At 38.0% G+C, this 72,089-nt stretch overlaps 1 protein-coding gene and 1 long non-coding RNA gene across 3 annotated transcripts; one reads left to right on the top strand and one right to left on the bottom strand.

Annotated features, from left to right (window-relative positions):
* Positions 1-18,103: 18,103 nt before the first annotated feature.
* Positions 18,104-19,738, bottom strand: LOC104248801 (uncharacterized). The gene is made up of 3 exons (XR_011405130.1): positions 19,322-19,738; positions 18,526-18,734; positions 18,104-18,285 (listed from the first exon to the last, which is right to left on the bottom strand). It is a non-coding gene; the product is annotated as an uncharacterized lncRNA (long non-coding RNA).
* Positions 19,739-47,666: 27,928 nt separating this feature from the next.
* Positions 47,667-54,125, top strand: LOC104233188 (glycine-rich domain-containing protein 1-like). Of its 2 annotated transcripts, none has more exons than XM_009786535.2 (9): positions 47,667-47,800; positions 48,389-48,568; positions 49,119-49,236; positions 49,331-49,585; positions 50,067-50,522; positions 51,107-51,645; positions 52,086-52,284; positions 52,992-53,147; positions 53,233-54,125. In XM_009786535.2, exons 2-9 carry the CDS (start codon positions 48,390-48,392, stop codon positions 53,881-53,883), a joined length of 2,553 nt encoding a protein of 850 aa, XP_009784837.1. In that variant the 5' UTR covers positions 47,667-47,800; position 48,389; the 3' UTR covers positions 53,884-54,125. The 2 variants fall into 2 exon arrangements, with proteins under 2 accessions (XP_009784837.1, XP_009784838.1); XM_009786536.2 differs by having other exon boundaries at positions 47,667-47,804.
* The last annotated feature ends 17,964 nt before the right edge of the window (positions 54,126-72,089 follow it).

The raw sequence follows: 72,089 nt of genomic DNA, 5'->3' as shown, positions 1-72,089 counted from the left end.
ATTTTAATAGGGTTCCTATTATTCCTAACTTTGCTAACGTATTGTTATTGTTATTAAACCCAACTTCCATTACTAACAAATGAGAAATAAGGTTTAAACGCTAGTAGTCATGATTTTTCATTCAGACGTTCACATACCTATTACAACGAGAGTACATAATATATGCGAGCACATATGTTCGCAACAAATCACTGGATGTCAAATTGTTCCCTTAATAAACACAAATATATGCATAGAAGTAGACATTCTCGTACAAAAACTTAAGTTCACAATATGTTCTCACATTTACTTTAAGCATATGCAGTAACTAATCATAAGATGAACATTTTTAACAAAAACGACAAAAATTGCATTGTTGACATTCATCTTAAACCATAATATGCGAATCGAACGAAATGAAACAAAGGACGAAGAACACTAACCTTCGAACCTCGACAAACCTAGAACGACAAATAGCGCCCCCGACGGAACTCAAGCCGGATCTCACTGAACAACGACGGAACCTCGGACAAACGCCTCGACGTACCGGACCTCGATGAACTAAAGACGACCTCGATGGAAATAGAAAGCTCGGACCCACAACTGTCAACAACCAAGGATTGTCTGGATATGAGGAGGAAACAGCTATAGAGGGTCGTTTGGGGCTGTGGTCGACGCGGCTACTGGTTGCAAGCTTGCGAGGGGTCGTTTGGGCAGTGGTTCATGGCGGGAGGCGTCGCTGGACTGGGGGTCATTTGGCAACGTCGGAGTTCAGTGATGGTGCTTGGACGTGAGGTTGGTGGGTTGCTGATGGAGAAGAATGTGAAGTAGCAGTTGGTGGACTGCCGGTGGTGGTGCTCGGTGGTGGTGCTTGGACGTGGTGTTTGGACGTGAGGTGGTGGCGATGGTTGGAGTTTGGACGTGAGAGGGTGGCTGGATAACGCAGCGGCAGTTACTGCTGCTTGACCAGAAATGAGGGGTCGTTTGGTGAAGATGGTGAGGCTACTGGTCGACGGAGGGAGCTCGTTGCGACGGGGGTGCGCCTGGTTTGTGATGGAGGTGGTTTTTGTCGATGGTTATGGCGTTTGGACAGTGGGTCGGGGACAGTAACGACGGAGAAGCTGGACGGGATGGGTGGAGTTGGTTACGACGAGGAAGATGAAGCAGGAAGGGGTCGTTCGGATGTGAGGAGGAAACAACTATTGGAGTAGGGTTTTGAAGTGGAACGATGGTGGTGGTGTTTGGACCGTCGGGTGGAGGGTGGTTTTGGGTGGTTTCCGTTCGTTCTTCTTCTTTTCTTGAGGAAGAAGATGAACAGTGATCGCCGGGTTTAATGGAGGATCGCCGGACTGGTTGGATGGAGCTAGGAGGAGGAGGAGTGGTCGCGCGGGTGGTGACGACGATGGAGGTGGGAGCTGTTCGTTGCTAGGTTTTTCTTTGCTTTCGTTTTCTTCTTCTTTCTGAAGAAGAAAGTTGAACAGTGCAGCCTTTTTTTCTCAAAAAAAAATTTCCAAAGTCCCTCCCTCTTGGCTTGTTTGTCCGTGCATTTGTATAGTTTTTGCCAAGACAAATGAGCCCCACGCGTGGTGGGGTTCGAGACTTGTGTCCCCCACGCGTGGTGGTGTTCCCCGTGTATCGTGTTTCGTCCGTGTTCCCCACGCGTGTCCCCTCATGTGTGGTGGACTCGGATTATTATGGGCTAGGTCCGAAATTAGGCCTAAAAGCGGGTGATTTGAACCCGAATATTATTCTTTTGCCCGGACCCGAGAAATAGGAACACGTTGCTTAACTAGTCCTATGTAAGCAAAATAACTACCAAAAAATAAGACTAGTATTTAAACAAAACTATATCTTTTTAAATATTTTTTCAAGATTTAAAATAGCTACAAAATATTAATAAAACTATTTTTTTGTAATTTTCGTTTTAAATATTAAGATAAAATATGAAGTAATATTTTTTTGTATTTTTCAAAGTTAAAATGACAATAAAACATTAATAGAACTATATTTTTTGTAATTTTCGAAATTATATAAAGTACAAAAATAAAGTGCAATTTTTGTATTTTTTCAAGTTTATGAGAGATACATAAACTAAAATTTATATATATATTTTTTGTAATTTTTCTTTTTGCAACGAAATAAAGTAAAAATAGTTAAAATAACTATATTAGACCTAAATTACATATTTATGCTAAAAATGTGAAAATTCTCGGGGAGGGTCAAAAATCCGGTGTCTACAGTCCCGACAAATCAAAATACCAGAAATAAACTCGAGGAAAGTAGTTAATAGGGGATCAGGGCATAAATTCTTAAGACCACCGGCCGGGTCGTCACATCCTCCTACACTTAAACATTCGTTCGTCGTTGAACGAGCATAAATACATACCTGAAGTAGTGAAAAGATGAGGGTAACGGCTGCGCATATCCAGCTCGGTCTCCCAGGTCGCCTCCTCGACCGGCTGGCCCTGCCACTGAACCTTTACGGAAGCAATGTTCTTTGACCTCAGCTTTCTAACCTGCCTGTCCACTATTGCCACTGGCTCCTCAACATAAGATAGATCCTTGTCCAACTGGAGTGAACTGAAATCCAACACGTGCAACGGATCACCGTGATACCTCCGGAGCATCGAAACATGAAATACCGGATGAACTCTTGCCAAGCTAGAAGGTAAGGCAAGCTCATAAGCAACCTCCCCAACACGCCTCAATATCTCAAAAGGACCAATAAACCTCGGACTCAACTTCCCTTTCTTCTCAAATATCATAACGCCCTTCATAGGCGAAACCCAAAGCAGAACCCGCTCTCCGACCATATAGGAAACATCAAGAACCTTCCGGTCCGCGTAACTCTTCTGTCTAGACTGGGTTGTACGGAGTCTATCCTGAATTACCTTAACCTTCTCCAAAACATCCTGAACTAAGTCTGTGCCCAATAATCTAGCATCACCCGGCTCAAATCAGCCCACCGGGGATCTACACTGCCTACCATATAAAGCCTCATATGGTGCCATCTGAATGCTGGACCGATAGCTGTTATTGTAAGCAAACTCCGCCAATGGCAAGAACTTATCCCAAGACCCTCCAAACTCAATCACACACGCACGGAGCATATCCTCAAGAATCTGAATAGTGCGCTCGGACTGTCCGTCCGTCTGAGGGTGAAATGCTATACTCAACTCCACCCGAGTACCCAACTCATGCTGAACGGCTCTCCAGAAACGTGATATGAATTGCGTACCTCTATCTGAAATGATGGAAACTGGAATACCATACAGACAAACAATCTCCCGAATATAAATTTGCGCCAACCGCTCTGAGGAATAAGTAGTACACATAGGAATAAAGTGAGCGGACTTGGTTAGCCAATCCACAATTACCCAAATAGCATCGAACTTTCTCAAAGTCTGTGGGAGCCCAACAACAAAGTCCATGGTGATACGCTCCCACTTCCACTCCGGAATCTCTATCTGCTGAAGCAACCCACCCGGTCTCTGGTGCTCATACTTCACCTACTGACAATTGAGGCATCGAGCTACAAATCCAACTATATCCTTCTTCATCCGCCTCTACCAGTAGTGCTGTCTCAAATCCTGGTACATTTTTGCGGTACCCAGATGGATGGAATACCGCGAACTATCGGCCTCTTCTAGAATCAACTCTCGAAGCCCATCAACATTGGGTACACAAATCCTACCCTGCATCCTCAATACCCCATCATCACCAATAGTCACGTCTCTGGCATCACCGTGCTAAACCTTGTCCCTGAGGACAAGCAAATGAGGGTCATCATACTATCGCTCCCTGATACGATCAAATAAGGAAGATAGAGAAACCACGCAAGCTAAAACCCGACTAGCTGCGAAAGATCCAATCTCACAAACTGGCTAGCTAAGGCCTGAACATCCATCGCTATAGGCCTTTCCGATGCTGGTAAATAAGCCAAACTCCCCAAACTCTCTGCTCGGCGACTCAAAGTATCGGCCACCATATTGGCCTTGCCTGGGTGATACAAAATAGTGATGTCATAGTCCTTCAACAACTCTAACCACCTCCGCTGGCACAAATTTAGATCCTTTTGCTTGAACAAGTGTTGCAAGCTCCGATGATCAGTATAAATCTCACAAGGAACCCCGTATAAATAATGGCGCAAAATCTTCAAGGCATGAATAATGGCAACTAACTCAAGGTTGTGAACAGGGTAGTTCTTCTCATGTATCTTCAACCGTATGGACGCGTAGGCAATCACCCTACCGCCCTGCATCAACACCGCTTCGAGGCCAACCCGCGAGTCATCACAATAGACCGTATAAGACCCCGAGCTTGTAGGCAATGTCAAAATTGGGGCTTTAGTCAAAGCTGTTTTGAGCTTTCGAAAGCTCACCTCACACTCTTCCATTCGTTGGAACGGAGCACCCTTCTAGGTCAACCTGGTCATAGGGGTTGCAATCGATGAAAACCCCTCCACAAAATGATGGTAGTAACCCGCCAAGCCAAGGAAACTACGGATCTCGGTAGCTGAGGATGGTCTGGGCCAACTCTACACGGCCTCTATCTTCTTCGGATCCACCTGAATACCCTCACTCGATACCACGTGGCCTAGGAATACCACTGAATCCAACCAAAACTCACATTTCGAGAACTTAGTATATAACTTCTTCTCTCTCAGAGTCTGAAGCACAGTCCTCAGGTGCTACTTATGATCTTCCCGATTCTGGGAGTACACTAGAATATCATCAATAAATACAATGACGAACGAGTCAAGATACGGCAAAACACATTGTGCATCAAATGCATAAAGGCTGCTGGGGCATTGGTCAGCCCAAATGACATAACAAGGAATTCGTAATGACCATACCGAGTCCTGAAAGCAGTCTTTGGGATATCTGACTCCCGAATCTTCAACTGATGGTAACCTGAGCACAAATCAATCTTAGAAAACACCCATGCACCCTGAAGCTGGTCAAACAAATCATTAATACGAGGCAAAGGATAACGGTTCTTCTCTGTAGCCTTGTTCAACTGGCGATAATCAATACACATACGCATAGAACCATTCGTTTTCTTCACAAACAAGACAGGAGCACCCCAAGGTGATACATTGGGCTGAATAAAACCCTTATCAAGCAATTCTTGTAACTGATCCTTCAACTCTTTCAACTCAGGAAGAGCCATGCGATACGGAAGAATATAAATGGGCTAAGTTCCTGGCAAAAAATCAATGCCAAAATCAATATCTCTATCAGGCGGCATGCCCGGAAGATCAGCTGGAAACACATCGGGAAAATCTCGTACTACCGGAACTGAATCAACTGAAGGGGTATCAATACTGACATCTCTCACATAATCTAAATACGCGTCACACCCCTTCTCAACCATACGCTAAGCTTTAAGAATAAAATAACTCTGTTGGGAGTGTGATCTAAAGTACCCCTCCACTCAACACGCGGTATACCTGACATAGCCAGCGTCACGGTTTTGGCATGACAATCAAGAATAGCATAATGGGGCGACAACTAGTCCATGCCCAAGATAATATCAAAATCAACCAGTTGAGTAACAATAAATCAGCTCTGGTCTCAAAACCACTAAGAGCAACCAAACACGACCGATAAATGTGATCCACAACAAGAGAATCTCCCACAGGATTAGAAACATAAATAGGGGAACTCAAAGAATCCCGAGATATACCCAAACGTGGAGCAAAATAAGAAGACACATAAGAGTAAGTGGAGCCTGGATCGAATAGAACCGATGCAACTTTGTGACAAACCAATATAATACATGTGATGACAGAATCGGAGGCAACAACCTCGGTACGGGCAGGAAGGGCATAGTATCGGGCCTGGCCTCCCCCTCTAGGGCGACCTATACCTCCCTGACCTCCACCTCTAGCTGGCTGAGCAGGTGGGGTAGCAACTGGATCTATAACCATAGCCTGAGAACTCTGCAAGGCACGCTGTAGCTGAGAAGTCTGGGGAGGTGCACCCCTCCCAAGTCTGGGGCAATCACTCACCATATGACAGGTGTCACCACACTCAAAACAAGCTCTAGGAGGACGTGGTGGCTATGACTGGCTCGGGCCAGGTCTGCTGGACTAACGTCTGAAAGCACCCCGCGTAGGAGTGGCGCTAGATACCGGAGGTGCATAATAAGGCTCCTGAGGTCTAGGAGGAGTTGGGATACTACTGGCTGCTAGAAGAGCTGAATGAACAGGGCGACTCATATAACCCCTACCATAACGACCTGTTGCTGGGGCACGAGCACCAAGGAAATGGCCCGACTCTCGAGACCTCTTGGCCTCCCTCTCCTCTCTCTACCTAGAATGCATACCCTCAATCCTCCTATCAATGCTCACCACCTGCTGATAAGAAATATCCATATTCACGAGCCATGCCAGACCTGATGCTGGGAATAAGGCCCTCAATAAACCGGCGAACCCTCTCGCGAATAGTGGAAACCAAGGCAGGTGTATGCCTAGCCAAACTGGTGTAACAGACAGCATACTCTGAGACAGTCATAGCACCTTGGTGCAAATGCTCAAACTCAGCGCGCCATGTGTCCCTAAGGCTCTGAGGAACATACTCTCTCAGGAATAGATCTGAAAAATGAGTCCAAGTTAATGAAGCAGCCTCATCCGGACTGTCTAACTCATAGGTACGCCACCACTCATAGGCGGCTCCTCGAAGCTGGAAGGTAGTGAAGGAAACCCCGCTCGATCCTGATATACCCATGGTACAGAGGATGCAATAACTCTCATCTAGAAATCCCAGAGCATCCTCCGATGCTAGACCGCTGAATACAGGAGCCTTGTACCTCTTGAACCTCTCAAGCGTTAGCTGATCCTCCTCGGGCTGAATTGGCACTGCAGGCGGTACAAGAATAATTGCAAGGACCTGCTCAACATGCACTCTCTGCTTAGGAGTACGGGCGGCGAGAGTCTGTGCTCTTCCCCCAGTCTGAGATGTAGCTGCAATAAGGGGAAGCAACCCTGCTTGAGCCAGAGTGGTGTACATGCTCATGAACTATGCTAGAGTCTCCTGGAGAGCTGGAGTAGTAGTATCAATAGGCATGTCAGGTGTTTGGACCCCGACTGGAATTGCGGTGGTACCTCGGTGGAAGATCGTGCAGGTGCTCTGGCTGTACTAGGTGCGCGTCCTCGGCCTCTACCCCAGCCTCGAACGGCTGCAGTAGGGGGCGCATGTGCCTGATCATCTCAAGTAGCGCGTGTCCTCACCATCAGTGAGAGAATAGAAGATAGAAGTTTAGAATTGTGATGTCAAAAATATCGCACGACAAGGAAATCAAATGAAGTGAAATTTTCCTAACAGTTACATAACCTCTCGTAGATAAGTACAGATGTCTCCGTACCGATCAGTGAGACTCTAATAAACCATCTTGTGATCCATGACTTCTATGAACCTAGAGCTCTGATACCAACTTGTCACAACCCCGGTTCACCCTCCATGAACCATTGACGGCACCTAGTCCTACGACTAGGTAAGCCTAAATTGCAGAAAATAAACCAGTTGCGGAAGTAAAACAGTTTAAATAGAATTTAAAATAGTAAAACAATGTTTAAAAGTGTCGCTCGGCATACACAACATTTAACTCTCAAAAACCAATATATATCTTCAAGACCCGGAAACCCATGAATCACAAGCTAAGGATCACTACACAGTCTAACTCTGGAATATCTAACAAAGGAAAGAAATACTGAAGGGCAAACGTTTAAAAGCTAGAATAGAAAGGGACTCCTCAGTCTGCGGACGCGGCAGATATACCTCAAAGTGTTGGAGCAGTCGCCTCGCCTCAAGGGTGATAGGACCGAGGCGCAGTACCTGGATCAGCACATGAAAAACATGCGCAAAAGGGGCATGAGTACACCACAGCGGTACTCAGTAAGTGCCAAGCCTAACTTCGGTCAGGTAGTGACGAGGAAGTTCAGGGCCCTACTGAGATTAAATAAAATATAAAGATCAACAGTATAGAACAGAACAATATAAATAAGTACAGCAGTAAAATAACACAGGATGTACAGGACAGCAAGAACTATATAGAAACAAGGTAAACACAAAAAAGAATTACAGCTCAGCACCAATAATAATAATCGGGGATCTCCCAGGATACCGTCTTGTAGTCCCATTTGTACATATCCAATGGATCTTCCGGGAATCCGTCCCGTAGTCCAACTCATAGTGCGCGGGGATCTACCGGAATCTCGTTCCGTAGTCCCAAATGTAAATACCAGTACTGGAGAAATCTACCAGGTGCATTCCCGTAGTTCCACATAACTGTTCAAGGGATCTACCGAAATCCCGCATCCGTAGTCCCAAAATAAATAGACAAGGGGGAGCTACCGGAATCCCACATTCGTAGCCCCAAAAATAAATACACAGCAGAAATAGGAAAATATACAGAAATGACAAAATTTCATATTAAGGCAACAAGTGATTCTAGCCTAGCATGTTGCACAGAATTCAGGTAAGGCAGGTTGAGAAAATAAGGCAATTAAGTCACTTAGACATGCTTTCCTAAGCTAACAACATGCTTAATAGTGCAAGTAATAGAAACAAGAAAGGAAACATACTAGTAATTACTTAAAGAAAACCGGATTTCCAACAATTAGCACAAGTACACACTCGTCACCTCACGTACAAGACATTTCGATTACCAAATATACCAATCCTAAGGGGAAGGTCCACCACACAAGGTTAGACAAGCCAGTTACCTCGAACCGGCTAAATAATCAATCGAAACCACGCTCTTGCCACGAGTACTCTACTCCAAATGGCCCAAATCTATTCAATTCAATTTCATAACGTATATAACACTTCAAGTAACTGATTCTACAAAGAAATTCTAAGCTAATACGCAAAATTAGGTAAAATGACCAAAAAGCCCCTCGGGCTCACGTCTCGGAATTGGGTAAAATTTATATTTCCAGAATTCTCACACTCTCACGAGTCTAACCATATCAAAATTATCCCAATCCAATGTCAAATCCCAATTCAAAACTCAAATGCTTGGTCTAAGAATTTTCCCCCAATTTTCATGCAAAACTCCAAAATTAAAGGATGAATTCATGTTTAGATTAATGGGTTACAAGCAAAAAGGAGTTAAGAATCGTTACCCAATCGATATCTCTAAAAATCCCCCAAAATCTCGCTCAAATCCAAGCTCTCAAGCTTAAGTTTTGATAAAAATGGCTAAACTCTCGATTTTGAAATCTTATATCTGCCCAGGCGTGTTCTTCTTCGCGAACGTGACGCTACTATAGCGAACGCGATGCACAAAAGTCCTGCTGGCCAATTTCCTCTTTCTCGAATGCGAGGTCCACTCGCGAACGCATAGCTTACAGTGGCAGACCCTAGCGAACGCGAGGACCATGTCGTGAACGCGAAGACCAACGGGTCCTTACCTTCGCGAACGCGGGACATCATCGCAAATGCGAAGCACATTTTAGTTATTTCTTCCAGATCCCCTTCGCGAACGCGAGACCCCTTCGCAAACGCGATGAATATTTTCTCTGCAACACAACAGCAGAAAATTTGCAATCTTTCCAAGTCCAAAATTGGTCCGTTGATCATTCGAAACACACCCGAGGCCTCAGGGACCTCAACCTTAAATGCCAACCAATCCTAAAACATCATTCAAACTTGTTCTAACCTTCAGAACAGTCAAAACAACATCAAAACACCTATTTTTCATTGGATTCAAGCCTAAGAATTCCAAAAACTCTAAAAAATATGCTTTCGATCAAAAAGTCTATCAAACCTTGTTCGAGTGACCTAAAATTTTGCATACACATCACATTCAACACTACAGAGCTACTCTAACTTTCGGAATTCCATTCCGACCCTCAGATTAAAATCTCACTATCGAACCGGAAACTTCAAAATTCGACCTTTCAGTATTTCAAGCCTAAATTAGCTATGGACCTCCAAGACACAATCCGAACACGCCCCTAAGCCCAAAATCACCCAACGGAGCTAACGGAACCATCGAATTTCCATTATGAGGCCGTCTTCACACTGTTCCAACTACGATCAACTTTTCAATACTTAAGCTCTCATTTAGGGACTAAGTGTCCCAAAACTCTCCGAAACTCAAAATCGAATGTCCCGGCAAATCAAAATAGCAGAAATAAACTCGAGGAAAGCAGTTAATAGGGGATCGGGGCATAAATTCTTAAGACGACCGGCTGGGTCGTCACACAGACGTTGCCTAGTTCCAAGCCTTATCTGATTTTGTCTTTTCGTGCTCTTTTTGTGTATTTTTGACATCCTTGTGTTCATCCTTCACTCGTTTTTATTCTGCAACAATCCTACACATAAAAATGACATAAATAAGCACAAATATCGCACATATTATCATTAAAATACCAAAATGTAAGGTAAGTAATGCACTACAAATATATATATATATATATATATATATATATATATATATATATTTAGCCAATTATCATATATAAACATCATAGAATTTTTTTTTGTTTTCTATGAGCTTCATTATCCTTTTTCACTTTTATTGAACTTTTAATGTATTTTTCATATCTAAAAATTTGTGGGGCTATATCTCGCAGCTGACTTCTCACCATGTACTAAGTAAAGGGTCATGTCTTACGCTCTTGTCTTTTAATTAAGATACAGTTTATGGTAGTTGCGATTGATGGAGGAGACTAGCAATGGTTGTTGTATGGCGTAGGCCAAAAATGATGGATGTGCCGTGGGTGATTGATGATTATGGTCATCAGTGGTGGTAGTATGCTGTGGAGATTGATGATAGAGGTGGTTGGTGGAGGTGATTGACTAAGGTAGTTGTGCGGTGGAGGTTGGTTGTAACGATCCAACTGGTTGTTTTGAGTAATTGCGACCGGTTTGGCAGTTTGAGGTCACGAATAGCTTCATATTATGTGTATCGACTTGTGTGCGCAGTCCGGGCATGAAACCAGAAAGCTTTTATATGAAAATATGAAAAATATAGTAATTTCTAGAGTTAAAATTTAGTTTTTAGTTGACTTTGGTCAGCATTTTTGGTAAACAGACCCAGATCTGTGTTTTGATAATCTGGGGAGATCCGCTGTAAAATATGGGACTTGGGAGTATGCCCAGAATTGAATTCCGAGGTCCTTAGCCTTAGAAAATAATTTTTGAAGAAAATTGTTGTGTTGGTTTTTTAAAGGAAATAAATAAATGAATTAATATTTGAAATCCTTGGTATCGGGCCCGTATTTTGGTTCTGAAGCCTGGTACATATTTGTTATGATATTTAAGTCCTATATGTGAAATTTGGTGAGAATCGGAATTGATTTGACGTGATTTGGATGTCCGGTTGAAAAGTTAGAAAATCGTGAGTTTTGAGATTAAATTCATAGTTTTTTATGTTATTTTGATGATTTTATCACACGATCAAGTCCGTATGATGTTTTTAGACTTGCTTTCATGTTTGGTTTGAAGCCCTGAGGGCTTGGGTGAGTTTCAGATAGGTTTAGGCTATATTGTGCTTGTTTTTGGATGCTTCATCGTTGTTTCTTCAAGCAAAAATGATACCATATTAAGCAAATGAGGTCCAAATTCTATTTTTATTAAACCATTAGATCCATATCAAAATTAAGGAGCCACAAGAAAAAGAATCATTGAGTTTGGACATCGTATGAGGAAGTTATTCTCATTTTCGTGTCGGGAAAAATTGTTGGTTTCTGGTGTGTTCGCAAATGAGAACTTTTTCATCGCATTTGCGATGTCCAGTTCGCAAATGCGACTTCTGACAGCCTGACTTTGTTCGCAATTTGTGTGGGTTCGCAATTGTGAACCCTAGGTCGCAAATGCGACATCTGAGGCCTGTTAAGTGAGATTTTAGATGGGATTTTCACCTATTTTTCAACTTTCTCAAACCCTACACCTCCATAGGCGTTTTCCAAGGTCCTAAACTTCTCCAAATCATTGGATAAGTATCTCTAATCAATTTTCAACTATATATTATGATTATATCTTAGATTTAACATCAAATTCATGAGAATCTAAAGGAAAATTGTGAAACCTTTAAAAAATATAAAATGATGATTTGAATGACCAAATGGTATCAGAATTAGATAATTTTTGTATGGGTGAACTCGTAGCGGAATGGGTGTTCGATTTTTGTAAATTTTCTCGGTTCCGAGGTGCGGGCCCGGAGAGTTGACTTTTGTTGACCTTTTGCAAATTGTATAATAATCATAGTTTTGTCAATTGAAATTGTTTTGTCTTGCGTTGTTTGATGTATTCAAGTCATTTTTGGCTAGATTGAGCCGAGCGTTGATGAATCGGTAAAGAAAAAGCTAAATTGAGTATTGAATTGGCCGGATTGAGGTAAGTATTTTGCCTAACCTTGTGTGGGGGACTTCCCCTTAGAATTTGAGTCATCTATGCTAATTGTAGATCGTGCATACGAGGTGACGAGTGTGTGCTCGGACTTTTTTGTGGGAAATTTGTTCTACGGTTCTTAGGTCCTTATGTCCATTATGTGAAAAGTATCCCGTTATGATTGAGTTTCCTAATTTCTTAAATTGTCTCTATATTCTCCATATGACGTTGTTAGCTTTCCTCTAATTCTTACGTGTTACATTGACCCTTAATTGCCTTAATTGAAGTGATTGCCTTCCTTATTGTTTTGATACTTCTTGATTGTGAGTTCCTCTATGACTTCGTGCAAGTATGTTACATGTCCAATTGTTGTGGCTACCGGTGTAGTTATCACGTGTTTATTATGTCTTATTGTTTTGTTAAGGTTATTGTGCTTCTTGGCTTCTCCGTGATTCTCTTGTTGCTATGTAATCATACTCTTGGTGGTGGAATTTCCTTGTGATTGTATTGTTGGATTGTTTTTGATTCCCTTGCTGGGATGTTATTGTTCATATTGTTGATTCCCTTACCGGAATGTTATTGTTCATATTGTTGATTCCCTTGCCGAGATATATTGTTTCGATTGTTTGGGTGGGGATACCAAGATATCTCCAACACATATATTAAGGATACAAAGAGATCCCCAACACATATATTAAGGATACCAAGAGATCCTCGGGATACCAACAGATCCCCAGCACATATATTGAGGATACCAAGAGATCCCCTGCACATATATTGAGGATACCAAGGGATCCTCAGGATACCAAGACATCCCTAGCTCATATACCGAAGATACTAAGAGATCCCCAAGTATTTACGTTTGGGACTACGGAATGGGATCCCGGGAGATCCCCTGTTGATATTCGGTGAGTGTAAACGCACGAGGGTGATGTTGTGCACTTTATGTTTCCTGTGTTTATTTGTTGCTATCAATTCAAGAGTTCTAACGGTTTAGATCCCCTTACTCCTGTGATCATGTTAAAGGTAATAATTCATTCGATGTTGTATTTTAATTGAAAATGATACTTTCTTTATTCAAATGATTTCTAAAAATAACTTCATCTTTTCTTGCTGAGTTCATAATTGGCTTAGAAGCTGTACTCTACTTTATGTTATGTAAATAAGACTCTTTGAACATCTTAATTGCAATTGTTATGAACCCTATGTACTGAGTAACATGAGAACGTTGCTGTGCAAAGAGAGATAGAAATATATGGGCACAAGGTGCCGGGTGTGCTAAAGGTTTGGTAATTGAGGTTATGATATGAGACATCGAGTTTGAGATGGATGGAATTGTGCGTCAGAAATGATATGATTTATTGAGCTGACATCGACTTTCTTGTTTGAGTACATTTTTTTACATGTTTGTGTTCCAACTATGTTGGTATTAATTTATTTGGTTATCTTTCGTTTCCATCCGTGATTCCCTTTATCGTTTTTACTGATTGTAGTCTGTTCTCTCCATGCTGTTGATATTACTTCGTTATCTCTATGTTAATAGTTTATTATCATGTCCTGTTCTATTTATTTAACCAGTAGGTGTTCGGATTATTCCTCGTCACTACTCTACCGAGGTTTGTTTTGATACTTATTGGGCACCACTGTGGTGTGCTCATACTATATTTCTGTAGATTTTTGTGTACAGATACAGGTATTTGATCGATAGTAGATGTGCGGGTCGTTGCGGTGGAGACTCAAGGTAAACCTGTTGTAGCGTTCGCAGGTCTCGGAGTCACCTTCAATTGTACTTATTTCCATATGTTCCTTTTGTTTCGGAACAGTGATGTATTTATTTTGTATAACTACTCTTAGAAAGGCTTATGACTTATACCATCGGTTTTGGGAATTGTAATTTCTTAAGAAATTGAAGATAGCAAATATAACTGTTACCTTAGTAAATGTTAGGCTTACCTAGTTTAGAGAATAAGTGTCATCACGACTCTTTTGGAGGGATTTTGGGTCGTGACAAGTTGGTATCAGAGCTCTAGATTCATAGGTGCTACGAGTCATAAGCAGATTTAGTAGACTCTTGCGGATCGGTACAGAGACGTCAGTACTTATCTTCGAGAGGCTATAGAACTATTAGGATAATCTCACGTTCTTCATTCCTTATCGTGCGATATTGATTCAGCTCGAAACATATAACTTATGTCCCTTTACATCCACTCTTGTGTAATATTACGCTCTCAGTGTCCGCTATGTGCCAGTGGTTCATGATGCTATAGACAAGCTACGAGGGAGTTAGGGATAGTCAGACATTTTTACAACGTGTTGTCCAGACTAGAGATACAGAGGTTTTGAGAGACTATTCAGTTGTTTATATGAAGGCGCAACGAGAATATGGTGGGTGTTGATTGAGGATAGTTGCGGTATTAGAGTACCTTGTGATTTGTGCTTTACAAGCTGTGAAGGTTAGCTCTACGGATCATCAGACGTTGTTTTCTATGGCTTCACACCAAGTGGAGGAGTCCATCAATGGCATTCAGATTGCATAGTCAGACTTGCGTTAGTTTCGGCCTGAGGTATATGTATGTGTGGTGTTGGTAGGTTCCCGGAATTTGTATATGACTAAGGTTTGAGATCTTGCACGAGACGATGTTGGGACTTTCATTGGGATTATTGCATATCGAATATCCGAAGAAATGGGTCAGCTCTGTGGTGTTGGATCAGCATAGCGATGAAGTGATTGGTCCTTTGAATAGGAATTCTCTACTGGTATTTGTGGAAGCACTCTTGGATTGGACAGTTTGTGTGACTCGGTTGAGTTGGGGAGGTGCAGTCCTGATAGCTTATTTGCATGCGGGTGGATCTCGGAGGGTTCTCGATGGTTACACTACGGCTTGAGTTGGGTGTCTACTATGGGCGTAAGGAATATGTGGTACATTGTGGCTTTCTCCTAAATAGCCATAAGAAATTAATGGGGTGTTGATATTGTTGGCTATCATATGTAAAGAGTGTGCATTTTGGAAAGGACCTTGAGGTTTAGTTTGCGGGTGCGTGGCTGGTAGCATGGTGATTACTGGGTTTTGAGGCTTTCGAGGTTCATATTTTGTTACACGGCCAAAAACTTTGTATGAGTGCTTCAGCAAAATGATAGGGTGTAAGTGTTATATCAGCCATTTGATTTGCGTAGTGGAGTCTGAGTATGGAAGTTTTGGTATTCCTGAGGTTTTGGGCTGGATGCCCTCATATGTGGACCATTTCCTACTGGCAGATTATGAAGAAACGTTGAGGATGAGGTAATTAATAGCATGCATGATTGATAGGTCGCTGTGGATTTTTGGAAAGGATATTTACCTATTTGGAAATAATCAGGATTTGGGTTGGGGGCTATTTTAAAGCTCAATGAGAATATGTATCTTGTATCAGATCAAGTTTGAGCGCTCCTGTGAGATTGTCATTATGGTTATATTACCGGACGGACTAGCCTATGTTATGTGCTACTCTTTTATGTTGTGTTAGGCGGTAAGGTTGTATGATTATTCCCCATGCATGCAGTAATTCTATTCAGGCCTTATGGCGATGCGGACAAGATAGCCCTCGTGGTGTTGATTTGTTCATTGCACCTTAGTTGTGCTTGCTTCTTTCATGTTCTATCACTTTTATTTATTTTCCCACAGTTTTATTTGTGCATCTGTTGTACTTGATATCAGTATTCATATGTTCAGTGAGCCCGAGCATTTTGGTTTGATGAGTATTTGGGAGCGGGCTGCACGCTGCAGCGGATGTTATGTGGGATACCATTTTCTTGTGTTTATTTGGTGTTGTGTCTTCCCTCTGTGGGATGATTTGATGAAAAACCTATACTTTTGTTGTCACATATGTTGTACTTGTTAGATAATTCTTATACTTTGTTTTCCTTTATTTGTGCTGCATAATTGAGTTATTGCTGATTTGGTGTACGAATTGTGTAGTGTAAGAATTTGTGTGGTTCCGTGATGAGTTGTTAGTTGGATTGCTTGTATTGGCTGAGATGAGGTTCTTAGACCTGAATTTAGTGTTATGGTATCAGGGATGAGGAGTGTTTGGAAGTGAGCGGGTATTTCTGCTAAGATTTGGGTAATGGCCCTTGGAGGGTGGGAGAGCTTCGTGACTTGTTGACTTCATGGGCAGCTATGAGTTTCCGCATGTCTCTTTATCACGAGTAGTGTTGTGGAAGTCCGGAACAAGGTTGTATTCAATGTGAAGTATATTGCTGGCATCCAAGATGTTATTTGAGCAGCTATGGTGGTCAGAGGTTATTGCTTCGAGTATGTGAGTTGTGTGGAACAACATGTGATTGTATTCTGGATTGGAATTTTTGTCTCGATTTAGCTTGTTTGGGTGTGTTCAGTGTGATGATGTGGAATTCGGATCCTATTGTCACACCCCTTTTCTACCCCTCAAAATAATAATGTGGGTTATGGATTGTGGGTTAAAGAGTTTTTCCAATTAAAGTGACAATTTTGAAATAGAGATTATTTTATTTACAGAGTCGCCACTTGGAATTGATTTTTACTGGTGTTCCAAGTCACCTTTTATTTGAATCCCTATTCAAAGGAAGGTTTGACTCTATTATTATTGGTCTACGAAAATAAAGTCCGGGTAAGGAATTCTGTTGACCGGGGAGAAGGTGTAAGGCATTCCCTGAGTCCCGTGGTTCTAGCACGGTCGCTTTATTGACTACATTTGGCTTGAATTAAACTTGGATAAACGGTAATTTATTTGATTTTTATGCTTTTCTTATGTCCGCTTTTACTTATTTGATAAAAAATAATAATAATAAAATGTCATAATCACACTACGCTAATGAATGTGTAATCTAGACAAATTTATTGGCTTAGTCATAACAGCACTACACAAGCGAATCCACAGTTATGACAAAGAATTATTAACACGTTATTACTTTCAGAAAAATTACTATATTTGTGCATTGAAAAAATTATTTATTAAGAGTTACTATCGCGCTACGCAAGCGAATCCGCGAGTTTAGCAAAGAGTTTATTAAATTAGAAAATAATTAAAGCTAGTAGAAATAGTATGAGATTACTGAATTAAAATATTAAGAGTTAATATCACGCTACGCAAGTGAGTCCGTGAAATAATAATAATAATAATAAGTTAAAACGGACTTACTGGTTGCCTAGCGAATTAAAGGTACCTAAGTTATTGGATTATTATTACACATCATGAAAATTAACTAATTCTTAATAAGTCTATTCAACTAATCTAGTAAGTATTATTTTGAAGATAGATCATATTATTTATTGAGAAAGTGGGCCAATTTGCTTACTTAGTTATGACATTGGGCCAACATCTATGAAATAAATGGACAAAATATTTATAGACTTCTTAAAAGCATTGGGCCTATTGGACAGAATCTGCCTTGGCCAATTATTGGGCTCCGAAATGGGTACAAGCTGAAAGCCCAATAGATTTCAAATGCTGGTTTACTACGACAACCCACCTGGGCTAAATTACGAGTCTGGCCTCTTTTGCTCTAAGCCATTAACCCTTATTTTTAACTAGCAATTTCAAAACCTATTTAGGATCTAGCCACTTTCTACCAAAAAAAAAATCTAAAATCCTAGCAGAGATGGTCACATATAAAATCTGTAAAAATAAATAAAGGTTTCAAGCATGTCTCTTTGTTATTTTTCATAAACTAGCCAGAACTGCAAAGGTGCAAAAGGAGTCTTTAAGCACATTGCAACCTACTTGGAATATCTCAATTTTATATGCATCAATACTATAATAGATAGTAAAGACAATTAACACATGAATAAAAAAGTGTTTGATCAACCAAGGATTTATTTTACATATGAACTACAACAAGATATATTTAAACAATAAAGAAATTTAGCTAAGCACTCATTTATTTAAATGGACATGCTCTCAACAATCAAAATGAGTTCAAATCTTCTTGTTAGTGTGAAAACATCTGCAACATAAGATTAAAGAGTTACCTGAGTCGCAGAATAATAAATACAACAACAAAGAATGGAAGCTCAGCAACTAAAGCAGCATAAAAATAGCAGTACAACAACAGCAAAACCAATAGCAAATCTGTGTTAAAACAGCTCGAAAACTCAGAGAAGAAACCCAGAAGCAAACTCTAAAGAGGACTTATACTTTTCTAAAAAAAAAGGTTTGCACTTTAAGATTCACTTTTAAGACTTACAATTTCAGCTTACTAAAGGATGCTTCAGCTGCTAACTTTTTTTTTGTTGTTGAATGTTCAAAAGCAGAAAATGATCCCCTGGAAGTGTGATGGAGTCCCCCCAAAGTGAGGAAATGGCAGCTCTTAAATAGGCAAATTTGGACAGATTTTGGTTCACCAAATGTCTGTCCGACAAAAACTGACATTGTGTGCTAAACACTGTTCAAAATCTGTCCAAAGGTCAAAGGAAATCTACTATGTCAGAAACAAAGAGAAAAAAAATCATTTTAGCCACCCTAACTAGTAAAAGTAGGCCACTAGCACCCTATTTTGTGATAAAATAACATAAACTTCAGATTTTAACAACATCAACATCACCCTGTTGATTCAAACTAAACCAAGTATTAAAACATGTAATTAAACTTCACACATGTGTTATGAACCAATCGTAAGCAAACAAAAATTAACTATTAAAGCCAAACGAAACGCACGCTATCGCTGGAGCGATTTAATAAAACCAACTAGACAAACATAATCAAAAATGGATTAAATGAAGAAACAAGATAGAAACTAACTTTAACTAAAAAAATCAAAAATTTAATAACGGGGCAGGATTACGATTTTACCATATACTCTCAAGCATTTCCTCACTACCTCACTTTAATCAATACAAAGCTATTTTACTACTTCAACAAGTGCAAAAACAGAAAATTTAATTCCAAAACTTCAAAAACTAATGCTAAAATAATTAATAATAAAAAATAAAATCTGAAAAATAAAAATAAAAAATCAGCGATAAAAAAGAATAGGATCTTACCATTTTACAATTCAAGTGGCCGAAAAAATGGTGGTATGCCAAAAGAGGGTGTTCGGGGAGGTCGCCGGAATTTGGCCGGATTTTGGTCGCCGGATTTTCATGGTGAAATTGGCATCAATAGCTAGGTCTTGAGGAGATCTATCCATTGATGTAGGTACTGTGGGGTGGTAGTGGTTGGAGCTTCAATAATTTGGGCAAAAAAGTGACGAGAAAGTTTCCTAGATCTAAGATTCAAGGAGTTTGAGGGATTTTTGAAGGATTTGGTTTGGAGATATGGAAAGAGGAAGTTGTGGAGATTACATGGTGTGAATTTGGAGGTGTTTGGAGGTGGTCCGCCGGCGGTGGGGTGGCGGCAGCGGCTTGGGGGGAGAGAGAAGAGAGAGTGATGAGAGGGAAAGAAGAGAGAGGAAATAATGGGGAAATGAGGCAAATTTTTGGGGATTTTAGGCTTTAAATACCTAGGATGAAGATCAAACTAGGACCGTTGGATTAAATCAAGATGGGTGGATGAGATTGAATCTTGTCACTTAACCAAAACGACGTAGTTTCAAGACAAAACTACGTCGTTTTAAGCTCTTCTTGGCAGCCCCTTTTGGACCGGGTTTGGGCTCTTTGGGCTCAAATTTTGGGCCAATTTTGGCACAATTTTAATTAAATTACACTAGCACAAACCCTACCCTATTTATCAAACCATTACTCAACTCTTAAAACATATACATACACAAATAAGAACAAACACACACACATACATATTATATATATATATATATATATATATATATATATATAAGGCAAAAATTAGGCATTTACACCTATGATGAATTTCTCATGTTGAGGTTTGGGTCATGTTCTAAGGTTATGGACTAAGGAGGAGATGAGACCTTTAGTTAAATTGCATTGTCAGTTCTGTATAGGTTGGATGATGGGGAATCACCCCCCGGGTGTATGTATGAGGAGCTCATGCAGTGGTTCGATGGCTTTGGAACGACTTCGGACACATTCGAGGACGAACTTATGTTTAAGTGGAGGAGGATGTAACAACCCAACCAGTTATTTTGAGCAATTGCGTCCGGTTTGGCAGTTTGAGGTCACGAGTAGCTTCATATTATGTGTATCGACTTGCGTGCACAGTACGGGCGTGAAACCAGAAAGCTTTTATGTGAAAATATGAAAAATATAATAATTTCTAGAGTTAAAATTTGGTTTTTAGTTTACTTTGGTCAGCATTTTTGGTAAACAGAACCATATCTATGTTCCGACGATCCTGGGAGGTCGGCTGTAAATATGAGACTTGGGCGTATGCCCGGAATTGAATTCCGAGGTCCCTATCCTTACAATTTTTGAAGAAAATTATTGTGCTGGTTTTTTAAAGGAAATAAATAAATGAATTAATATTTGAACTCGTTGGTATCAAGCCCATATTTTGGTCTCGGAGCCTGGTACATGTTTGTTATGATATTTAAGTCCTATCTGTGAAATTTGGTGAGAATCAGAATTTTTTGACATGATTTGGACGTCCGGTTGAAAAGTTAGAAAATCATGAGTTTTGAGGTTAAATTCATAGTTTTTGATAATTTAATCATATGAGCAAGTCCGTATGATATTTTTAGACTTGCGTGCATGTTTGGTTTGGAGCCCCAAGGGCTTGGGTGAGTTTCGAATAGGTTTAGACTATGTTGCGCTTGTTTTTGGATGCTTCATCGTCCTTTCTTCAAGCAAAAATAATACCACATTGAGTAAATGTGGCCCAAATTCTGTTTTTATTGAACTATTAGATCCGTATGGAAATTATGGAGCCATAGGAAAAAGAATCATCGAATTTGGACTTCGTATGAGGAAGATATGCTCATTTTTGTGTCGGAAAGAATTGCTGGTTTATGGTGTGTTCGTAAATGCGAACTTTTTCATCGCATTTGCGATGCCCAGTTCGCAAATGCGACTTCTTCCAGCCCTTCTTTGTTCGCAATTTGCGAACCCTGGGTCGCAAATACGACATCTGAGGCATGTTAAGTGATTTTAGACAGGATTTTCACCTATTTTCAACTTTCTCAAACCCTACACCTCCATAGGCGATTTTCTAAGGTCCCAAACTTCTCCAAATCATTGGATAAGTGTTTCTAATCAATTTACAACTATATTTTGTGATTATATCTTAGATTTAACATCAAATTCATGAGAATCTAAAGGAAAATTTGGGGGAAATTATGAAATCTTTAAAAAATATAAAATGATGATTTGAATGACCAAATGGTATCAGAATTAGATAATTTTTGTATGGGTGAACTCGTAACGGAATGGGTGTTCGATTTTTGTAAAATTTGTCGGGTTTCGAGGTGCGGGCCCAGAGAGTTGACTTTTGTTGACTTTTTGTAAATTATATAAGAATCATAGTTTTGTCAACTGAAATTGTTTTGTCTTGCATTGTTTGATGTATTCAAGTCACTTTTGGCTAGATTGAGCCCAGCGTTGATGAATCAGTAAAGGAAAAGCTAAATTGAGTATTGAATTGGCCGGATTGAGGTAAGTATCTTGCCTAGCCTTGTGTGGGGGACTTCCCCTTAGGATTTGAGTCATCTATGCTAATTGTAGTCCGTGTATGCGAGGTGACGAGTGTGTGCTCGGACTTATTTGTGGAAAATTTGCTCTACGGTTCTTAGGTCCTTATGTCCATTATGTGAAAAATATCTCATTATGATTGGGTTTCCTAATTGCTTAAATTGTCTCTATATGCTCCATATGACGTTGTTAGCTTTCCTCTAATTCTTACGTGTTACATTTACCCTTAATTTCCTTAATTGAATTTATTACCTTCCTTATTGTTTTGATACTTCTTGATTGTGAGTTCCTCTATGACTTCATGCAAGTATGTTACATGTCCAATTGTTTTGGTTACCGGTGTAGTTATCATGTGCTTATTATGTCTTGTTGTTTTGTTAAGGTTATCGTGATTCTTGGTTTCTCCGTGATTCTCTTGTTGCTATATAATCATACTCTTGATGGTGGAATTTCCTTGTGATTGGATTGTTGGATTGTTGTTGATTACCTTGCCTGGATGTTATTGTTCATATTGTTGATTCCCTTGATGTTATTGTTCATATTGTTGATTCCCTTGCCGGGATGTATTGTTTTTATTGTTTGGGTGGGGATACCAAGTGATCCCCAACACATATATTAATGATACCAAGAGATCCCCAGCACATATATTTAGGATACCAAGAGATCCTCGGGATACCAAGAGATCCCCAGCACATATATTGAGGATACCAAGAGATCCTCGGGATACTAAGAGATCCCCAACACATATATTGAGGATACCAAGATATCCCTAGCTCATATACTGAGGATACTGAGAGATCCCCAAGTATTTACGTTTGGGACTACGGGACGGGATCCGGGGAGATCTCCTGTCGATATTCTGTGAGTGTGAACGCACGAAGGATGATGTCGTGCACTTTTCTGTTTGCTGTGTTTATTTGTTGCTATCAATTCAAGTGTTCTAACGGTTTAGATCCCCTTACTATTGTGATTCTTTGTGTTGGAACCCATAGTGTTGTCAATACCTCGCCGTATATATATATTTCAATACCTCAAATTTCAATAATTTCTACATTTTTTATTCAATTAGTTTTTCAATTAAATTTCCTTAAATCGTCTGAGGTTGCATTCTACTTAAAAAGGAATTTCTACTAAGTTGTAATTTATTAAATCCCATGTTAAAGGTAATAATTCATTCGATGTTGTATTTTAATTGAAAATGATACTTTCTTTATTCAAATGATTTCTAAAAATAACTTCAGCTTTTCTTGTTGAGTTCATAATTGGCTTAGAAGTTGTACTCTACTTTATGTTATGTAAATGAGACTCTTTGAACATCTTAATTGCATTGGTTATGAACCCTATGTACTGAGTAACATGAGAACGTTGTTGTGCAAAGAGAGATAGAAATATGTGCGCACAAGGTGCCGGGTGTGCTAAAGATTTGATAATTGAGGTTATGATATGGGGAATCGAGTTTGAGATGGATGGAATTGTGCATCAGAAATGATATGATTTATTGAGCTGACATCGACTTTCTTGTTTGAGTACATTTTTTTACTTGTTTGTGTTCCAGCTATGTTGATATTAATTGTAAGCACGTGATTTTTGCCCTATATGAGAATTACTCCCCAAAAATTCAAAATCAAATGATTTTCCTTGGTGTACAATTTTGTGAGATTTTGTGATATTTTTGGATAATTATTTGTATTTGTCTGTGTTTGCTTATTTGTTAAAGTAATAAAAAATACAAAAATATGTCGCATTTTGCATGTAGGATTTAATTCTATAATTGTTAGTAATTAAATTAGTTTTACAAAAATTAAAAATTACAAAAATAGGCATCTTTTGCATTTTTAGCATTTAATGTCCAAATGAACAATTTTATGCTTAATTATTACTTAATTGTGCGTTAATTGTTATTGGTAGTTAATTTGCGCTTTTATAACTTGATTTAGTTCTTAATAATAATTTAAGTATTTTTATAATTTATTTTTAGAAAATAAAAGAAGAAAAGAGAACAAAAATACAAAGAAAAATCGGATTGGGCCACTTCTTCAAATTTCAACCTCAGGCCCAAATAATTGCCCAATCTTCCCCATGACCCAGTCCACTTCAGACCGGGTCAACCCGGTCCACCCCATTAACACATTAACCCAACACCCCTCTTCATTCAAAACACAAAAGAAAAACAAAAAGAAAAAAAACCCTAAAAAACCTAAAAATGTTCCGCCACCCCCTTCCCTTTGCTTCTTCTTCTCCAAGCTTCCTCACACCCCATCCATGGATGCCTCCCATGGCTTCGTCTGCGTCCTCGTCGTCACCCCCCCTCGTCGAAACTCGAGCAGCCGCTGCTGCGTTGTCCAAACTCAGTCACGTCCAAACAACCCCGTCGCGACCAGCTCTCATCGAACGCTGCCATCGCGTCCAGCCAGTTCTGCCATCTTTCGTCGACGATGCTGTCGAGTATTAGCTTCGCGTCCAGCTCCCTCGTCCATGGATTTTGCTGCTACTGTTTCAGTTTTCTTCCTCGTCGTCCGTCCATGGATGTTGTTGCTACTGTTTCAGCTTTTCTTCCTCGTCGACATCCATGGCTGCCGTTCCAGCAGCTCCGTCTTCCTCCTCGACGAACTGATGTTGCTCACGTTTCTGGGAGTTTAATCCGCTGGCCATGGCAGCATCGTCGTTAGCTGCTTCTGCTTCCTTCGTCGTCCGCTTCAAGCTCGATCGTCCAGATGTTTGCTACTGTCCCGTTTTGCTACTGCTTCGTCGTTCAAATGTTTGCTACTGTCTCGTTCAGCTTCTTCACGTAAATCGCACCCCAGCTTCTTCAGTCAACTTCTTAAATTCGAGTTCGTCATCGTTGGTTCGAGCTTTGGTCGAGGCTCGTCAAGTTCGTTGTTTGTTTAGTCGTCCGTCGTTTCGATCCGGTTAGTAGATTTTTTGAGTTTTATTTTGTCCATATTTTGTTTGATATTTCTCGAATCTAAAATCAACAAATGTTTGTTTTGTTTATCGTTTGAATTAATTTTTAGTTTGTTCATGTGCTTTGTTAAATTAATTTTTCAGATTTCAAATGAAAGATTAATTAATTGTTTTTCATGTTATTTCATGTTTGTATTGTTGTTTAGATGAATATTTGTTAGTTTAATGTTTGTTAGATTCAAATTGAAATTTAATTCAATTTGTTTCATGTTGTTATGTATTTTCCAGAAATTATTAATGTTGTTTGAATCATGCGAATCCGTCATGTTTTGTTGTTTAAAAAAAATAGATTTAGTTCATGTTCATCTTTGTTTGAAGTTCATGTTTAATCCAGTGATTTAATGTGAGTTTATGTTTGTTTTTGATTTGTTGATTTAATTTGAATCATGCATATTGTTGTTTGTATTGTTGTCTCTTTGTTCATCCATTGATGGTCTAAATTAACCAGGATTGGTTCCCGATATGGTTAATTTATTTCCATTAATTTTGAGTTGTGTTGTTCATCGTGTTCATATAATTGTTGTTGAAGATTGTTGAAAAATTGGTCATCTTGACCATATTTTGGTCAAGTTATGATTAATTGATTGTTTAGAGCAGAGGGGTAATTTGGTAAATTGTATTGCATTCGGGGGTAGATTTGTAATTGCAATAAGGTCGGAGGGGTAGTTTGGTAATTGAACATTATTTTGATTCTTTATGTTAAGCATGGGGGACAAAATATAATGGGGTGAGGTTTTTGATGTACTTGTTTAATATAATGGGGGACAAGACAAATTATAATGGGTTGAGAATGTGGTATTTATTTAATGTAGACATGGGGGACAAATTGTAATGGGTTGTGGTGGATGCATTTATTTAATGTAGGCATGGGGGACAAGGTTTAAAATAAAGAAAACATTAAGTAGTGGGACAAATCATGCAATTGGGGGAATAATTTGGGGTTGGGAATTGAAGAATTGTCTTGCTATATATATAGGGTCACTTGAACATTATTGGGGGGACTTGAATATTAGTGAGAGGATTTTTGGGGAGAGAGTTTTAATACTTGAGGTTGAACATAAAACAGATTTCTACACTTGAGAGCGGACAGACTTGAAACATTTTGAGAGTAAAAGAGAAAATGCAATTTGAACTTTCACTCGAATAATTTCCGTTTGCTTTTCTCAAGTGTTATTCAAAAATCCGAAACTACTGCCTCTTGTATTTGTTCTCTCTTCTGCTTTGACTGTGATTGCACTTTGGTATTGCTGAGTTTTCAATCTGTTACTGGGTTATTCTACTGGTTGTTACTGGTTTGCGGTGTTGCTGAATCTGCTGTTGCTGTGGTATTATTGCTGCTGACTTCTCCTTCTTTTGTTCTTGTACTGCTGTTTCCAGGTACACATTTGTACAATCTCGGCTTGAAGCAAAAAAATGAAATATTAATCAGGCTTTGTTCCTGTTGAATTCCTCCTGTTTAGATTTGTGGTTGAATATAATTTGTCTTTCTTCTTATAAAGATGTAGTCGAATGATTAATGAATAATGAGGTTGCATATGTATACTTTCTTCATCTAATAATGTTAGTTTAAATTAATCGGAAAATAATTAATCTGTTTTGATATTATGGTCAATCTCATGTTCTAGTATTATCAAATAACAGAATATAAAAGTGAAAGCAGTTTTTCTCTGTACAAACTCGATCGCAATTTTCCATTCGCATTAGCCGTAAACTAATAACTAATAAGTTACGTTTTTCAGCATGTAATTAATTAAGAAATTTTCTTTTATTTTTAGAGACAAACTTAATAGAAAAATATAGTCACTATAGGTTTATCCTTTAAAATAAAAATGAGACGAGCCTCGCCAAATAAATCACAAATCGCCGGGGCCCTCAATAAAATACATAACCATTGACTAGACTTTGGATTTGGTCGTTTAATGAACCTTCACGGCATCTTCCTAAAATAACAATACGTTAGACTCTTTAGGACGCGCCTTAATAAATCTTACCTTCTTAAACTCGGGTGCGCATTTATGTGACTCAAATCCAAATCTCAACGGAGTCGAAATGTGTTTCTAATCACGGGTACATTGATTGTGACGTGGTTCGAGATGTGTGTCCATGACGTTGCAAATTCCTTTTAAAAAATAAGAATGAGATGAGCCTCGCCAAATAAAAATACAAAATTGCGGGGCCCTCAGTAAATATTTGTTTTCAAATTGCTTAGATTTCGGGATGGACCGTTTAGCAAAATTCCACGGTCCTACCCAAAATAAATACGCTAGTCGCTTTAGGCGCGCCTTTAATAATTTAATTTCCTTAAACTCGGGTGCACATTGATGTGACCCAAATCCAAATCTCAACGGAGTCAAAGTGTGTCGACGACCACGGGTACATTGATTGTAACGTGGTTCGAGATACATTTTCACAACGTTGCAATTCTTGACAAAAATAACAGTAAATGATAAAAGCGGTTAAAAGTTAAAATTTGCACATAAGTTCATATTCGTATAAAATCAGATAATCAAGCCAAATATAACAGTTGAGCGACCGTGCTAGAACCACGGAACTCGGGAATGCCTAACACCTTCTCCCGGGTTAACAGAATTCCTTATCCGGATTTCTGGTACGCAGACTGTAATATGGAGTCATTCTTTTCCTCGATTCGGGATTAAAATTGGTGACTTGGGACACCCTAAATCTCCCAAGTGGCGACTCTGAAATAAATAAACAAATCCCGTTTCGATTGTCCTTTAATTGGAAAAAACTCCCTTGCACCCCCGCGGGTGCGGAAAAAGGAGGTGTGACAGCTCTGGCGACTCTGTTGGGGACTAAACGGCCCAAAACCACTGGTTCAGGGTTAAGAATTCGAGCTTAGAATAATTGTTATTATTTGGCTTTATTTATTATGTGATTTTATTATATGTTTTAACCTAAATGTGCAAAATGATGCTTTTACTACTTTGATATTATTTGAACTGTATATATAAACTGTGCCGAAACCCCTCTCTTCTCTCTCTTGAGGAGTGCACGCTGGTCGTGGCTTCTTTCTGTTAGTGTCATGTACCAAAATAGAACGAGGATTCGGAGGAGTTGCAAAACCGGATGGCCTTTTGGTTACCGGTACACAACTCCCATCCTCGGCTCGAGTTGTCCCCTCGGGTAAGCCAGGTCTAGAACAAATACCCAGGTTTTAAACTTAGCATAACAAAGCCTCATGCCGGATCCCTAGTAGGAACGCTTATTTGCATCATGTGCATTTGACTTATGGGACTCAACACAGGGGTTGGGTCCGTCTAGGACTAGCAACCTGATATGAAAAGACCATTCTGATGCATCCTATTTGTTTTCCGTGCATTTATTTTGTCTCACTGACCGGTGTTTGAATATTATGAATATTGTGAAATTGAAAAAAAAAATAGCGGTTAGGGAATTGATTGTTTATTTTTGAAAAAATCCAATACCCAAATACTGTCAAAACTCTGCCGAAATTTTGAGAAAATGAAAAAAAAGCGTCTTTTTAGTTTGTTTTATTAAAAGCAAAGGAAAAATAGAAGAAAAAAAATCGTTGTTCTGTCTTGGTTGTTCAAAAAAAAAAATAGAAAAAAATAAATAAAATAGTTTGTTTTTTTAAAAATAGTTTGTTTTGAAAGCGGTTTTATTATTTGTTGCAAATATATATATATAAAAATCCAAAAGTTTTTCTTTATTTCCAAAAATGTATATATATCTTTATTTGTTGCAAAAATATTTGTTTTGCAAAGTCTAGAAAAGTTTTTTTTAGACTCCCAATTTTCAAAACAAAAATCCAAAAATATTTTCTATTATTGACTTCTTTAGAAAGTCTTTTTAATTATTAAAAAAAACATATATATATATATAATAAAAAAAATCCGAAATATTTTCCCTCTTCTTTAAATATTGAAAAGAAAATTCAAAATTCAAAAAAAATATTTTTTTAGAAAGCATTTATTTTATTAAAGGTAAAATTCCAAAAAAAATATTTTCTTTCTTCTTTAGAATAAGAGAAAACAAATGAAAATTCAAAAAAAAAATATCTTCCTTTTACTTTTGAAATTCTCAAAGTTCTAATCAAAAGAAAAGGAATTCTTAGAAGTCTTTCTTTCCAAAAGAAAATCAATCAAAAATCCAAAAAAAAATACTTCCTTTCTTCTTTTAAAGCAGTTCTTTTACAAATTCAAAAATAATAATAATTTAAAATTAGTTTATTTACTTTATTCGTGATCTGCCCGAACTACGCGGGTTTGATTCTCACCGGATGTGAGATACGTAGGCAACCCTCATCGGGTCCAATCCCACCTTTTGCCAAAATAGCCAAAAACAAATAAATAAATAATAATAATAATAATAAATAAATAAATAAAAAAGAAACATGTCAAAATTTGAATTCTGTCATAAAGAGTTCGGGTGATGCTGTTTTGTCATAAATAGCCGAATGTTCCCGAAATGGACGCCGGAAGGCTGACTTTGCATAAATAGTCACTTGTGGGTCCTATTTAAGATTTGGTCCAGTTGACCCACACAGCCTTAAAAATTTTCGTCCCCGAGACGTTGAAAGGCCGTGTTTGCAATATTGAGTTTTCTAATTTGAAAAACGATAAAAAGAGTCATAAATAAGCCGGGTGATTCTGTTTTTTTTTCATAAATAGCCGAATGTTCCCGAAAGGGACGCCGGAAGGCTGACTTTGCATAAACAGCCACTTGTGGGTCCTATTTAAGATTTGGTCCAGTTGACCCACACAGCCTTAAAAATTTTCGTCCCCGAGACGTTGAAAGGCCGTGTTTGCAATATTGAGTTTTCTAATTTGAAAAACGATAGAAAGAGTCATAAATAAGCCGGGTGATTCTGTTTTGTCATAAATAGCCGAATGTTCCCGAAAGGGACGCCGGAAGGCTGACTTTGCATAAACAGCCACTTTTTGGGTCATGTTTAGGAATTTTGGTCTAGTTGACCCACACAGCCCTATAAATCTTCGTTCCCGAGGCGCTGAAGGACCGTGTTTGCAACACCAGATTTTATTGTAATTTGAAAAGAAGAAAAAACAAAGAGTCAGCGGTCAAGTGAATACCGTTTGGATTTTAGTCAAAAATAAGCCGAGCCAGCTTCGGCCGCGTCTTAAACCGTTCTTGCCGAAACAGCCTTAGAGTATCTCTCAGTTGTCGAAAGGCTATTTTCGTAAAAGAACGGACAAGTTTTCAAAGTGTCATAAAATAATCCTCCCCGGCCTCAAAATTCATGTGAAATTTGGAAGGGGCCACATTTGCAAGAATATGTGGGTTGTTTGATTTTCCAGTTTGCAGGTCATCTTCAAACCTTTGAAACCAAGTTTGTTATAATATGAAAATTGAAAAAAAATGTTTAGTATTGTTTATCTTTTAGTGGTCCGAACTACGCAAGGTCTGATTCATGCGGGGTCATGATACGTAGGCAATCTCCATAAGATTCGACCACAACAAAAAGAAAAACAAAAAAAAATGAAAAAAAAAGAATGAAAAAAAAAAGAAAAAAAAAAGAGAAATGAAAAAAGGAAAAATGAATGAAAAAAAATCGAAAAAAAAGAAAAAAAAGATGTTGTCAATAATGAGGACCGACTGAGTCCATTCTAACCTGTTTTGTTTTGAATCACAAAGAAAGAAGGTGGTTGGTTTGTGTTAAGCCGGAAATACAAGATCCAAAAGCACGCTTTGCGGGAATCAGGCGTGATGACAGAAGCATTCGAGTCCTATTGGGAACTTGTTGACTAAGGGTGATGATATTGAAGTTGGCAATGGTCTGGAAATACTGATGCAAAGCTCAGTGGCTAAGATGCCAGTTTCGCTAAAGTGGGAGGACGCTCCGTTCCTTGGTTAGCAAGAGAGAAGCTGTTGGTGGCTTATTTTGTTGTCATTTCTGTTGTCCGGATTATTCTTAGGGTTGTAATCCGAATATTTTCTTGTGTCAAACCTTCCTATCTTTCCATTTTGTCATATCATTTTGTTTAAGTTTTGTCGAGGCTGTGTTAGGATTTTATTCTGGTTGTTTTGTTTGTTTTATTATTCAAACCATTTCGTCGGTAGTCTAATACAAAGCCGGTCTTTTGTTATTTCCAGTCATCTTTTTTTTAGTCCTTTTATCATTTTTGTTCAATGCCGATTCTAGGGACATGACGTGCGCACCCAGTTTGGGCCTAATCTTAAAAGTTAATCATAAAACCCTGGGAAGGTGATCAAAGCATTTAAAGGAAATAAGAACGGTTTGAGATTATTTACATTTGCAAGTAAAACTCAAATAAAACCGTTAAAAGCAAGATTCGCCAAATTGGCATGAGGGTCATTCAGGATAATGAGAGTGTCGCCCAACGGTGCTTTAGAAATGACAAAGGAAAAAGCAAATGTTTAACATAATTGTCAAGTCCAGCACCATCGGAAGAGACTATAAATCTATTGCTTAATTGTGTTGTTTGCACTTGGCATGTTTTGAAGACTGGAATGACGAAGGCATTTTGTTCTTCTACCTAAACACTTTATCCTTCGTTACCCCTTTTGAGCCATATTGTTTTTCTTTCGTACCCCTCGTTTGGAATCAGTAGCAACGAAAAAAAAAAGGAATAAAAGAAAACAACAAAACGAAAAAAAAAAAAAGAAAAAAAAAAGAGAAAAGAAAAGAGAAATGATAACAAAAAAATAAAAGAAAGTCAAATGAAAAAAAAGGAATTGGGAACTACGTTTGACCTGATTCCTCAAAGAGGATACGTAGGCGCTTCACTGCTCGGTCATAATTTTGAAAAATGAAAAAAAAATCAATTAAGATATCCCCAAGCAAGAAACTGGGGCAAAGGTTGCGTTTGTTGTAAATAAATCTAATTCCGAAGGTTGTAACTAATAACCCAAAATTAATGCATTTTTTGAGCCTTTAATACCTTTTCTTTCTAGCCCTATCCAAAACCCACATTATGGTCCAAAGAAAGACCTTCTGATCAGTCTTCAAAAGATGCCAAGTCAGACAAATGAGAGTCTTACCGGTGAACATAACATTCTGTTCCACAGCAGAAAGGACTCTAATCCCCAGCAAAAAGAGTCATGCCGGCAACACTCCAAATCCCCAGCTGGAAAGTGATACAAATGAGAGAGTCTTATCGGTGAAAACCTTCACAGGCACCATAAGGCGATGAAAGCTGAGAGACAAACCAAAATGAGAGAGACTTGATAGTGAAAACCCTTCGGGCACTACAAGTCGAATAAGATTGAGAATCAGATGGGAATCGCCAATTGAAGGTCTTGAAAGACGATTGACGACGGAGGATAGGCCACATGTGCATGTCATGACCATTAGAGTCAGTATCTGCGTTTGATAGATTTTTATTTATAGTTTCTTTTGTTAAAGAGTCCTCTTTTTCCTTCGTCTTTTTATTCTGTTCCCTTTTATCTTTTTCCTTTCATAGAAAAATTCCCCAATCGAGTCTGTTTGGTCAGAACAAGTGTGAATTGACTTCAAAATATGCCATCAACTCTCCAATTATGCAAGATGAGATCTTACTAGTACATCCAAGCGGTATAGTCAGCAAGGAACAAGCGCGAGGCCAATGTCAAGAAAAATATCCCCAGCAAAAGGGAATTGACAAAAGGATTGACGAGTGTCAAGAGGGATATCCTTGCCAAAACCAAGGCCCGTGAACAAAGCAAGGAGAGCAGTGAGCATGATTTGGGAAATTCATGAGAGACTAAAAGGTCGGAAAAATGCAAGTTTCCGAGCTATGTCACAAAAGAAGAGGGATATCCCCAGCAGGAAGGGATTATCCCCAGCAAATAATATCATCCCCAACAAGTTGTGGAACGCAGAGCAAGGAAGAGAAAAGGAAAATCATCCCAGTAGGAGTATCACAACCAACCACCATGTTTTAAACTAACAAATTCTGTTTGATTTGAAGCAGGTAAAGGAAATGGCATTGAGGCCAGAAATGCATGCCACAAGGGATATTATCAAACTGGGGCAGAAAATTTTCCTTCCATTTAGAAAATTTTCTGGAAGTCAGGTACCCATTCGGGGAAGAATAAAGATAACGCCAGTCTCAAGGGAAGTGGTCTTTGAACCAGTGTTGCCCCCAACCTAATAAGTTTCAATGGAGGAAGTCGTTCCCCAGCAAATGGATGAAACTTGAGCTCAGAAAAAGCAAGAAGCCAGCATCATTCCCAACAGCCTTCCGAAGAGTGAAGCACTAGTTCTGAAGGAATCAGAATCCCTCAGCAGTGTTATCCTCGACAGCTTTATCCCCAGCTGATAACATTTTACCCCCAACAGGTAAGTAAATAATTCCCCGACAGTGTTATCCCTAGCAGTTTCGAGGAGTCCAACACAAGTTTGGTGAAAATCGGTATCCTCAGCGGTTCCTTTCGGGGAAAGATAAAACGAGTCTCAAGGGAGTTAGTCTTCAAAGGAAGAAGCTAATAATAAAAATATAAAAAAATAAAAAAATAAAATAAAAAATAAAATAAAATAAAAAATAAAATAAAAAATAAAAAGGGGAAGTAGTTTGCAGGGGAATGAAACATCCTACTCAAAAGGAAGTAGTTCTGGAAGGAGTAAGATAACATATTTACTCAGCAGAGTTATCTTCAGCAGAGTTATCCCCAGTAGAAGCATCTTCGACGAATTTTCGACCACCCATAATGGGGAAGGTAGAAAGGGAAAATTCATCCCAAGCAAAATAATCCCCAACAAGTATTTGAGGTAAGAAATTTTCAAGTTTTAAGGATATGTCGGGTTCATCCGCCCTCGAATAGGATATGTCGGGTTCATCCGCCCTCGAACAGGATATGTCGGGTTCATCCGCCCTCGAATAGGATATGTCGGGTTCATCCGCCCTCAAACAGGATATGTCGGGTTCATCCGCCCTCAAACAGGATATGTCGGGTTCATCCGCCCTCAAATAGGATATGTCGGGTTCATCCGCCCTCGAACAGGATATGTCGGGTTCATCCGCCCTCGAATAGGATATGTCGGGTTCATCCGCCCTCGAATAGGATATGTCGGGTTCATCCGCCCTCAAATAGGATATGTTGGTAGGATATGTTGGGTTCATCCGCCCTCAAATAGGATAGTTCGGGTTCATCCGCCCTCAAATAGGATAAGTCGGGTTCATCCGCCCTCCAATAGGATAGTTTGGGTTCATCCGCCCTCAAACAGGATATGTCGGGTTTGTCCGCCCTCAAATAGGATATGTCGGATTCATCCGTCCTCAAACAGGATACGTTGGGTTCATCCGCCCTCGAATAGGATTGGTCGGGTTCATCCGCCCTCGAATAGGATATGTCGGGTTCATCCGCCCTCGAATAGGATATGTCGGGTTCATCCGCCCTCAAACAGGATATGCTGGGTTCATCCGCCCTCAAATAGCAGAGTCGGGTTCATCCGCCCTCGAATAGGATATGTCGGGTTCATCCGCCCTCGAATAGGATATGTCAGGTTCATCCGTCCTCAAATAGGATAGTTCGGGTTCATCCGCCCTCAAATAGGATATGTCGGGTTCATCCGCCCTCAAACAGGATATGTCGGGTTCATCCGCCCTCAAACAGGATATGTCGGGTTCATCCGCCCTCGAACAGGATATGTCGGGTTCATCCGCCCTCGAATAGGATATGTCGGGTTCATCCGCCCTCGAATAGGATATGTCGGGTTCATCCGCCCTCGAATAGGATATGTCGGGTTCATCCGCCCTCGAATAGGATATGCCGGGTTCATCCGCCCTCGAATAGGATATGTCGGGTTCATCCGCCCTCGAATAGGATATGTCGGGTTCATCCGCCCTCGAATAGGATATGTCGGGTTCATCCACCCTCGAATAGGATATGTCGGGTTCATCCGCCCTCGAATAGGATATGTCGGGTTCATCCGCCCTCGAATAGGATATGTCGGGTTCATCCGCCCTCGAATAGGATATGTCGGGTTCATCCGCCCTCGAATAGGATATGTCAGGTTCATCCGCCCTCGAATAGGATATGTCGGGTTCATCCGCCCTCAAATAGGATATGTCGGGTTCATCCGCCCTCAAATAGGATATGTCGGGTTCATCCGCCCTCGAATAGGATATTTTGGGTTCATCCGCCCACGAATAGGATATGTCGGGTTCATCCGCCCTCGAATAGGATATGTCGGGTTTATCCGCCCTTGAATAGGATATGACGGGTTCATCCGCCCTCAAATAGGATATGTCGGGTTCATCCGCCCTCCAATAGGATATGTTGGGTTCATCCGCCCTCAAACAGGATATGTTGGGTTCATCCGCCCTCAAATAGGATACGTTGGGTTCATCCGCCCTCAAATAGGATTTTATTTTTTCAAAGTTGTTGTTGAAGCCAGGCGCCCACCTGAATAACGAGATGAATACTTTTTTGTCTGTCCATTTCATATTTTAGGCACCCACCTGTATAACAAGGGAATACATTCCACGCCTTTACCAATAGGAGACGCACTTCCTAGGTCTAGTTTTGCCAATAGGAGACGCACTTCCTAAGTTTTACCCATAGGAGACACATTTCCTAAGTTTATTTTAGCCAGAGGAGACGCACTTCCTAAGTTAAAGATTTCATTAATAGAAGACGCACTTCCTAAGTTTAGTTTTACCGATAGAAGAAGCACTTCCTAAGTTCATTTTACCCATAGGAGATGCATTTCCTCCTAAGTTTAGTTTTACCCATAGGAGACGCATTTCCTCATAAGTTTACTTTTACCCATAGGAGACGCATTTCCTCCTAAGTTTACTTTTACCCATAGGCATACTTTTCAGTCTTTACATTTCTGTTCTAGGTCGCCCACCAGTAAAATGCGGGAATACTTTCAGTTCTAGGTCGCCCACCAGTAAAATGCGGGAATACTTTCTGTTCTAGGTCGCCCACCAGTAAAATGCGGGAATACTTTCATGTTCTAGGTTGCCCACCAGTAAAATGCGGGAATACTTTCTGTTCTAGGTCGCCCACCAGTAAAATGCGGGAATACATTCATGTTCTAGGTCGCCCACCAGTAAAATGCGGGAATACTTTCTGTTCTAGGTCGCCCACCAGTAAAATGCGGGAATACATTCATGTTCTAGGTCGCCCACCAGTAAAATGCGGGAATACTTTCTGTTCTAGGTCGCCCACCAGTAAAATGCGGGAATACATTCCTGTTCTAGGTCGCCCACCAGTAAAATGCGGGAATACTTTCTGTTCTAGGTCGCCCACCAGTAAAATGCGGGAATACTTTCTGTTCTAGGTCGCCCACCAGTAAAATGCGGGAATACTTTCTGTTCTAGGTCGCCCACCAGTAAAATGCGGGAATACTTTCTGTTCTAGGTCGCCCACCAGTAAAATGCGGGAATACTTTCTGTTCTAGGTCGCCCACCAGTAAAATGCGGGAATACATTCATGTTCTAGGTCGCCCACCAGTAAAATGCGGGAATACTTTCTGTTCTAGGTCGCCCACCAGTAAAATGCGGGAATACATTCATGTTCTAGGTCGCCCACCAGTAAAATGCGGGAATACTTTCTGTTCTAGGTCGCCCACCAGTAAAATGCGGGAATACATTCATGTTCTAGGTCGCCCACCAGTAAAATGCGGGAATACTTTCTGTTCTAGGTCGCCCACCAGTAAAATGCGGGAATACATTCATGTTCTAGGTCGCCCACCAGTAAAATGCGGGAATACTTTCTGTTCTAGGTCGCCCACCAGTAAAATGCGGGAATACATTCATGTTCTAGGTCGCCCACCAGTAAAATGCGGGAATACTTTCTGTTCTAGGTCGCCCACCAGTAAAATGCGGGAATACATTCATGTTCTAGGTCGCCCACCAGTAAAATGCGGGAATCCCCAGCACCGGGAAGCAAAAGGTTGCAGCAAGAGGTCCCAGCACAAATTCAAGCGCCTGAGTCAAAAGGAGGAAAGGGCGCATTTTGAAAGAAGTGGCATGAGAACATTAAATCATGCCCAGCATAACAGATCTGATGAAGAGAGCTGTACCCACCAGAGGAACCGCCGAAAAGCTTGATGAAGAAAGCCATGTCCCTAGCGGACCGGGCAAAATGATGAAAACTGGTATTCAGAAAAGCAAAGGGCCAGTATCATTCCCAAATTCACAGAAGAAAAGCACCGGATGAAACACAAGCCGACAAGAAAGCAAGGCAACAAGAACAAATTTCAGTCTAGCCTAGCTTCTTGTTTTCTTTTAAGCACGGTGTAACAAAGATATCGGTAAGCAGTGATAACAGCATGCAACAGCAGCAACATTGCAGTCCCACGGTAGTCCCAGCTACCAAAGCTTCCCGAACTACATTAACCTGATTCCCCTTTAGCCAGGGATATGTAGGAAACCTTTGAAGCAAAGGTTCGGTTAAATCTTTTTCAAAAAATGCTTCACACGGAGTACTCGGATGGGCAAAAATCGCTCGCTTTATCTTTGCACGAAAACCCTTCGTGTCTCCGGGCAAAGAGGGGCAGCTGTAAGCACGTGATTTTTGCCCTATATGAGAATTACTCCCAAAAAATTCAAAATCAAATGATTTTCCTTGGTGTGCAATTTTGTGAGATTTTGTGATATTTTTGGATAATTATTTGTATTTGTCTGTGTTTGCTTATTTGTTAAAGTAATAAAAAATACAAAAATATGTCGCATTTTGCATGTAGGATTTAATTCTACAATTGTTAGTAATTAAATTAGTTTTACAAAAATTAAAAATTACAAAAATAGGCATCTTTTGCATTTTTAGCATTTAATGTCCAAATGAACAATTTTATGCTTAATTATTACTTAATTGTGCGTTAATTGTTATTGGTAGTTAATTTGCGCTTTTATAACTTGATTTAGTTCTTAATAATAATTTAAGTATTTTTATAATTTATTTTTAGAAAATAAAAGAAGAAAAGAGAACAAAAATACAAAGAAAAATCGGATTGGGCCACTTCTTCAAATTTCAACCTCAGGCCCAAATAATTGCCCAATCTTCCCCATGACCCAGTCCACTTCAGAACGGGTCGACCCGGTCCGCCCCATTAACCCATTAACCCAAAACCCCTCTTCATTCAAAACACAAAAGAAAAAGAAAAAGAAGAAAAACCCTAAAAAACCTAAAAATGGTCCCCCCCTTCCCTTTGCTTCTTCTTCTCCAAGCTTCCTCACACCCCATCCATGGCTGCCTCCCATGGCTTCGTCTTCATCCTCGTCGTCACCCCCCCCCTCGTCGAAACTCGAGCAGCCGCTGCTGCGTTGTCCAAACTCAGTCACGTCCAAACAACCCCGTCGCGACCAGCTCTCATCGAACGCTGCCATCGCGTCCAGCCAGTTCTGCCATCTTTCGTCGACGATGCTGTCGAGTATTAGCTTCACGTCCAGCTCCCTCGTCCATGGATTTTGCTGCTACTGTTTTAGTTTTCTTCCTCGTCGTCCGTCCATGGATGTTGCTGCTACTGTTTCGGTTTTTCTTCCTCGTCGACATCCATGGCTGTCGTTCCAGCAGCTCCGTCTTCCTCCTCGACGAACTGATGTTGCTCACGTTTCTGGGAGTTTAATCCGCTGGCCATGGCAGCATCGTCGTTAGCTGCTTCTGCTTCCTTCGTCGTCCGCTTCAAGCTCGATCGTCCAGATGTTTGCTACTGTCCCGTTTTGCTACTGCTTCGTCGTTCAAATGTTTGCTACTGTCCCGTTCAGCTTCTTCACGTAAATCGCACCCCAGCTTCTTCAGTCAACTTCTTAAATTCGAGTTCGTCATCGTTGGTTCGAGCTTTGGTCGAGGCTCGTCAAGTTCGTTGTTTGTTTAGTCGTCCGTCGTTTCGATCCGGTTAGTAGATTTTTTGAGTTTTATTTTGTCCATATTTTGTTTGATATTTCTCGAATCTAAAATCAACAAATGTTTGTTTTGTTTATCGTTTGAATTAATTTTTAGTTTGTTCATGTGCTTTGTTAAATTAATTTTTCAGATTTCAAATGAAAGATTAATTAATTGTTTTTCATGTTATTTCATGTTTGTATTGTTGTTTACATGAATATTTGTTAGTTTAATGTTTGTTAGATTCAAATTGAAATTTAATTCAATTTTTTTTCATGTTGTTATGTATTTTCCAGAAATTATTAATGTTGTTTGAATCATGCGAATCCGTCATGTTTTGTTGTTTAAAAAAAATAGATTTAGTTCATGTTCATCTTTGTTTGAAGTTCATGTTTAATCCAGTGATTTAATGTGAGTTTATGTTTGTTTTTGATTTGTTGATTTAATTTGAATCATGCATATTGTTGTTTGTATTGTTGTCTCTTTGTTCATCCATTGATGGTCTAAATTAACCAGGATTGGTTCCCGATATGGTTAATTTATTTCCATTAATTTTGAGTTGTGTTGTTCATCGTGTTCATATAATTGTTGTTGAAGATTGTTGAAAAATTGGTCATCTTGACTATATTTTGGTCAAGTTATGATTAATTGAGTGTTTAGAGCTGATGGGGGTAATTTGGTAAATTGCATTGCATTCGGGGGTAGATTTGTAATTGCAATAAGGTCGGAGGGGTAGTTTGGTAATTGAACATTATTTTGATTCTTTATGTTAAGCATGGGGGACAAAATATAATGGGGTGAGGTTTTTGATGTACTTGTTTAATATAATGGGGGACAAGACAAATTATAATGGGTTGGGAATGTGGTAGGCATGGGGGACAAATTGTAATGAGTTGTGGTGGATGCATTTATTTAATGTAGGCATGTGGGACAAGGTTTAAAATAAAGAAAACATTAAGTAGTGGGACAAAGCATGTCATTGGGGGAATAATTTGGGGTTGGGAATTGAAGACTTGTCTTGCTATATATATAGGGTCACTTGAACATTATTGGGGAGACTTGAATATTATTGAGAGGATTTTTGGGGAGAGAGTTTTAATACTTGAGGTTGAACATAAAACAAATTTCTACACTTGAGAGTGGACATACTTGAAACATTTTGAGAGTAAAAGAGAAAATGCAATTTGAACTTTCACTCGAATAATTTCCGTTTGCTTTTCTCAAGTGTTATTCAAAAATCCGAAACTACTGCCTCTTGTATCTGTTCTCTCTTCTGCTTTGACTGTGATTGCACTTTGGTATTGCTGAGTTTTCAATCTGTTACTGGGTTATTCTACTGGTTGTTACTGGTTTGCGGTGTTGCTGAATCTGTTGTTGCTGTGGTATTATTGCTGCTGACTTCTCCTTCTTTTGTTCTTGTACTGCTGTTTCCAGGTACACATTTGTACAATCTCGACTTGAAGCAAAAAAAAATGAAATATTAATCAGGCTTTGTTCCTGTTGAATTCCTCCTGTTTAGATTTGTGGTTAAATATAATTTGTCTTACTTCTTATAAAGATGTAGTCGAATGATTAATGAATAATTAGGTTGCATATGTATACTTTCTTCATCTAATAATGTTAGTTTAAATTAATCGGAAAATAATTAATCTGTTTTGATATTATGGTCAATCTCATGTTCTAGTATTATCGAATAACAGAATATAAAAATGAAAGCAGTTTTTCTTTGTACAAACTCGATCGCAATTTTCCATTCGCATTAGCCGTAAACTAATAACTAATAAGTTACGTTTTTCAGCATGTAATTAATTAAGAAATTTTCTTTTATTTTTAGAGACAAACTTAATAGAAAAATGTAGTCACTATAGGTTTATCCTTTAAAATAAAAATGAGACGAGCCTCGCCAAATAAATCACAAATCGCCGGGGCCCTCAATAAAATACATAACCATTGATTAGACTTTGGATTTGGTCGTTTAATGAACCTTCACGGCATCTTCCAAAAATAACAATACGTTAGACTCTTTAGGACGCGCCTTAATAAATCTTACCTTCTTAAACTCGGGTGCGCATTTATGTGACTCAAATCCAAATCTCAACGGAATCGAAATGTGTTTCTAATCACGGGTACATTGATTGTGACGTGGTTCGAGATGCGTGTCCATGACGTTGCAAATTCCTTTTAAAAAATAAGAATGAGATGAGCCTCGCCAAATAAAAATACAAAATTGCGGGGCCCTCAGTAAATATTTGTTTTCAAATTGCTTAGATTTCGGGATGGACCGCTTAGCAAAATTCCACGGTCCTACCCAAAATAAATACGCTAGTCGCTTTAGTCGCGCCTTTAATAATTTAATTTCCTTAAACTCGGGTGCACATTGATGTGACCCAAATCCAAATCTCAACGGAGTCAAAGTGTGTCGACGGTCACGGGTACATTGATTGTAACGTGATTCGAGATACATTTTCACAACGTTGCAATTCTTGACAAAAATAACAGTAAATGATAAAAGCGGTTAAAAGTTAAAATTTGCACATAAGTTCATATTCGTATAAAATCAGATAATCAAGCCAAATATAACAGTTGAGCGACCGTGCTAGAACCACGGAACTCGGGAATGCCTAACACCTTCTCCCGGGTTAACAGAATTCCTTATCCGGATTTCTGGTACGCAGACTGTAATATGGAGTCATTCTTTTCCTCGATTCGGGATTAAAATTGGTGACTTGGGACACCCTAAATCTCCCAAGTGGCGACTCTGAAATAAATAAACAAATCCCGTTTCGATTGTCCTTTAATTGGAAAAAACTCCCTTGCACCCCCGCGGGTGCGGAAAAAGGAGGTGTGACATTAATTTATTTGGTTATCTTTCGTTTCCATCCGTGATTCCCTTTATCGTTTTTACTTATTGTAGTTTGTTCTATCCATGCTGTTGATATTACTTCGTTATCTCTATGTCCTGTTCTATTTATTTAACCAGTAGGTGTCCGGACTGTTCCTCGTCACTACTCCACTGAGGTTAGTCTTGATACTTATTGGGCACTGTTGTGGTGTGCTCATACTATATTTCTGTACATTTTTTGTGTACAAATACAGGTATTTGATCGATAGTAGTTGTGCGGGTTCGTTCGGTGGAGACTCAAGGTAAACCTGTTGTAGCATTCGCAGGTCTCGGAGTCACCTTCAATTGTACTTATTTCCATATGTTCCTTTTGTTTCGGAACAGTGATGTATTTATTTTGTATAACTACTCTTAGAAAGGCTTATGACTTATACCACCGGTTTTGGGAATTGTAATTTGTTAAGAGTTATTTAAATTAAAAATAGCAAATATAAATGTTATCTCAGTAAATGTTAGGCTTACCTAGTTTAGAGACTAGGTGTCATCACAACTCCTTTGGAGAGATTTTGGGTCGTGACATTGGTGGTGGTGGTCATTTGTAGAAGTGGTTGGTCATGATTGGCTAATACATAAAGATATATTCAAATTTCCATTTAGTGAATATAATAAATAAGGCTTATATCGATTCTTGTTATTTTCTTTTTTCGTTAACACACTTAAATATAATTAAGTAAATAGTTATTATCTTTCTTTATGTAAATTAAAGACTTAACTGGTCTTCTCAGTCAATTCCTTTCCTCATACTTCATCAGTAAAAAAAAGATCATCTATGACGGTACTAGTTTCAATATTCATGATAATTTGCATTAAAATTGATATCAAAACAATTAACATGACAGAATTTTAGTTTGGATTGCGGAAGATAAAAAACTGTCATATTAAGTAGATGCGATAACGAATTTAAATTACATATGATATATAATTTGACATAAACAATCCCTATAGCCGATAGGTGAAGCTACATATGACAGGCTATTTCATAAAAATATTATTTTCTCCCCCCCCCCCCCCAAAAAAAAAGAAGTCTATTTTAAATTGTTCATATTCCATGTAAGCATTCCCCCGATGAATATAGACCTACCTTCGCATTTATTTTCACAAATATAGAAAATCGAATAAAATAATTTATTAATGACTCCACGTAAGCCGTATTTTGATATATATCTTGGGTAGGAAATTAAAAGAGGACGAAGGCAATTCGTACGTAGTGAGACTGGTATGTTTACCCGTTAAACGGTACAATTGAATTTGTTGCGTGGTTTATAGACTAACGAACTGGTTTGATTCCAAAATGATAAATAAATTAAATAAAATTAAGACTTAGCATTGAAATCAAAAGAAATAGCAAGCTTGATTCCGGGAGCAAGGCTTCTGAATAAACTGATAAGACAAGTATTAGACAGAAAATAAAGTTATGTTATTGAGCTTGAGAATAAAATGTAGTATACGTTTTGTCATAAATTCATGTCCTACAATGGTTGTTGAAGCCACTATTTATAGCTATACCTAGGGAGCAAGCCCCTCTTAGATGATAATAAAGGGGACCATTGATGAATATGTAACGCCATGCCATGAATACCAAAATTCTCTGCAACGACTGCATATTTAATACTGAGGAATATTCTTCATTACATGTCATCTGGTGACAAACATCTATTTGCTCTCGTTGGCCGTGTTCCCGCATTTTACAAGTGTTTGTTTTGTAGAAGGCTTACTTTTTATATAACAAACTTCTTGGATTATAGGAAACTGCATTTATTGGAAGAACATTTGCAACATTGAACACCAGTTGAAGTTACAAAGAAATGGTAGCCTTGCGAACAATTAACACAATTGGCTCATTGACATCTTGCTATATATGTGGCTACAGGTATATGAAAACTTTATTTACAAGTCTAAACTCACAATTTATATAAATCAGTGGTGGTTTTCTTAATAAATTAATTGCATATTGATTTTTCTTATCCCTAAGACTACTGCTTACTGCAAAATACAATAATTTTCAGAAACAACAAAGGTCCCTGGCTAGTTGATCATGTTATCAATTTTTCCTCGTATGGTGATAGGTGATCCTGCTATTAATTTTTCCAACTCAAATAATATGAAGGGCATATAGTAATTATTTAATTAGCTTAACAATATTATTTTTCTAAAGTTTTAATGGATACTGAGATGGTTAACCCATAAAGAAGAACAACTTAAAGAAACTAATCAAACAAAAATTCTAGAATTCAATTATTGAGATGTCATGTAAGTTACTCCCAACATTTTCAATCCTTGCGCTTTTTTTCCCTAGGTTATGTTAAGTAACTAAGGGGTCGTTTGGTTGGAATACGATTTATACCGGTATAAGTTATGCCGGTATAAGTTATATTGGGATAAGTTATGTTGTGATTAGTTATGTTGGGATTGTTGTTTATTCATTGTTTGATATGTTGTATTAAGAATGACAATTGCATAATTTCTAAGAAGAAGGTATAAGTTATACCTGTGCTAATTACCCCACCTTCTATAAGGTATAAGTTATCTTAGTGTTAAAATTAACACCGGGATAACTTATACCTGGTTAGCTAACCAAACAAAGTATTAAAGTGGTATTGAATTTTTATACCACCCTTATACTTTCTTATACCTCATACCAAACGATCCCTAAGAGTACTTTGTTTCATATTCTTTTGCATTTATTACTAATACAGATTCTAGTGGAATTCATGCCTTAGAAGATTTGATAAAGTCCCTCAAGAAACGAGATATTCAAGTAAGCTGGTAGTATACAAATTCTATATTTTTTGTTAAAGTTTTGGCACTTTTTTTTTTTTGCTTCTTTTGCTTGAAGTTAGCACCAGAAGATTTTGATACTCGTTTGTTTGTTTAACTAATTATTATTCCCCCTCCTATTTTATCTGTTCATTTCTTCTGCTTCAGTGTTCCAGTGTTGTTAGCGGTCAACTTTGGTGCAAGTTTAACTTCTCTTAATCATGGAGCTGGATTGAAGCTTATACTTTATTTTTTTAATTCTAATGTTAGAAAACCTATGGAGCTTGACTTATACTTTAATAGTTATATATGTGATGTTTTTCATGAATATATAGCTAGAATTTATGCCGTCAAGTAGAATAATTTGTATGTTTTGTGATGATATACGAGGAAACAGCTCTGTACTTTAGTTCTTATTCATGTGAGAGTATCTAGCAACTTCTGTTTAATGTTGTTACTTGTTAAACCAAGTGACATATTTGTTTGTTAGAAGATTTGGAGCTTTCGTTTATTTATGTAACTGGATTTGTCCAACAATGTCTGTATAATGCTATTGTGAGAATATGCTACTCGTTTATAACTTCTTCATCGAATGTTTTTGTTTAATTGTTTCAGCATAATGATGTGAAGAGCGAGTCTACATCACCCATAGGTGTAAGAGTATCATCAAGTGACGGCAATACAAATCACCAAGCAAGTACTTTGGATTTTTCTATATTTATTCATTGAGGAACTACCCTAGATTGTCTAATATTAAAATTATTATATACTTTATGTGTTTATATAACTTTAGTTTTATTTCAATTTGATTTGTAATGTTTGTTACAAACATACAATAGATATTTTAAAGGAATTTGATTTTTGTTGTATGAGTTATTTAGTAAAATTATTTATTGAATCCTAAAATTAAAATCTTGAAATAGGTATTGCGGCATTTATAAACTGCCAATATTAAATATATTTTTTAACGATTGAGTTCAAATTGTGGGGGGTTATAAATCCCCACAAATAATTTTTTTAAAACATTAAGATCATATTATTGGGGTTACAAACTACCACTAATTGCCTTTAAAAACCGCCACAAATTAAAAGTTTATTTTGTGACGGTCGTCATGGAGGTTTTTGAAAACTGCCACAAAAATGCTCGTGGCAAACATAACTACGACATTTTTTAAAATCGCCACAATTCATTTTGTGGAGGTTGAAAACTGCCACAAATTAACAAAAAAAAACCACAAAATGAGCCTTTTTTTTTGTAGTGATTGTAGTTATAGAAAGATTTAAACTCCTAAATATTTGTAGTTCTTATATAATTCGAATAAGAAAAAAATTAATAGTTAAAATATAATTTTAGTTAATTTAAAAGTCCTAAAAATTAGAGAAATAATAAGATGACAATGACTATTTTATCTAATGTGAACTATATTTTAAAAGAATAAAAAAAAATGAACGATATTTTGCTAAGTATTATTTTACAATAATTAACTGGCCAATTTTATTACGTTAAAGAAAGATTAGGTGCAATCATTTCTTTCAAAAGTCATGATTGTCCATTTAAAAGTTCTAGGTACTTATGATTAAAAGGCGAGAATAATAATAAAATCTTGATAATAGTTCATAAACAAAGATTCAAAAATTTGAAGGGGGCGTCTGGGAATACATGGGGAGATTCAATCGTGAGAAGATCACTATACCTAATATATTGTACGAGAAGCATGGACTCCCAAAATTGGAGGAATACAACATGTGCGTTAGTATTGGTGAACTAATCGACACATTCCAAAAGATGAGAAATGTAGTTAAGTGGCCCAGAAAATGAAGAAATCAGCTGAGCTATGGGATATATCAGCCGACCAATGGGACAGCCCACCAATTAGTTTCTTTAAACATTTCACGTGGAGTCGTTATATCCTGACGAAAGGAAGGGTGAAACTAAGTGAAAAACCAATCATTCTAATCTCTCTTCTAGAGTCTTGAATTATATGCCTCTCGGTTGAATATTAAAGATTTAATTTAATTTTGACTCTTATGTTCTAATAAAATTATATATATCGGATCTTACGCATAACATTAGGAGCAAAACCTAAACGAACTTGTAATTAGGTAGATAAATTGGGAAGCGATTGGTAACTAAAGACTCGTGACTCCATTTTCCATTTGATCAATGGTTAGCTCATTGATCCCTGGACTTAATTAGGATTACAGCTGCTGCCATACATGCCTTAATAAGAAATTATAGTGCGATCTTCTCTTGATTCTTGAATTTGTGAAACTAGTAGAGGAGGTTGACATAAGATGACTCACAATTTTTTGGAAACATGCTTATTTCGTGTATGGAGTGAAGGCCGGCCACGGAACAAAACAAACTCTTCACTATTATTTTGCTTGTGCAGTCATTTACGTGAGCGAGTGTTGTGGTTGTACTACACAATACACAATGTAGTACAAACATACAAAATGAGCCTTGTGCTTTACTTTTCGTATTTGCTTCTTTCTTATACTTTCACTAACTTGGGAGTACTCTCTCCCAGAAAGTAGTACTAATAATATAATACTTGGATAATGCTAATGACGTTAAGTGTGGGCCTTACTTCCGTGTTGGGTGAAGGCATGTCAAATTAAAGAAAAACAGTAATTAATAATGATCATCCATAAATAGAAATAGTTTAACAATAAGCAATTAATTAGCATGATTTACCATCGAGATTATCCACTAAAATTTACTAGTATATGTATACAGTTTCTCAAGGTTAAATTATGAACTTTAATTTATTCTGGTATTGATGTTCTCTTTGTATTTTATTTAAGTTGACTTTAATTAAACAATACATTTCTTAAATTCAACATTATAAAAAGCCATAAAGGCCTAAAAACTATGAAAGATAACGCATTTCATGCATATTATTAGTTTTGAACATAGTTCAGGAATGCTCGCGTAAGTTTTCTTTTGGTTTGTATTGTTTCCACATCGTTTTGCTATTTCTTTATTATTCAGAGGAGACAGATCTAAGATTTAAACTTTATAGGTTCGACTTTTAAATTTTTTAACATTAAATTAATTATATTTTAAAATTATTAATTCATAATTATTATTTTAATAATTTTTTACACGCGTTCAAAGTTATAGCTGCCCCTGTTGTTCAGTGCCATGTTGTTCAGTACCAAGTAATAGGAATCAATAAATATCTAAAGAGGTCATTGTCAAACTTTTCCTATATCCTCCGAAGAAATTTCTGCTTCGTTTGTAAAGGGCAGTTTTGTCCGAACACAATATATATTGTACTTGGCCACGTCAGTACGTCACTATCAAGTCATAATCAACTGATATCGTACACTTCATCGCACTGACTTCGTCGCATATAAATATTCTAACTTCAAACCTGAACGATCATCCAAATTGCTCAGTAAAACATCTTGCATTTCCAAATTCCACATCACAAAAGACGTGAAACTTTAGTAACAAAATTACGAACTCGCCATCTCCGGTGGAGTTCTCCGGCAATCGTCGTCTCTTCCGTTTTCCGGTCAGTAAGTAGACTTAAACTTTTCTCTTTCTTCTGTCGTTGTTTATCTCTCTTTCCGATTTACTTTAGAGTATAAACTGCCTCAGTTACTGTTTTCTATTTGAGTCCTTAGTTTGTCTATTTGCTACTTGAGATTCTTCCTAAGCTCTTCGTCATATTAAGCGATTATACGCTTTTTTCTTTTCCTTTTTGCTAATTTTGTTAAACTGTCTCTCTTTTTCCTTCTGTTTATTTGTGAAGTTTTTCGCGAGCTGTTTTCATTTTTGAGATTTTGTCACTGAACGTTTCTATGAGTTCATCTGGATGTTCAACAGCTGTGAATTTAATATTAGTGCAGCGTGAAAGAGTGATCCACGTAATATAGCAATCATTTTATCTTGTAAAATTATTTTAAGATATCCTTAAAAGAAATGGAGAAACACTAGGAAAAGTAACCGAGTTTCTAATAATTTGAATTTATGCGCTAGAATTTGAATTTATGCGCTAGAATTTGAATTCTTCGATGAATTAATCCAAAACTTTGTTCTGTATTTGTTATACTTAATCCTTTTGATTTTGATACTTCTTTGTGCTTCGATTTGGCAATAGAATGGATATTAGCGAAGAAAGAATGGAGATGGAGCAACAGTTTGAGTGGAATGAAGCACAGAAGATTGTGATAAATGTGGACCTTGTTGCTGCAGCTAAAGAGCAGCTCAACTTTCTTGCCACCGTTGATAGGAACCGTTGGCTGTATGAAGGACGTGGTCTGGATAAGGCCATTCATAGGTAATACGTAATTTGTATGTCGTTCTCCCTGGTTACTTGTTTTCTGACTATGATAACTGATTATTTGGAATGTTTACTTTATATAAGTCAATAGCAATGCCTGGAATTTGAGTAAGGGGATTTTAAAATGTAGAAATATCACACTTAAGATTTGAACCTATGATTCAATAGTTTATATACATACGAAAAAATTATTTTTAACCCTTTTGCACAATGCAATTTTTCGGCAAAGGGGATCAATTGAACCCCCTTCATCAAAGGTAGTTCCACAGTGTTATAAGTCGTTTTTATTTTCTTCTGGTCTGAGATAATATTACATGTTAATGTTTCGTTTCTTTAGAGTATTATGGTATATGACACTATGATAGTTACTATCATTTTTAGATTTTTCCCACACTTGCTTATCTTATATATTTGCCTATTGTCGATTTGTTATGTTGTGTGAACTTCAAAAAGGATTTGAGATTCTTTCTGCATCTAGGGAACTTGGCGTGGCTCACTTTATCCTTTTTCTATTTAGAGAACATGTATTATAAAATTGCAATTTCAGGTACTACTCATGTTGGCTACCGCTGTTGGCAAAACACTCTGAGTCCCCCTTCTTTGAAGGACCTTTGGTTGTTCCTTTGGATTGTGAATGGATTTGGCATTGTCACAGGCTCAATCCTGTAAGTGCCTCAACTAGTGAAACATTTGTTATATAACTTCTGTGGCTAAAAGATTTTAGGTACACTTAAATGCCTCTTCTGCATTCTTTTCCAGGTTAGATACAAGACTGACTGCAAGAAATTATATGGGAGAATTCTTGACAACCATGATGTTGTATCTTCTGTGAAAGCGGAATCAAAACAGGATACTGAAGAGCTCTGGCAACATTTGTATCCAAATGAACCTTATGATTTGGACTCAGAAAGAGCTCTTTTTGAAGATATCCATGTGAAACCTATACAGGTTGAACAATGCAATGATTATGATCTAGTCTCTGCTGTTAAGAGGCAATGCCCTTTTTTCTACCAGGTGAGCAAGAGGATGCTAACACTTTTGTTTTGAGTCTAGCACAGGATATCAGCAGTCAGACTTGTAGAGTTCACTAGCTTCATTTTTTTATTTGAAAGCTTGAGAACCATTTGGTTTATGCCGAACAATATGAACAGAATGGTTTAGCACACATTACGAAAGTGCTTAATAGGGAAATCCAGAGCTGGAAAGGTTAGGGGGCATTCCTTTTGCCTGTCATCCCATCCTTATGGTTAATATATGTCTTGGAGGTCGGAGAAAAAACTTCAGCTGTTTTCCTGCCAATTGTTTTTAAAATCATATTATCCATGCGTGATTTTAGTAGCATTCATTTTATTATCTACTCCATTAAGCAGCGACATAGAATTCCTTTTTCTTTATATCGTTGCTTCAAGCATGATTCCTTTTATTTGAAATTTGATAAGGAGATCTATACAAGTAAGATGTGTTATTTTTAATTTTGCGTTATTCTTTCTTGCAGGTGTCTAGACCACACATGAACAATGATCTCTATCTTGAAGGTGCTGTGGCTCGATACAAGGGTTTCTTACATCTGATCCGGAGAAACAAAGAAAGATCGATTAAGAGCTTTACTGTTCCAACTTATGACATAGACCTTATCTGGCACACTCACCAGTTACATCCTGCTTCTTATTGCAAAGACCTTGTTGTCATTATGGGTAAGGTGTTAGAACATGATGATACTGACTCAGACCGAACGAAAGGGAAAAAGTTGGATACAGGGTTTTCTCGAACTACAAAACAGTGGGAGGAAACATATGGTTCAAGATATTGGAGGGCAGGTGCAATGTATAGAGGAAGTGCACCATCTCCTCTTAGGAATACTCATTTCTTCTCCAGCACAGTAAGCAAGAAGGAAGATACTTTGCCCGAGCACCAAAAGATAATGCATTATCCTGGGATGGAAGCTGTGGAAGTAATTCTCTGCATCTTTCTACTTTTGTTTTTGTCTTCTCGAGATCGTTTATAATTTGATTTGATACTATTGATATATTTGAGATGCTTACATATTATGATTTCCGTTTCCAGTTTTACATCTGAAGTAATCAGTACAAGGATGAGAAATCTGGAGTATGTGCTGAAACCTAATATATGTATGTTAAGAATGATCGTTGTTGTTCATCAGTATGTTGGTAAAGCTAGAGATCATAGGAGCCATTTCACAATATATATAAAGATTTACATCCAGTGTAGAAAGTTATTACAACTTTAACCCCTACGATGACATCTAAAACAATCATTATCTGTCTCGTTTTTTGGAATGTGGGTATGGTGTCAATGCATTTAACTGTACCCTTGCCTATCTTGAGTGTTGCTGCTCTCTGTTACAAAAAACTTCAATGCGTAGCCTAGATTTCTAGATCACTGATCAGTTAACAGAAACTACTTATTGCTTACAATTACACGGCTTCCATGTTTCTTGTTGAAGTGGTTTTATATTCAAATTAGTCACTCTTACAGTAATTTGGAACTTTTATTAACTTCTTTAATTATTTACAGGTTATGTTAGAGTTTGTAGATATCAGAAACTTACCAGAAGGGCGCAAGGGAAGCTTCTTCATCTCATTTAGCAAGACTCAGCCTGATAAAATATTCAATGCAAAGAGGAAACGTACTATTTTGTCTATCAGTGGGGAAAAACAGGTTGCTACTTTCCAGTGTGAACCTAATGGTCATCTTCTTCTTGATCTCATGTCCTACTCATCTTCTGGTTTGCCTATTCTAAATTCTGTGAAACCTATGGGTTCTGCTAAAGTCTCTTTAGAAGATTTAATTTGCCCAACTTCAAAACTTACAATGGAAAAATGGGTGGAAGTTGTTCCAAACTCTAAAATGGAAACACTAAAGCCAATCTATTTACGAGTAGCAATCTCAGTTACAACGCCTATGGCAGCACCATATGTCTTTCACTTTGTTCGTTCTCGAGCATTCTCCAAAACTTCTTGCTTTTTCCCTCTTCCTGGGAGGATTCAGTATGCTAAGAATTGGACTGGTGTCATCGATGATGCTGGTGATGAGGTCATTAGCCTGCAAATGAGGTACTTAATGTTAATCGTTTTATGCTGTTGATGCAGTTCTAGTTAGGGACTTTAACATAAATGTGCCTGTTATCTATGCACTATCTGCTTTTTTTTTCCGCTTGTATTTGTGATTAACTGCGGTTTCATGATAATGATTTCTTGTGGCTTCATCTGACATATTTGCGACTTTGGTGTCACAATCAAATTCTTCAGAAAGCTTTTTTCTCTTTTAAACGAACTTGGGTTTAATCCTTTTATGAATTCTTTGATGAACCTAATTCAGTATTGGGGGACCTGTCTTATATTGCAAATGTGCGAGGACCTTTGTTTCTTGGTGAAAGTTTTAAGCAAAACCGATAATTTCACCAAACATGTGGAAGTATGAGAAGTTAGGAAACTGTCATTACCTTTTCTCCTTGCTGCTTGAAATTCTGTTGAACATCATGGTTCCACTGTAGGGACTCGACGAAATCAAAGGGGAAAAATGATTCTACATTGCAGAAGGACGTAATTGGCATAAGCAAGTCTGGCGAGGTACATTCTCTTGCTGAGTTAGTAGGGAAAGAGTGGTTGCTGCTAGATGCTCAGTGGTCCCTTCAACTACAAAAATCCAGCAGTGATGATGGCCACCTTTTGGAGTTGGTTGGTCACAGGAATGTGAGTGTTTATCTGTTATATCTTCCTTTTTTCTAGGGTTCAAAACTAGGGGAAAATACGGTTACCACTCTCATTTAATATCTGCCATTGTCACTCTTACACTCATCTATTGAATGACTAATTTCCTATCAGATATGTCAGAATGGATCTTTGCTGAAAAACACCAATTATCTGTCATATTAGTTTCATCTCATGTTCCCACTGGGTTTTCCTAGGAACATGGCTTTGCTGCTAACACTCTGTAACAGAGGCTCTACCTCTAAGTTCTGCTTCGATGGTTCCAGCCATTGTTGTGCTATTTTTTTCCTCGAGGAAACATTTTGTCGTGCTATTTTTTTCCTCGAGGAAAAATTTTGTGTTTGGAACATTACAGAGCTTAGTATATAGTAAGTTGTTGAATTTGGTAGTTGTTCTTGGTGCTGCAAAATGCTATTACACTAAGACACAACAATTTCAGTCACCGTAAAGCTATACACTTAACATCATTGTTGTGGCCTCTCAGCAATTTCAAGAATTTGTGTTTCCGATATTATGAATGAGTATTGCGGTTAAAGTTCTCTTGTACAGCTTCTCATTTACTCACTTATTTCAAAGTCATGAAATAGCTAAATCTGTTCGCTGTTACCCATAATTCGTAATGATTCCAAAAGTTTACATTGTTCTGACTCTCCATGACTTAACAGTTTCCGCACTCATATGTTGTACAGGTGAAATTCTTCCCTGGTCAGAAGCTGGATTATGAGCACAAGCCTTGCACAAAGCAAAGGAGTCCTGATGATTTTTTAACAGCTATAGAGTTCTCTGCACAGGACCCTTATGGAAAGGCATTGGCATTGATTGACTTGAAATTTGGAGTTATCAATGTAAGCTATTTGTTTATACTGTTGTTCCAGTTTCATCTCGCGGAATCACATCTATCTAAGAAATATATTTTCCTTGTAAAATCAGGTAAAAGAGGAGTGGTTCCTATTGCCTGGTTCTATAACAGCTTTTGTACTTTGTGATACTTTGAGGAAGGAAGGGTATAGTAGCCTGGTAGGCAGTGCCAAACATTCCAAAGAGATTGATTTTTCAACTCAAGAAACTGACATGAGCCATGAAGAAGGCAACAAAGCTAATCTGAAATCTGAGGCAGAGAAGGGAATGCCGTTGGACCTGGAGGCTACCAAAGGAAACATTGCAGCACCAGCAAAAGGAGCTATAAGTGGAGGCTGCGGCAGTGGTTGTGGTAGTGGTTGCGGTAGTGTTATGAGGAGTGGGGCCTGCGGCAGTTGTGGTGCTGGTTGTGGAAACAAATTGGAGAGTGGTGGTTGTGGGGGGTGTGGCAGTGGTGGCTGCGGGGGAGGCTGTGGAAGTATGTACGAAAGCAGTGGTTGTGGTGGCTGTGGGGGCTGTGGTGGTATTGGTGGTTGTGGGTATGATTCTGAAAGTAGGTTGAATAACAGTGGTTGTGGAGGCTGTGGCGGCGGCGGCTGTGGTGGTGGTTGTGGAGGAGGTTGTGGAAATAGGTTTAAAAGCAGTGGTTGTAGCAGCTGTGGTGGCGGCGGTGAATGTGTTGATGGTTTGGCATCTGGCAAAGCTGCTGAAGTTGATGCATAAATGACATCCCAAAGGAGGCTAATGCTAAAAGCCAATAAAAGTCCTAATCACTTTCATGCTTTTTATGTTTGTGGAACCCTTTCTCCATTAGTACACAATAAGCCCTTCATGATACTCCAGTGTCTTGTCATAGGGATTTTCAGCTGTTTGGAAATGTTTGTTGATATGCTGTTGTATTACTATGAATATAAAAGCTAAATAAAGTGTCAAGGATGAATATAGTCATCTGGTTTAATTGGAAATCTATATTTCTATATCGTTCAATATAGGTTGTTCTAGTGACTGGTTTGTGTGTTTGTTCTGTATTACTATTATGGATAACGGGACAATGCAAAGGAGTGTCGTTTCCCTCTCTTTTCAAGTCTAAAATTTATGCGCACATGACTATTGCTCTGAAGCTGAATTAGTTGGTAAATCAATTATCTGCTAGCGTTCGTGGCTCGAACCAATCGATCTTAGATGTCAAGTTAATGATGCACAAGCTTCTCTAGGTTTTTCTCTGATTCTTTACCTTGTGGAATCGAATTTAAGAAATTAGTTCTGAAAAGCCGATGAGAAGAGACACAAGAATCCTTATTGCTCCATATGAAGTGGTCATTCTCATTTGACAGAATGGTTAATACACCATTTCTTACATCATTTGTCTCCCATTAGCTGCCCACCAGCCCTCTCTTCATAATTTTTTAATTCACTGCATCGCATTACACTAGTGATTACTTTGAAAACAGAGTCAAGTAAGAAATATGGGGCCATAACTACTAGTTAAGGAATATCTGGCAGGAACAATTCAACCCAAGAGAAAACTAGGCACACATTTACTTATTATGAGGTCATCGTTGGTTTTGTTAACAGCTTAACTGATGCGTAGAATTCATATTCTCGGGTTACTGAAAAACCATCTGCAAGTAACTTTTCACAGTAAACATAGGTCGATAATTACCTGGAAAAGAGAATTGATAACCTGTTAGAGCAGGTCAAATCACACTAAGAATGTGAAATTTTTTACATCATCATGATACAAAACTTGGAGTTTCTTCTGTGTCTGTTGAATAATCTCCATTTAATTATTTGGAGTCCAGTGTAATGCATGCCTCATGTATTAAAAGGTTAATGTTTACCCACAAATTCTGATAACAATTGAATTTGTAACTAGTTTTAAGGATATGCGGATTAACTTGACACAAAGCGATAAATTAAGTTGCAATTGAAATAAACGATGATAGAGTAAATTTAAACCACACGAATTGAACAATTACAATCTTGGAAGATCAGTCGCACTCGAATTGGATGCACTTCGATCGGTATCAAGATACAGAAGAATAAGAGCTTAAAGAGATAATAATATATTGCCTTAGAATGCGTGTTAGAACATGTTAAATGAATTATCAGACCCCATTTATATAATAGAGGAGTCCTACTTTAGGTACAACTCTATAAAAGGTAAAAAATCTCTTGATTAGCTGATGTCGTTCCCTTATTGATAAGTGCCGAGATTCCCGCCGTAATATCCGACCGGTCACGGATATTTCGGTCTTCTGTTGGCTATGTTAACAATGTTGCTTCGAGCTCGATCGGCGCTAGGATCGATTCCGGGATCACGGACTCGATATTCTCGAAGGCAGACGTTCTGACCCCGGGTTCTAGCACGTTGGGACTTGGGGTCGATCTTCAGTCCTCTATTTCCATGTTCCGAGCCTAACCTACCATGTCGTAGGCAAGCTCGATTTCGACCGTATACAAATAGTCCCCTCATTTTTTGGAGAGTAGACGACGGAAACGACATGAGCTTCCGATTCTTACTTCGATACCCCGCGACAAAAACGACCAAATAAATGAAACGTCTCGTCAGTCAAGTCTTAATGGCATTAAATGCTTGTCAGCTGCCGGCCGGCCACTCCTGGATGCGAACTGTCGTTGAAAAACTATAAATACCTCTTCTTTTGTTCATTCCAACTTTACATCCAAACCTTCTACCCTCGTACCTTAGGAATCTCAATAAATTCTGGCACTTATATCCTGGTTTTGTAAGAACTTTTGTTCGTCTTCGTCTCACCTTCAACTTCCTCTCTTCCTCTATTCCTCCTCCATTTTTTTGAAGAAATGGAAAAGACCTCAAATACCATTCTCCAAAAAGAAACACCTTCTACTTTGCGATCGACTACTGAGGCCGAAGAAACGGTTTTGCATACTGCCATCGATGAACCAGTACAGGAACCCCCTTTGAAAATGTTTATCCCCGGAGGATGCTCGGTAAATAACGATTTTAAGGTTGAAAAAACTTCTTATGTACTGGGTCGGTGTGAATACTTCTCAAGATACATCTGTTCGATTAATGAAGAGAACCTCTCTATGGTTCGGGTAGATTGCAACTGGGCCGATAAAACCTTAGGGTCCCTGACCCAGAGGAGGCCATTACCACCCATGTCGAGGGATACCTGAATGTTGACACTTATCCCTTCACATTGGGACCGGTGGACCCGGTCATCATAGACTTCTACAAGAGGTACGAGGTGTCCCTCGGTCAGACCCATCATTCAATATGGAGGATCGTGATCCTCCTCCGGGTCTTCGTGAGCAAAATTGATGGCTGCTGGTTCACCGTGGATCACCTGCTTTGCTTGAACAGTACTCGACTATTCCGAGGGGGGCTTATAAAGCTTGTGCACCGGGTTAGCAAAGTCCCGTTCTCTAGTATCTATGAGGACCGAGATCGAGGCTGACAAGGCCATTTTGTTTAGGTGAGGACTTCAGACCTAATTGTAAGCACGTGATTTTTGCCCTATGAAAGAATTACTCCCAAAAAAAAAACAAATTTCCTTGGTGTGCAATTTTTGAATTTTTGTGGTATTTTTGTATAATTATTTGTATTTTTGTTTATGCATGTTTATTTGTTTAAATTAATAAAAATATAAAAATATGTCGCATTTGCATTTAGGATTTAATTCTACAATTAGGAATAATTAGGTTTGTTTTACAAGAATAAAAATTACAAAAATATGCATCGTTTGTATTTTTAGCATTTAATGTCCAATTGTACAATTTTATGCTTAATTATTACTTAATTGTGCGTTAATTGTTATTGAGAGTTAATTTGCGATTTTATAAATTAATTTAGTTCTATATAATAACTTAGGGATTTTTAGAATTTAGTTTTAGAAAAACAAAAGAAGAAAAAAGAGCAAATATATAAAGAAAATCGGAATTGGGCCTCTTCTTCAATTTCAAACCACAGGCCCAAAAAATACCCAACCTTCCCCATGACCCGGTCCATCTCAACACGGGTCGACCCGGTCCGCCCCATAGCACCTCTTTATTTTTCATTTTTTTTTCTCCAAAAACAAAACAAAAACAAAACAAAAACAAAACCAAACCCAAAAAAACCTAAACTAACCTTCCCCATGCTTCCCATGGCTTCCCATGGCTACTGCCCTTCCCCCTCATCCCCACGACCACCCCCTCACAACCACCCCCTCACACATACACACACCAACACAATACACACACATACACAGCAATGTATACACACACACACACTTCGTTTTCTTCCTCGTTTCAGCTACGTCAAGCTTGAGCTCAAACAGCCATGGTTGCCTCCTCGCTGCTTCTTCTTCCTCGTCACTTGCAACTGTTCAATGCTTCAGCTTCTTCCAGCTTCGTCATCGTCGAGTTGTCGCTGCCCGTCGCTGCTGGTTGTTTCTTCTCCTCCAGCTTCATGTCGCTGCGTGCCAGAAGCCATGACAGCTTTGTTGCTGCTGCTGGCTGCTTCTTCTCCATGGCAGCTTCGCTGTTGCTGCTCGATGTTTCTTATTCTCCAGCTTCGCGCGGCCATGGCAGCTTTGTTGCTTCTGCTTCAGTTCTCGTCATCGCCAAACACCCCTCCATCGAGCTTCGTTTATTGTTTAAGTTTCCGGGCAGATTCGAGTGATTTTGGTGCAATAATTGTCTCCGGACATATTTGCTTTCATCCAAGTTCTTCGTCATTTCGATCCAGTTAGTGGGTTTGAGTTTCATTTTTTGTCCGTAATTTGTTTGATATTTTCGGATCTGAAATTAGATATGTTCGATATTAAGTTCATGTTTATCGTTTTGTTATTTTCTTCAGTTTGTTTCATTTTTCTTGTTTATTTTTAGGAAGAAATTAATTAGTTTAATTATAGTGTTGTTAGATTTAAGTTGAATTTCAATTAATTATTTTTTTCAGTTTGTTTTATTAATTTAAAAGGATTTAATTTTAATATAGAAGAGGTTAGTTTAAATCGTTTGAATCTTACATGTTTGTTGTTTAAATAAGACATGCTAATTCATTTTTTATTTGAAGTTCATGTTAATTCAGTGATTTAATGTGAGTTTATGTTTTAGTTTTTAATTTTTGATTTTAGTTTGAATCATGTATCTTTGTTGTAATTTTGTTGGATTTAATTTGAAGATCAATTGATTGTTTGAGTTTAGTGATTTGAATCTGTTTATTTATTTTGTTTAAGTTTAATTTGAATTTGAGCTCATGATTTGAATATACTTGTTTGTTATTGTTGTTGAATCTGAAAGTAGATTTGTTGTTTAAAGATTGTTCAATCAAAATAATTCCAATTATTTCTTTGTTGTTCATCATGTAGTTTGAGTTTGTTCATAAAATCTGATTAGGAATTGGTTATAGCTGCTATATTTTGGTTAGAATTGATTAGTTGAAATTGTTATAGCTGACGGGGTAGATTAGTAAATTACAATATTTTCAGGGTCAAAATGGTAATTTCAGTAAGGTCAGAGGGGTATTTTGGAATTAAAATTCTGAACAATTATTTATTTTGAGTGCTCTGTCAATTAGGATTAAAATAATATTAAAATAATCAATAATGGGGACAAGATATAATGGTGGGGAATAATGCAATTGTTTAATATAAGCATGGGGACAAGATATAATGGGGTATTTGTTTAATGTAGTGGGGGACAAAATATTAGGTAGTGGGATTAAAAGGGGATGAATGGGAAGATAGTGGGTTTTATGTTTAAAAATGCTGAAAGATGGTAATAAATAGGAGAGACTTGATCAGATTTTAGGGAGAAGAAAAAGAGCTTGAAGACTTGAGAGGAGAACTTAAAAGAAAAAGACTTGAATATTAGACTTGAACTTGAAAGACTTACTTAGAGAGAGAGGAATACATTCTGAAAATCTGAAGAGAGTGTGATAGAGTTTAAAAAGAGAAAACAAAAACAAAGTGAGAAACGAGTTTAGTTTCGGGTTTTAATACACGCGTGGGTTGTTGCTGTTTAGTTTGTTTACATACTTTTGGGTTTGTTCTATTGAGTTGTTCGGTTTTCTTCAAAGTTTTCTGGGCCTTGAATCTGGGTCGAATTGCTGCTGGGTTTGCTGTTGTTGTATGCTACTGAATTTCTGCTGATCTCCCTTTTCTTTTGCTTCCAATATCAGGTACACGACTGTAATACTAGCTATTGCAAGTTAATAATGTGGAAGCATGAATACATATGAAGAATGGAATTTTGAAGTGTTAATTTCGCTTTTTCTTTGTTCCTTTTATAGATTGTATTTAGGCTATTTCATGTATTACTGAATAATAATTGGAATAAAAGAAAATAACATAAATTAGTCTTTAATGAATAGGTTTGGCAAAATGGGTTAATTCACTAGTTATGAAGGTTTTAAGATTATCAACAGTAGGTTAATCGTGAAACAAGTAGCTAAATTTAGCTAAGGCATGAATTTAAACTAAATTTCGTGAATTAGGCATTAAGGCATGATTTGAGTTCGAACAAGATTAGAAGAACATTTAAGTTTAATAAACTTTCTAATAAGCTTTAGTAATTATGGTTAAATCTAGTTTCAAATAGTTGTGAATAATTAATCTCAATAGTTTTTTTTTATAACAATGCGAGTTTTAATTTAGCTATATTTGATTCTTTTGAATATTAGTTGTCGAATTTTTATTTTATTTATAATTTCGAAATTTTTTAAGTGAAATTCCTTTTCATCAATATTTGTATTAATCTAGCAATTAGTACGCCATGCTTTCTTAAAATTAAAAAAAAAACTCGTAATTAATTAGGATTTTATTTCTTTATTTTAGAGACTAATTTTAATAGAAAAATGTAGTCGCTTTAAGATTTGTCCATTTAAAATAAGTGAGATGAGCCTCGCCTAGTAAAACATATAGATTGCGGGGCCCTCACAAAATGTATGTATTAATTATTTAGAACATCGGAGTTGGCCGTCTAGTGAAATTTTACGGCCTTTCCCAAAACAACAATACGCTAGTCGCTCTAGGCGCGTCTTTAACAAATTATTTTCTTAAATATGGGTGTGCATTTATGTAACCCAAATCCAAATCTCAACGGAGTCAAAAGGTGTCGATAACCACGGGTGCATTGATTGTGACGTGGTTTGAAATACGTTTTCACAATGTTGCAATTCTCCGTAAAATAATAACAATAAATAAAAATAATAAAAGCGGCTAAAGGATAAAATTTGCACATAAGTTTATAATATGTATTATATCAGATAATCAAGCCGAATATAACAGTTGAGCGACCGTGCTAGAACCACGGAACTCGGGAATGCCTAACACCTTCTCCCGGGTTAACAGAATTCCTTATCCGGATTTCTGGTTCGCGGACTGTAATACAGAGTCATTCTTTTCCTCGATTCGGGATTAAAATTGGTGACTTGGGACACCCTAAATCTCCCAAGTGGAGACTCTGAAATAAATAAACAAATCCCTTTTCGATTGTCCTTTAATTGGAAAAAACTCCCTTCCATGCCCCTTTGCGTGCGGCGCGGGCGGAAAAAGGAGGTGTGACAGCTCTGGTGACTCTGCTGGGGATAAAACTTGACCCAGAACCACTGGTTCAGGGTTAAAAATTCGAGCTTGTATAAATTGTTATATTTGGTTTTATCTGATTTTGTTACATGTTTGGGCTGAATGTGCTAATTGGTTGCCTTTTACCGCTTTGATATTATGTGAACTGTATATAAACTGTGCCGAAACTCATCTCCTCTCTGAGTCTTCTGAATCATGAAGAAGGGTGTAATTCGTACGACTTCTTTTCTGTATAGTGTCAAATCCCAATTTAGAACGAAGTTCGAACAAGTTGCTAAGCCGGTGAAGCTTCTGTATTCCCGGTACGCTGCCCCTCGGCTCGAGCTGTCCGCTCGGGTAAGCCAGGTCTAGAACAAACACCCAGGTTCTGAACCTAGAATAACTCAACTTCATGCCGGATCCCTAGTAGGAACGCTTATCTGCATCATGTGCATTTTTGACTTAGGGGACTCAACACAGGGGTTGGGTCCGTCTAGGAATAGCAACCTGAAACAGAAAAGACCATCCTGATGCATCCTACTCACTGCTTGTGCATTTATTTGCTTTGGACTTGCATGATGACCGGTTTTGAATATTGGGAAAAATTAAAAAAAAAAGAGAGAAAGAAAGGAAAATAGCAGTGTATAGGGTTACTCTTCTGTTTTGAAAAAATGTCCAAATACTGGCGAAATTCTGCCGAAATTTTGGGAAAAATGAAAAAGAAAAGAAAAATATTTTTTTTATATATAGTTTGTTTCGCTCAAAAAAGCAAACGAAAAAAAATAGAAAAGAGTCCCTTATTTTTAGGTTGAAGAATAAGTTGGTCATTTTGTTGAAACTAAAAAATCTTCACTTTGTCTTGTCTTCAAAATGAAAAAAAAAGAAGAAGAAAAAGAAAAATAGTTTGTCTTGCCATGAAAAATGAAAATGAAAAAAGAGTTATTTTTAAAATAGTTTTATTTATTTATTTATTTGTTTATAAAAATTCCAAAAATGAAAATAAAAAGAGTCTTGCGTTGAACGTGGTTTTATTATTTGTTGCAATATATATATAAATCCAAAAAGTATTTTTCTTTATTTCCTTTCTAGAAAAGTTTTTTTTAGACCCCCAATTTTCAAGAAAAAATCCAAAAATATTTTCCATTATTGATGTCTTTAGAAAGTCTTTTTGATTGTTTTAAAAAAAAATTAAAAAAAAAATAAAAATATTTTCTTTTAATTTCTTCCAAAAAATTCGAAAATATTTTCATTCTTCTTTCAAAATTGAAAAGAATAGTCAAAATTCAAAAATATTTTTTAGAAGCATTTCTTTCATCGAAAGTAAAATTCCAAAAATATTTTCTTTCTTCTTTAGAAGTTTCTCTTTCAAAATTCAAAAAAAAATTCCTTTAGAAATCCTTCTTTGAAAAAATGCTCCATTTCTTCTTTATAAGTCTTTCCTTCAAAAAATAAATAATAATAAAAAAAAGTTTATTTACTTTATTCATGATGTCCCGAACTACGCGGGTTTGATTCTCACCGGATGTGAGATACGTAGGCAACCCTCATCGGGTCCAACCTCCCCTTTTGCTAAAATAACCAAAAACAAATAAATAAACAAAAAACATGTCAAAGTTTTAATTTTGTCATAAATAAGTCGGGTGATGCTGTTTTGTCAAAAATAGCCGAATGTTCCCGAAAGGGACGCCGGAAGGCTGACTTTGCATAAATAGCCACTTTTTGGGTCATGTTTAAGATTTGGTCCAGTTGACCCCCACAGCCTTAAAAATCTTCGTCCCCGAGGCGTTGAAAGGTCGTGTTTGCAATATTGAGTTTTCTATTTTTGAAAAATGATAAAAAGAGTCATAAATAAGTCGGGTGATGCTGTTTTTGTCTAAAATAGCCGAATGTTCCCGAAAGGGACGCCGAAAGGCTGACTTTGTATAAACAGCCATCTTGGGTCATTTTTTTTAGGATTTTGGTCCAGTTGACCCACACAGCCTTAAAAATCTTCGTCCCCGAGGCGCTGAAGGGTCGTGTTTGCAACACCAGGTTTTATTGTAATTTGAAGGAAAAAAAACAAAGAGTCAGCGGTTAGGTGAATATCGTTTGGTCTTTTGGTCACAATAAGCCGAGCCAGCTTTGGCAGTGTCTTAAACCGTTCTTGCCGAAATAGCCTTAGAGTATCTTTCAGTTGTCGAAAGGCTATTTTCGTAAAAGAACGGACAAGTTTGTAAAGTGTCATAAAATAATCCTCCCCGACCTCAAAATTCATGTGAAATTTGGAAGGGGCCACATTTGCAAAAAATAACCGTTTGGTTGCATTTGTCAAACGGAGAAAGGGAGCTGGCCTTTTGTTTTGAGGTTGTAAATCTTTTGACTAGAATATGTGGGTTGTTTGATTTTTGAGTTTGTTGGTCATCTTTCAACCTTTGAAACCCAGTTTGTTTTATTATGAAAATCGATAAAGAAAAAAATGTCTCATTGTTGTTACCTTTCATTTTGTCCGAACTACGCAAGGTCTGATTCATGCGGGGTCATGATACGTAGGCAATCTCCATAAGATTCGACCACCACTGAAAAAAGAAAAAAGAAATAGAAAAAAAAAATAAAGAAAAATAATTGAAAGTGTGGGAGATTTTCAAAGGGGCACAATTACAAGAAGCCGGAATGACGCACATGAATGCGTGATAGAACGATCTAACTGCTTAGGTGCATTGTATCTCTGATATATGATTATCTGTCAAATGCCCTAACACTAACGTGATGGCTTCACTTTGCTGTTGTTCATATATAGAAAAGTGGTTGGTTGTGGTAACCCCTCCCTGCAAAGCAAAGTCAAAGGACAATGACTCAGAACTTCAGAACCAAGTGGGTCGGTACTGATGACCGACAACAACTGGTCGAACGGAACAACGGGTTGGTAGAAGAAGTGAAAATGCTGAGACAGCATGTGGCAGACATGTATCAGGCATGGATGACTGGGAAAGCACCACCCCCTCCACCGCCAAGCTTCTTGAACTCTGTCATTACCCAAGCACCCAATACCATAACGGAAGATCCCCCATACTCTCCATCCCAACCCACTTACGGCAACTTTCCCAGCTACCCGAGTAGCTCCATCACTCATCAACGCTACTCCCCTCCTCGACACTACTTCTCTCCACGAGACTCCCAAAGACATGCTTCACTTTCCAAATACCCAGCTACACAGAAGGCCTATCCACCCTCACAAGCCTACCGGAAGCCCCCTGGATCAGGTTTCCGGCCCAATCAAGCATTTAGGAACGAGAGGTTGCTGAAACGAGGAAAGGCTCTCACCCCTATCGGAGTATCTTATGCAAGTCTGTTTGAAAGGCTAAGGCATGCTGGCTTGATTGAGCCGCTCCCCGCATATACTCCAGATCCATGTGCAAGAAACTTTGATCCGGCAGCACGATGCGCATACCACTCCAATGTCAGAGGGCACAACATTGAGAGCTTTCGTAATCTGAAAAGGGAAGTAGAAAAAATGATCCAAAAAGGGCGGATTGTGATCAATAACAGTGACATGGAGCACTCGAACCCTATCGAGAACTTGTTGACGGAGGTTGATGATGTTGAAGCTGGTAATGGTCTTGACAGTATTGATGCAAAGCTCAGTGGCTAAGATGCCAGGTTTGATAATTGGGAGGGCGCTTCGTTCCTTGGTTAGCAAGAGAGAAGCTTTTGATGGTTTATTTTGTTGTCATTTCTGTTCTCCGGATTATTAGGGTTGTAATTCGGATATTGTCTTGCGTCAAACTTTCTTATCTTTCCATTTTGTCATAGCGGTTTGTTTAAGTTTTGTCCAGGCTGTTTTAGGATTTTATTCTGGTTTGTTTCGTTTGTTTTGTTATCCAAACCATTTCACCGATAATCTAATGCAAAATCCGGTCTTTTATTATTTCCAGTCATCTTTTTGTTTGGTCCTTTTATCATTTTGGTTCAGCGCCGATTCTGGTGACATGACATGCGCACACAGTTTGGGCCTGATCTTAAAAGATAATCATAAAACCATTAGGAGGTGATCGGAACATTTAAAAGAAATAAAGACGGTTTGAGATTATTCGGAGCTCGAGTCATGTGGAACTGGGGCAAATAAAACATAAAGAAAAAACGTAAAATCAAGTGAGAGTATTGCCCAACGGTGTTTTAAAAATGAAAAAGAAAAAGGCAAATGTATGCATATGGTTATCAAGTCCGGCACAATCAGAAGATGTGGTGAATATTTAATGGTGTTGTTTGTGCTTGGCGTGTTTTGAAGATTGGAATGACGAAGGCATTTTATTCTGCTATCTAAACACTTTCTCCTTCGTTAACCCTTTGAGCCTTATTTGTTTTCTTTCATACCCCTCTTTCGGAATCAGTAGCAAAGAGTAGAAACACAAACATAAAAAGATAAGAAAAGAAAAAAAACACAAAAAAGAAAAAGAAGAAAAAATCAACAAAACGACAAAAGAAAATGAAAAAAAAAGAAAAGAAAAATGATAACAAAAAAAAAAGTCAGAAGAAAACAGAGGAATTGGGAACTACGTTCGACCTGATTCCTCAAAGAGGATACGTAGGCGCCTCACGACTCGGTCATGGTGTAATAAAAAAATAAAAAAATAAAAAAAATAATCCCCAAGCAAGAAACTAGGGCAAGGGTTGCGCTTGTTGTAAACAAATATGGTTCCAAAGGTTGTAATTTTGAACCTCAAATTGATTTGTTTTTGAGCCTTTAATACCCTTTCTTTCTAGCCTATCCAAAAACTCACATTACGGTCCAAAGAAAAACCTTCTGATTAGTCTGCAAAAGACGCCAAGTCAGACAAATGAGAGTCTTACCGGTGAACATAACACTCTGTTCCACAACAGAAGGGACTCTAATCCCCAGCAGAGAGAATCATACCGGCAACACTCCAAATCCCCAGCTGGAAAGTGATACAAATGAGAGAATCTTATCGGTGAAAATCTTCACGGACACCATAAGGCGATGAAAGCTGGGAAAAAAAAAACAAAATGAGAGAGGCTTGATAGTGAAAACCTTTTGGGCACTACAAGTCGAATAAGATTGAGAATCAGATGGGGAATCGCCAAATAAAGATCTTGAAAGACGATTTACGGTAGAGAATAGGCCACATGCGTGTGTCATGACCATTAGAGTCGGTATCTGCGTTTGATGGGTTTTTATTTATAGTTTCTCTTGTTAAAGAGTCATCTTTTTCCTTTGTCTTTTATTCGGTTCCCTTTTTGTTTATCTTTCTCCTTTCATAGAAAATTCCCCAGTAGAGTCGGTTTGGTCAGAACAAGTGAGAAATGACTTCAAAATCTGCCATCAGCTTTCCAATTATGCAAGACCGGATCCGATTAGAACATCCAAATGGTCTAAGTCAGCAAGGAACAAGCGCGAGGCCAGTGTCAAAAAGATATCCCCAGCAAAAGGAGATTGAAAAAAGGATTGACGAGTGTCAAGAGGGATATCCTTGCCGAAATCAAAGGTCATTAAACTTCAAGGCCAAGGCCCGTGGACAAATCAAGAAGAGCAATGAGCATGATTTGGGAAATTCATGCGAGACTAAAAGGTCGGGGAAATGCCAGTTTCCGAGCTATGCCACAAAAGAAGAGGGATATCCCCAGCAGAAAGGGATTATCCCCAACAAATAATATCATACCCAACAAGTTTTGGAACGCAGAGCAAGGAAGGAGAAAGGGAAAACCATCCCAGTAGGAGTATCACAACCAATCACCGCGTTTTAAACTAACAAATTTTGTTTGATTTGAAACAGGTAAAAGAAATGGCATTGATGACGGGAATGCATGCCACAAGGGAGATTATCAAACTGGGGCAGAAAATTTTCCTTTCATTTAGAAAGTTTTTCTGAAAGCCAGATACCCATTTGGGAAAGAATAAAGATAGCACCAGTCTCAAGGGAAGTGGTCTTTGAACCGGTGTTACCCCCAGCATAATAAGTTTTAATAAAGGAAGTTGTTCCCCAGCGGACAGAACAAAAGGATGAAACTTGTGCTCGGAAAAAGCAAAAGGCCAGTATCATTCCCATCAGCCTTCAGAAGAGTGAAGCATTAGTTTTGAAGGAATCAAAATCTCCCAGCAGTGTCATCCTCAACAGCGTTATCCCCGGCTGATAACATTTTATCACCAGCAATGTTGAGAGAGAAAAGTTTTGAAGGAAGTAGCTTTGGAGAAAAGGGGAAGAAAGGAGACTCCCCAATAATATTATTCCCCAACAGGTAAGTAAATAATTCCCCAGCAGTGTTATCCCCAGCAGTCTAGGGGATAGACAACACGAGCTTTTAAAGAAGAAAGTCATCCCCAGCAAGGCCACAAATCGGCCACCATTTAAAAAAAAACTGATAAATTTTTTCTTTGCTTGAGAGTTGAAACAGGAACAAAGCAGCGCAAGGGAAAAAGAAAAGAAAAGAAAAATTATCAAGGTAAGTTTCTCAAACCTTTGATCTCTACATTTTCCTCCTAGGATAAAAGTCCTAGTCCGATGAAATGTTCTACTGAGATATCAAATCTTAGTCCGATGAATCTTTCTCCAAAGCTCGAAAGGAGCTTGATTTATTTTTAAAGTATTAGAGTTGGAAAAGTCAGGAACCCGCTTGGAGAATGGAGGTGTTAAAATTTAAGAAATTGTTAAAGTTAGGAGCCCGCCTGTAGAACGGAGGTTGTTAAATTTTAAGTTGAAGAAGTCAGGAGCCCACCTGTAGAATGACAATTTAAATTTCAAGTTTTGAAGGTGGAATACATTTCAGTCTTTACATTTAAGTTGAAGAAATTGGATTCGTCCGCCCTCAAATAGGATATTTTGGGTCTATCTGCCCTCAGATAGGATGTTGAATCTATTCGACCCGAGTGGTTCGGCTTGTATGAACATTGCCAAAATATATGTTTCATAAATCATTGCCAATGACATTTTATTTTCAAAGTTGTTGAAATCTCACCAGCCTATAGAAAGGAATGACATTTTATTTTCAAAGTTGTTTATGAGGTCAGGAGCCCCCCCCCTGAAGAACAGAATGACATTTTATTTTTAAAAGTTGTTGAAATCACGCCCGCCTGAAAAGAGGAAAGGCGTTTTATTTTTAAAAGTTGTTGAAATCTCGCCAGCCTAAAGAAAGGAATGACATTTTATTTTTCAAAGTTGTTGATGAAGTCAGGAGCCTGCCTGAAGAGAGGAATGACATTTTATTTTCAAAGTTGTTGTTGAGGTCAGGAGCCCGCCTGAAGAGAGGAAATATGTTTTATTTTTGAAATCTCGCCAGCCTAAAGCAAGGAATGACATTTTATTTTCAAAGTTGTTGTTGAAGTCAGGAGACCGCCTGAAGAGAGGAAAGGCGTTTTATTTTTGAAATCTCGCCAGCCTAAAGAAAGGAATGGCATTTTATTTTTTTTCAAAGTTGTTGTTGAGGTCAGGAGCCCGCCTGAAGAGAGGAAAGACGTTTTATTTTTGAAATCTCGCCAGCCTAAAGAAAGGAATGACATTTTATTTTTAAAGTTGTTGAAGTCAGGAGCCCGCCTGAAGAGAGGAAAGGCGTTTTATTTTTAAAAGTTGTTGAAATCTCGCCAGCCTAAAGAAAGGAATGACATTTTATTTTTCAAAGAAGCCAGGAGCCCACCTGAAGAGAGGAATGACATTTTATTTTCAAAGTTATTGAAGTCAGGAGCCCGCCTGAAGAGAGGAAAGGAGTTTCATTTTTAAAAGTTGTTGAATTCTCGCCAGCCTAAAGAAAGGAATGTCATTTTATTTTTCAAAGTTGTTGATGAAGTCAGGAGCCCGCCTGAAGAGAGGAATGACATTTTATTTTCAAAGTTATTGTTGAGGTCAGGAGGACGCCTGAAGATAGGAAAGGCGTTTTATTTTTGAAATCTCGCCAGCCTAAAGCAAGGAATGACATTTTATTTTCAAAGTTGTTGTTGAGGTCAGGAGACCGCCTGAAGAGAGGAAAGACGTTTTATTTTTGAAATCTCGCCAGCCTAAAGAAAGGAATGACATTTTATTTTTTTTTTCAAAGTTGTTTTTGAGGTCCGGAGCCCTCCTGAAGAAAGGAAAGGCGTTTTATTTTTCAAAGTTGCTGATGAAGTCAGGAGCCCGCCTGAAGAGAGGAATGACGAATTTATTTTTAAAGTTAATTGTTGAAGTTGGGAGCCCACCCATATAATAGAGGAATACATTGCAAGTCAGTAAAGTAGAAGAATCCAACAGGAATCCCCAGCGGGAAACAATAAAAATCCCCAGCACCGGAAAGCGGAAGGTTGCAATAAGAGATCCCAGCGCAAAATCAAGCGCATGAGTCAAAAGGGAGAAAAGACGCATCTTGAAAGAAACGGCATTTGAACATTGAATTATGCCCAACATAACAAAGCTTAATGAAGAAAGCCATATCTCCAGCGGACCGAACGAAACAGTGAGAATTGGTATTCAGAGTAGCAAAAGGTCGGTGTCACCCCCGTCAGTTCTCGGAAGAAAGAAGCACCGGAATCGACGCAAGCCGACAAGAAAGCAAGGCATCAAGAACAAATGAAGAGATCTTGTAATCCGTAGTCTAGCCTAACTTCTTGATTTTTCTTTTAAGCATGGTGTAATAAGGAGGTCAGCAAGCAGTAAAAGTAGCATGCAACAACAGTAACATTGCAGTCCCATGGTAGTCCCAGCTACCAAAACTTCCCGAACTACATTGGCCTGATTCCTGTTTAGCCCAGGATATGTAGGAAACCTTTGAAGCAAAGGTTCGGTTAAATCTTTTTCAAAAAATGCTTCACACGGAGTACTCGGATGGGCAAAAATCGCTCACTTTATCTTTGCACGAAAACCCTTCGTGTCTTCGGGCAAAGAGGGGCAGCTGTAAGCACGTGATTTTTGCCCTATGAAAGAATTACTCCCAAAAAAAAATTCAAAATAAAACAATTTTCCTTGGTGTGCAATTTTTGAATTTTTATGGTATTTTTGTATAATTATTTGTATTTTTGTCTGTGCATGTTTATTTGTTTAAATTAATAAAAATACAAAAATATGTCGCATTTGTATTTAGGATTTAATTCTACAATTAGGAATAATTAGGTTTGTTTTACAAGAATAAAAATTACAAAAATATGCATCGTTTGCATTTTTAGCATTTAGTGTCCAATTGTACAATTTTATGCTTAGTTATTACTTAATTGTGCATTAATTATTATTGAGAGTTAATTTGCGCTTTTATAAATTAATTTAGTTCTATATAATAATTTAGGGATTTTTAGAATTTAGTTTTAGAAAAACAAAAGAAGAAAAAAGAGCAAAAATATAAAGAAAATCAGAATTGGGCCTCTTCTTCAATTTCAAACCACAGGCCCAAAAAATACCCAACCTTCCCCATGACCCGGTCCATCTCAACACGGGTCGACCCGGTCCGCCCCATAACTCCTCTTCATTTTTCATTTTTTTTCTCCAAAAACAAAACAAAAACAAAACAAAAAAAAACCAAACCCAAAAAAACCTAAACTAACCAATCCGCCCCCACCCTTTCTTCTCCTTTTCCATCCCAAACATCCCAAACACCCCAAGCTCCCCTCCTATGGCTTCCCATGGCTACTTCCCTTCCCCCTCATCCCCATGACCACCCCCTCACAACCACCCCCCTCACACATACACACACCAACACAATACACACACACACACACACACTTCGTCTTCTTCCTCATTTCACCTGCGTCAAGCTTGAGCTCAAGAAGCCATGGTTGCCCCCTCGCTACTTCTTCTTCCTCGTCACTTGCAACTATTCAATGATTCAGCTTCTTCCAGCTTCGTCATCGTCGAGTTGTCGCTGCTGGTTGCTTCTTCTCCTCCAGCTTCACGTCGTTGCGTGCCAGCGGCCATGGCAGCTTTGTTGCTGCTGCTGGCTGCTTCTTTTCCATGGCAGCTTTGTTGCTTCTGCTTCAGTTCTCGTCATCGCCAAACACCCCTCCATCGAGCTTCGTTTATTGTTTAAGTTTTCAGGTAGATTCGAGTGATTTTGGTGCAATAATTGTCTCCGGGAAAAGAGAGATATCCTTGCGTAAGGCGAAAGATCGATGTCCTTCAGAATTTTAAAAAGATTAAGAATTGCGTGCCTTTAGATCCCGTCTTTCTTAATTATGAATCAAGACGAAAGGTCGGATGTACTTGTTCAGGTCAGGTCTACTTTTGGTCATTCTTCTCTCTGAAAAATAGAATATTGCTCAAAGAAGGTGACTCGTAGTCCCTTTTCGAGTATTATCTTCGCTGTGGATGATCCAGTTGGTGTGCGTATGATTTCGATCCAGTTAGTGGGTTTGAGTTTCATTTTTTGTCCGTAATTTGTTTGATATTTTCGGATCTGAAATTAGATATGTTCGATATTAAGTTCATGTTTATCGTTTTGTTATTTTCTTCAGTTTGTTTCATTTTTCTTGTTTATTTTTAGGAAGAAATTGATTAGTTTAATTATAGTGTTGTTAGATTTAAGTTGAAGTTCAATTAATTATTTTTTTCAGTTTGTTTTATTAATTTAAAAGGATTTAATTTTAATATAGAAGAGGTTAGTTTAAATCGTTTGAATCTTACATGTTTGTTGTTTAAATAAGACATGCTAATTCATTTTTTATTTGAAGTTCATGTTAATTCAGTGATTTAATGTGAGTTTATGTTTTAGTTTTTAATTTTTGATTTTAGTTTGAATCATGTATCTTTGTTGTAATTTTGTTGGATTTAATTTGAAGATCAATTGATTGTTTGAGTTTAGTGATTTGAATCTGTTTATTTATTTTCTTTAAGTTTAATTTGAATTTGAGCTCATGATTTGAATATACTTGTTTGTTATTGTTGTTGAATCTGAAAATAGGTTTGTTGTGTAAAAACATTGTTCAGTCAAAATAATTCAAGTTGTTTCTTTGTTGTTCATCATATAGTTTGAGTTTGTTCATAAAATCTGATTAGGAATTGGTTATAGCTGCTATATTTTGGTTAGAATTGATTAGTTGAACTTGTTATAGCTGACGGGGTAGATTGGTAAATTACAATGTTTTCAGGGTCAAAATGGTAATTTCAGTAAGGTCAGAGGGGTATTTTTGGAATTAAAATTCTGAACAATTATTTATTTTGAATGCTCTGTCAATTAGGATTAAAATAATATTAAAATAATCAATAATGGGGGGACCAGATGTAATGGTGGGGAATAATGCAATTGTTTAATATAAACATGCGGGACAAGATATAATGGGGTATTTGTTTAATGTAGTGGGGGACAAAACATTAGGTAGTGGAATTAAAAGGGGATGAGTGAGAAGATAGTGAGTTTTATGTTTAAAAATGCTGAAAGATGGTAATAAATAGGAGAGACTTGATCAGATTTAGGGGGAAGAAAAAGAGCTTGAAGACTTGAGAGAAGAACTTAAAA

This window comes from Nicotiana sylvestris, chromosome 2, assembly GCF_000393655.2.
Source record: "Nicotiana sylvestris chromosome 2, ASM39365v2, whole genome shotgun sequence".
Taxonomy (NCBI): Eukaryota; Viridiplantae; Streptophyta; class Magnoliopsida; order Solanales; family Solanaceae; genus Nicotiana; species Nicotiana sylvestris.
The sequence above is the reverse complement of the archived record's forward strand: the minus strand, read 5'-3'. Positions and strand labels throughout refer to the sequence as shown.

What these genes read in the sequence shown, in the direction of transcription:
- LOC104233188 (XM_009786535.2), top strand. Translation starts at nt 48,390, where the DNA reads ATGGATATTAGCGAAGAAAGAATGGAGATGGAGCAACAGTTTGAGTGG. An exon ending in CTGGGATGGAAGCTGTGGAA is followed by an intron (nt 50,523 to 51,106) that starts GTAATTCTCTGC and finishes AATTATTTACAG; the next exon opens with GTTATGTTAGAGTTTGTAGA. An exon ending in TGAAATTTGGAGTTATCAAT is followed by an intron (nt 53,148 to 53,232) that starts GTAAGCTATTTG and finishes TTGTAAAATCAG; the next exon opens with GTAAAAGAGGAGTGGTTCCT.